Consider the following 72,089-nt stretch of genomic DNA (forward strand, 5'->3'; position numbering starts at 1 on the left):
ATAATTAAATACTTTGTGATCGTATGCACTTTATTTTATGAATTTAATATTTTGAAGAATCTGTTCGTTACATCCAACTGCCAGAAGGATTCATGACACAGAAAATGTTAAGAACTCTTGTTCTTGTTTTTTAAAAAAGCAGAATTAGCCAAATGGAAAAGGAGGTTCAAAAGCTCACTGAAGAAAATAGTTCTTTCAAAATTAGAATGGAACAGATAGAAGTTAGTGACTTTATGAGAAATCAAGAAATTAAAAAAAAACCCAAAGAGAATGAAAAAATAGAAGACAATGTAAAATATCTCATTGGAAAACAACTGATCTGGAAAATATATCCGGGAGACACAATTTAAAAATTATGGGACTACCTGAAAGCCATGATCAAAAAAAGAGCCTAGACATCATCTTTCATGAAATTATCAAGGAAAACTGCCCTGAGATTCTAGAACTAGAGGGTAAAATAAATATTGAAAGAATCCACCAATCACCTCCTGAAAGAGATTCAAAAAGAGAAACTCCTAGGAATGTTGTAGCAAAATTCCAGAGTTCCTAGGTCAAGGAGAAAATATTGCAACCAGCTAGAAAGAAACAATTTGAGTACTGTGGAAATACAATCAGGATAACACAATATCTAGCAGCTTCTACATTAAGAGATTGCAGGGCTTGGAATATAATATTCCAGAAGTCAAAGGAACTAGGATTAAAACCAAGAATCACCTGCCCAGCAAAACTGAGTATAATACTTCAGGGGAAAAAATGATCATTCAATGAAATAGAGGACTTTCAGGCATTCTTGATAAAAAGATGCTAGCTGACTAGTAAATTCAACTTTCAATCACAAAAATCAAGAGAAGCATGAAAAGGAAAACAGGAAAGAGAAATTATAGGGGAATTACTAAAATTTAGCTGTTTCCATTCCTACATGGAAAGATCATATTTGTAACTCTTGAAACATTTCTCAGTATTTGGGTAGTTGGAGGGGTTACACACACACACACACACACACACACACACACACACACACACACACATATATATATATATAGAAAGAGAGAGAGAGAGAGAGAGAGAGACAGACAGACAGACAGACAGACAGACAGAAAGCACAGTGTGAGTTGAGTAGGAAGGGACGATAAGGGACCATATCAAAAAATAAAATTAAAGGATGATAGTGGAATATATTGGGAGGAAAAAGGGAGAAATAGAATGGGACAAATTATCTCTCATAAAAGAGGTAAGAAAAAGCTTTTTTCATTGAAGGGGAAAAGGAAGGAGGTGAGAGGGAAAAAGTGAAGCTAACTCTCATCACATTTGGCTTAAGGAGAAAACAACATGCTCACTCAATTTGGTATGAAAATCTATCTCACCCTACGGGAAAGTAGAAGAGAAGGGAAGAAGTGGGGTGGGAGATGATAGAAGGGAGGGCAAATGTGAAGACAGAGTAATTAGAAGTAAACACTTTTGGGGCGGGACAAGGCCAAAAGGGAGAATAGAATAAATGGGGGCAGGATAGGATGGAGGGAAATATAGTTAGTCTTGCACAACATGACTATTATGGAAGTCTTTAGAAAAACTACACATATATAGCCTATATTGAATTGCTTGTTTTCTCAGTGGGAATGGATGCATAGAGAGGAGGGAGAGAATTTGGAACTCAAAGTTTTAGGAACGAATGTGGAAAACTGCTTTTCCAAGCAACTGGGAAATAAAAAATACAAGTATGGGGGTATAGAAATCTATCTTGCCCTACAAGAAAATAAAGAAGATGTGGATAAGAGTAGGGAGAGGTGTTATAGAATGGAGGGAATATTGGGAGAAAGGGCAATCAGAATGCTCAGCATTTTGGGGTGGGGGTGGGAAGAGATGGAGAGAAAATTTGGAACTCAAAATTTTGTGGAAATGAATGTTGAAAACTTAAAAGTAAATAAATATAAAAAGTGATTTAAAAAAACCAGTAAGTCTTTAGCTTCCATCTGCTCCATTCTAATTTTTAAAGAACTATTTTCTTCAGTGAGCTTTTGAACCTCCTTTTCCTTTTGAACAATTCTGTTTTTGAAAGCATCCTTCTCCTTATTGGCTTTTTGGACCTCTTTTGCCATTTGGCTTAGTCTGTTTTTAAAGGCGTTATTTTCTTCAGTATTTCCTTGAGTCTCCTTTAGTAAGATGTTGACTCATTTTTCATGATTTTCTTGCATTGATCTCATTTTTCTTCCCAATTTTTCCTTCACCTCTCTTACTTGATCTTCACAATCCCTTTTGAGCTCTTCCATAGCCTGAGACCATTTCATATTTATTTTGGAGATTTTGGATGCAGAAGCCTTGACTTTTATATCTACCTCTGATGGTATGCATTGTTCTTCCTCATCCAAAAGGATGGAAGAAAATACCTGTTCACCAAGAAAGTAACCTTCTATAATCTTATTTTTTCCCATTTTTGGGCATTTTTCCAGCTAGTTACTTGACTTTTGAGTCCTTTCTCAAGAAGAGGGTATATTCTAGAGACCTGTAAGTTCTCAGTTCCTCCAAGGTGGCACCATTAAGGGAGAGGAGTTTATTCTTCTCCTGGCCTGTACTCTGGTCTGGACGCAACCACAAGCTTTTCTGCCCAAGATCTATGAATAGAATTCCCTCTCCTGAGCTTCCATCAGCTCTACTAGCCAGTGCTCCTCCTCATGCCAGGACCACCACTCAGGCCTGAGAACCAAATCAGCTGCCCAATTACCCCCGGAGTCTTTAAGTCTGGGGCTCTAAAAATGGCTGCTGCTGCAGTGACTGCTGCTGGTAGAGCCAGACTGTGTTCCCTTCTTACCCAGTGAAAGAGCTTTCTCACTGACCTTTGAAGTTGTCTCTGATGTTTGTGGGTTGAGCAATCTGGGAAATGCTGATGCAGGTGGTGCCCTGAAGCCTGTTCTGCTGTTGTCCCTGCTGCACCCTATGGCCAGGGCTGAGATGTGCTCTGCTCTGAGACTGGTGCAATAGACCTTTCCTGTTGGCCTTCCAGGCAGTCTTCGGCTGGAAATCTCTTTCACTTTGTCATTTTGTGGCTTCTGCTGCTCTAGATGAATACATAGACAGACATAGACTAAGGGCACAGGGATATATACATAGACAGAGGACATAGGGTGAACTGAATATGAGGGAAGAATACCTAAAAAGTAAAATTTACTGTTGAATGGAGTGTAGTAGGAGTAAGAGAAAGGGAGAGGTAGAATGTAGCAAATTGTCTCACATAAAAGCGGGAAGAAAGAGTTTTTACAATGGAGGGGAAGAGGGGGAAGATGAAAGGAAATAATTGAGCCTTACCCTCTTGATATTTGGCTTAAGGAGGAATAACACACACTCAATTGGATATAGAAATCTATTTTACCCTGCAGGAAAGCAAGGGGGAAGGGGATAGGAGAGGGAAGATTATAGAAAGGAAGCAAATTGGTGAAAGGGATAATCAGAAGCAAGCACTATTGTAAGAGGACAGGTCAAGGGAGAGAATGGAATAAATGAAAGGCAGGATAGGACAGAGGGAAGTGTGGTTAGTCTTTTACAGCATAACTATTATGGAAGTGCTTTGCATTGTTCCACATGTATGACTTATATTGAATTGCTTGTTTTCTCAATGAGGGTGAGTGGGAAGAGAGGGAGAGAATATGGAACTGAAACTTTATTAATAAATGTTAAAAATTGTTTTAGCATGCAACTGAAAATTAAACTATACAGGGAATGGACTATAGAAATCTATTTTTGTCCTTCAGAAAAATAGAGGGGAAGGCAGATGGAAGAACTGTGGGTAATAGAAGGGAGGACAGACTTGAAAGAGATGGGGTGCATGCTGTCCTGGGGGGGGGTGGGGAGAGATGGAGAGAAAATTTTGAATTCAAACTCTTGTGGGAGTGAATGCAGAGAACTAAAAGATAAATAAAAATAAAATTAAAAGAAAAAAAAGATGACTGACTCTCATCCTACAGCCAAGAAATCTGAGTGTCAAAGAATAGCTATGATTTGTACAGCAAATGTCACTGACAGAAAGGAGCAGAGCCAACATTCAAATTCAGATGTATTCTGATTCCAATGTTAAAGCTCAAGGGGAAATTAAGTTAGAAGGATGTTTCAGATTAAGGTTCATTAATACAAATACTTAAAGTTCAGCTTCTTTTTAAGAGTTACTTTCAGGGGCAGACAGGTGGTGAAGTGGATAGAACAAGGGACCTGGTGTCAGGATGACCTGACTTCAAATTTGGCCTCAGACACTTACTAGCTATGTGAGCCTTGATAAGTCACTTAACCCAGATTGCTAAGAGACAGAAAGAGAGAGAGACAGAGAGAGAGAGAGAGAGAGAGAGAGAGAGAGAGAGAGAGAGAGAGAGAGAGGAGTTAGAGAGGAAGGGAGGAAGGTAAGGAGGAAGGAAGGAAGGAAGGAAAGAAAGAAAAAGAAAGAAGGAAAGAAAGAAAGAAAGAAAGAAAGAAAGAAAGAAAGAAAGAAAGAAAGAAAGAAAGAAAGAAAGGAAGGAAGGAAGGAAGGAAGGAAGGAAGGAAGGAAGGAAGGAAGGAAGGAAGGAAGGAAGGAAGGAAGGAAGGAAGGAAGGGAGGGAGGAAGGAAGGAAGGAAGGAAGGAAGAATTGCTTTCATTTACGTTATTGAAATTGGATAGATGGCCAGTTTTGGAATTAGACATTGATTCAAGCACTGCCTCTGATATACAGCGACTATGTGACACTGGGTATAAGACTTGGCCTCTCAGTCCTCTAGCAAGTCTTTAAGACTAGAAGTTGCAGAAAAGGTGCTGATGTAAATTGGTAGAAGGACCTTCTGCAACTAGGAATTACTCCAGAAATCACAGATCAAATCTCTCTCATCATGTATATTATTTTCCTGTTTCCATTTCCTCAACTTTGCATTGGTTCCTATGGTTTGTTTTAATTATGCATAGTCATCATTTTTTTATGACACAACAGAATGCACAAATGAAGTCATAAAGACGCCTTTTCCTGAGTTCACACATTCATTAACTTGTGGGACCCTAGGCAAGTCACTTAACCTCTGTTTACCTTAATTCACTGGAGAAGGAAATGCGAAACCAGTCCAGTACCTTTGCCAAGAGAATCCCATACGGAGTAGTGAAGAGTTGAACAAAAATTAAAATGACTGCACAAGCACAGATAGATATAGATGTACTCTTTTTTCTGTCTTTAATATCTTCTGAGGTATATGCTGAGTAATAAGATTGCTAGTTCAAAGGGCATGCACAGTTTAGTTACAGTTTTTTTATTGTTTATTTGCTTTTTTTTTTTTTTTACAAAATTCCCAGTGTTTTCTAGAACCACTGGGATAATCCACAGCCCCACAAATAGAGTATTAATGTGGTGTTTTTTCAAAGCTTTTCCAATACTGTCTGCTACTTTAATGAGTATAAGGTGAAATTTTGGAGTTTTTGTTTGTTTGTTTGTATATGTTCTATTTGTGTTTATTTTCTTGTGGCTATTGATAATTTTTTATTATTCTTTTGAATTTTGAAACCATCTCTTTTGCCCAGTTACTTTGGGTACATGGCTCCTTTCCTGTATATTTCAGTCAATTGCTTAGATATCTTTTTTTTTTTTTTTGTAATATTTAACAATCACTGCCATACAATTGCGATTTTATCCCTCCCCACCTACTCCCTACTACCCTCTCCCTCCCCACGACTGCATACAATTCTGTATAGATTCTATATATACTTTCCTATTGAGTATATTTTCACTATAGTCATGCTATGTAGTCAGACTAAGATAAATGAAAGAAATCGTATAACAAATCAGAACATGATACACAAACACATACACATACACAAACATGATCTGCTACAATATGTGAGTGACTTCCATATTTCTCTCTCTGAGTGTGGCAGGCATTTTGCTTTGAGATCCTCCATTGGGAGGTTTTTTTTTTTTTTTTTGGTAAGAAGTTCTTGTGTTATTACAAAAATCTAAGTCTACCAGAAAAAACTCTCACACACTGTGGTTGTTGCTGTGCATAAAGTTCTCCTGGTTCTGCTCCTTTCACTCAGCATCAGGTCATATAAGTCCTTCCAGGCCTCTCTGAAGTCTTCTTGTTCATCATTTCTTATGGCACAATAGTACTCCATTACATTTATATACCATAATTTATTCAGCCATTCCCCAATTGATGGACATCCCCTTGACTTCCAGTTTTTGGCAACTACATAGAGTGCTGCTATAAATATTTTTGTACATGTGGGACCCTTTCCCATTTTTATGATCTCTTGGGGATATAGTCCTAGTAGCGATATTGCTGGGTCAAAGGGTATGCACATTTTTGTAGCCCTTTGGGCATAGTTCCAAATTGCTCTCCAGAATGGTTGGATGCGCTCGCAGCTCCACCAACAATGAATTAGTGTTCCAACTTTCCCACATCCTCTCCAGCATTTATCATTTTCTTGTTCTGCCATATTTGCCAATCTTATAGGTGTGATGTGGTACCTCAGAGTTGTTTTGATTTGCATCTCTCTAACCAATAGTGATTTAGAGCATTTTTTCATATGATTATAGATAGCTTTAATTTCTTCCTCTGAAAATTGCCTGTTCATATCCTTTCACCATTTATCAATTGGGGAATGACTTGTATGATTATACATTTGGATCAGTTCTCTATATATTCTAGAAATGAGGCCTTTATCCCCAAGCTTAGCTGTAAAAATTCTTTCCCAATTTACTACATCCCTCCGGATTTTGGTTGCATTGGGTTTGGTTGTGCAAAAACTTCTCAGTTTAATGTAATCAAAGTTATCCATTTTGCATTTCATAATGCATTCTATCTCTCCTTTAGTAAAGAATTCTTCCCTTCTCCATAGATCTGATAAATACACTATTCCTTGCTTCTCCAGTTTATTCATGGTATCAATCTTTATACCTAAATCATGTACCCATTTGGACTTTATTCTTGTGTACGGTGTCAGGTATGAGTCTATGCCTAATTTCCACCACACTGTTATCCAGTTTTCCCAGCAATTTTTGTCAAACAATGAGTTCTTATCCCAGAAGCTGGGGTCCTTGGGCTTATCAAACAGAAGGTTGCTATATTCCTTGCCTACTGCATCTTGAGTGCCAAGTCTATTCCACTTGTCTACCTCTCTGTTTCTTAGCCAATACCAAGTGGTTTTGATAATTGCTGCTTTATAGTACAGTTTGAGGTCTGGTAGCGCTAGGCTACCTTCCCAAGCATTTCTTTTCATTAGTCCCTTTGATATTCTGGACCTTTTGTTTTTCCAAATGAATTTTGATATTATTTTGTCCAGCTCTAGAAAGTAATTGTCTGATAGTTTAATTGGTATGGCACTAAATAAGTATATTAATTTGGGTAGAATTGTCATTTTTATTATATTAGCCCGGCCTACCCATGAGCAACTAATGTTTTTCCACTTACTTAAATCTGACTTTATTTGTGCAAAAAGTGTCTTGTAATTATGTTCATATAATTCCTGGGTTTGTTTTGGCAGGTAGACTCCTAAGTATTTTATACTGTCTACCCTAACTTTAAATGGGATTTCTCTTTCTATCTCTTGCTGTTGGACTTTGTTGCTAATATATAGGAATGCAGAAGATTTGTGTGGGTTTATTTTGTACCCTGCAACTTTGCCAAAGTTGTTTATTAATTCTAGTAATTTTTTACTTGAATCTCTGGGATTCTCTAGGTAAATCATCATATCATCTGCAAAGAGTGATAACGTAGTTTCTTCTTTGGCTATTTTAATTCCTTGGATATCTTTATCTTGTCTAATTGCTACAGCTAACATTTCTAGTACCATATTAAATAATAGTGGTGATAATGGACAACCTTGTTTCACCCCTGATCTTATTGGGAATGCATCTAGCTTATCCCCATTGCATATAATGCTTGCTGAAGGTTTTAGATAGATACTGCTTATTATTTTATGGAAAGTTCCCTTTATTCCTACATTCTCCAATGTTTTTAGTAGGAATGGATGCTGTATTTTGTCAAAAGCTTTTTCTGCATCTATTGAGATAATCATGTGGTTTTTGTTAGCTTTGTTGTTGATGTGATCGATAATGCTAATAGTTTTCCTAATATTGAACCAGCCCTGTAGTCCTGGTATGAATCCTACCTGATCATAATGTATTAATCTCGTGATAAGATGCTGTATTCGTTTTGCTAAAATCTTATTTAAAATTTTCATCTATATTCATTAGGGAAATTGGTCTATAATTTTCTTTCTCTGTTTTGTCTCTTCCTGGTTTGGGTATCAAAACTATATTTGTATCATAGAAAGAATTTGGGAGGACTCCTTCTTCCCCAATTTTCAAGAATAGTGTATGTAGTATTGGAATTAACTGTTCTTTAAATGTTTGATAGAATTCACTTGTGAATCCATCTGGCCCTGGAGATTTTTTCCTAGGGAGTTCATTGATGGCTTGTTCAATTTCTTTTTCTGAGATGGGGTTGTTTAAGTATTCAACTTCCTCTTCTGTTAATCTGGGCAATTTTTATTTTTTAAAATATTCATCCATCTCGTTTAGATTATCGAATTTGTGGGCATAAAGTTGGGCAAAGTAGTTTCTAATTATTGTTTTAATTTCCTCCTCATTGGAGATGAGTTCACCCCTTTCATTTTTAATATTAGTAATTTGGTTTTCTTCTTTCTTTTTTTTAATCAGATTGACCAAAGGTTTATCAATTTTATTAGTTTTTTCATAAAACCAACTATTGGTTTTATTTATTAATTCAATAGTTTTCTTAATTTCAATTTTATTAATCTCTCCTTTGGTTTTCAGTATTTCTAATTTGGTATTTACTTGGGGATTTTCAATTTGTTCTTTTTCTAGCTTTTTCAACTGCAAGCCTAAGTCATTGATCTCCTCTTTCTCTATTTTATTTATGTAAGCATTCAGAGATATAAAACTTCCCCTAATAACTGCTTTTGCAGTATCCCATAAGTTTTGGTATGTTGTCTCACTATTGTCATTCTCTCGAATGAAATTGTTGATTGTTTCTATGATTTATTCTTTAACCCAACCCTTCTTTAGAATTAGATTATTTAGTTTCCAATTGATTTTTGGTTTCTCTTTCCATGGCCTTTTATTACATGTAATTTTTAATGCATTATGATCTGAAAAGGATGCATTGATTATCTCTACCTTTCTGCACTGGATTGTGAGATTTTTATGTCCTAGTACATGATCAATTTTTGTAAATGTTCCATGTACCGCTGAGAAAAAAGTATATTCCTTTCTATTCCCATTTAATTTTCTCCAAAGATCTATCATATCTACCTTATCCAGAGTTTTATTTACCTCCTTAACCTCTTTCTTGTTTATTTTGAGGTTGGATTTATCGAGTTCAGAGAGGGGGAGGTTGAGGTCCCCCACTAGTATAGTTTTGCTATCAATTTCTTCCTTCAACTCCCCCAACCTCTCCTCTAAGAATCTGGATGCTATACCACTTGGAGCATACATGTTTAGTAATGATATTGCTTCATTGTCTATGGTGCCTTTTAGCAGGATATAGTTTCCATCCTTATCCCTTTTGATTAGATCTATTTCTGCTTTTGCTTTGTCTGAGATTAGGATTGCTACTCCTGCCTTTCTTACATGAGCTGAAGCACAATATATTCTGCTCCATCCTTTGACCTTTATCCTATGTGTATCCCCCCGTTTCAAATGTGTTTCTTGTAAGCAGCATATTGTTGGATTATGGCTTTTAATCCATTCTGCTATCCGTCTCCGTTTTATGGGAGAGTTCATTCCATTCACATTCACAGTTATGATTACAATCTGTGTATTTCCCTCCAACCTCTTTCCCACCATTTGTGCTTTTAGCTCTCCCGTCTCCCTTCCCCTCCTCAATAGTATTCACTTTTCTCCCCCTCCTCCTGCAGCCTTCCCCTCCTTCTTTTGACCCCCCTCCCTTTTAGTCCCCTTTACTCTTATTGCTTCTTTCCTCCCTTTTAGCCACCCTCCCCTTTCTTCCCCCTTCCCCTCCTACTACCTATAGAGCTAGTTAGGCTTATCTACTTAAGATTATTGTTCCCTCCTTTGAACAAATCAGATGAGAGTACCTCTCAAACAATGCTCATCTCCCTCCCCTCCTTCCCTCTACTATAGTTTTGTACTTCTTCCTGTGATATAATTTGCCATTTTCTGCTTCCCCCTTTCCACACCTCCTATTACATTCCCTTCTCATACTTAAATCATATTTTTGACATGACATCATTTACTTTATGCCCGTTCCCTCTACATATATCCCTTTTATCATAATAGCTGCACAGTTCTCAAGATTAACAGGTATCATCTTCCCTTATAGGGAGGTAAACAGTTTGCCCTAATTGAGTAGCAAGTTTTTGTTTTTGTTTTTTCCCCTCTGTTTACCTTTTTATGATTCTCTGGAGACCTGCATTTGAAGATCAAATTGTCTATTGAGTTCTGGTGTTTGGGTCAGGAAGCTCTGGAAATCCCTTATTTCGTTGAATGACTTTCTCCTTGCCTGAAATGTTATGCTGAACTTTGCTGGGTAGTTGATCCTTGGTTGAAGTCCCAACTCCTTTGCCTTACAGAATATTGGGTTCCAGTTCTTTCGATCTTTTAATGTAGAAGCTGCAAGGTCCTGTGTGATCCTGACTGTGTGTCCTTGATATTTGAATTGTTTCTTTCTGGCTGCTTGTAGTATTTTCTCCTTCACTTGATAGCTCTGGAATTTGGCAACTATATTTCTTGGGGTTTTGAGTTTGGGATCCCTTTCGGGAGGGGAACGGTGGATTCTTTCGATGACTATTTTGCCCTCTGAGTCTAGTACTTCTGGGCAGTTTTCCTTGATGATTTCCTGGAAGATATTGTCCAGACTCTTTTCTTCATCATGGGTTTCTGGCAGGCCAATAATTCTTAGATTTTCTCTCCTGGATCTATTTTCCAGGTCAGTTGTTTTTCCAATTAAATATTTTACATTTTCTTCTATCTTTTCATTCTTTAGATTTTGTTTGACTGATTCTTGTTGCCTCATTGAGTCATTAGTTTCTACTTGCCTAATTCTAATCTTCATCGCAGTGTTTTCTTCAGTTAGCTTTTCCATCTCCTTTTCCATCTGACCAATTTTTCCCTTTAAGGAGCTATTTTCTCCATTTAATTTTTGTACTTCTTTTTCCATTCGACCAATTTTCCCAGTTAGGTTTTGGGTTTCCTTTTCCATCTGATCAATTTTCCCAATTAGGTTTTGGGTTTCCTTTTCCATTTGATTAGCTCTTCCTTTTAGGGAATTATTCTCTCCAGTTAATTTTTGAACTTCCTTTTCCATTTCTTCAATTTTCTTTTTCAGGGTGATGTTCTCATCAGTGAATTCTTTTTTTATAGTTTTAAAATCATTGGCCAGTTTTTCTTTTATATCCTTCTTCAGACGTTCCAGGTAATCTAGTTGTGCTTGCGAGAAATTCATAGTCCCATCTGAGGTTTCAGATGGAAGTACAGTCTCAGCTCTGACCTCTTTGGTGTTTGTGTTTTGGTCCTTATCCCCATAGAAAGATTCTATGGTTTTTTCACTTTTTGTCTGCTTTTTCTGATTCATGATGTTGGCTTAGTATTGTAGCTTTTGGTTCTTTCAGTCAGAAGGTACAGATCTTTAAGTTGAGCTGATGTGTGTCTAGGCTAAAAGCAGGCTTTTGTTTTTTGTTTCCCAGATCAACCCTGGGGTTAGCTTGTTAGGTGTGTGGAGGAGGGGTGGTCTGGTCTCAGGATATCTCCTCAGCTGACTTGAGGCAAAGGCAAGGTCAGGGGATGGTGATCCCAGCTTCCCTATTGTCTTCCCTTTTCCCCTGGAGGGCTGGGGCACGCCTAGAAGCTAACGCGTGTTCCCGCCCCTCCTGGGGCTCGTCTCCCGGCTCTGAGGCTTGCCTGGGTCTCAGTGTGAATTTTCTCTGCCCTGGGTCGTCTGTCCCTCCAGCCATCTCTGCCACAGTAGGAAGAATCCCCCTTTGCCACTTTTCCAGCCTCTGGTGTTATAAGACCACCCGCCCCCTTCTGCTGTTCCCGCTGATCCAGGATTAATTTGGGGAAGAATTTTATGGTTCCTTCATGGTCATCAGGGGGGAGGAGAGAGCACTTACTGATCACTCTGCCATCCCAGTTCCTGGAAGTTCAAGTAGTGACCCACCGAAGTCCGTCTTCAGGCTGAAGATTTCAAGGGCTGCTGCGCTGATGTCTGGCACTCAGCGGCTCTCACCGGCTCGGCCTGGCTTATCTCCTGCTCCGTTGGTCTCGCCCGCCACTCTTGGGCTCCTCTGGTCCCCTCCGCCCTGCCGCGCTCTGCGCTGTGTGCCGGGGTCTTACCCCCGCAGAACAGATCCCTCCCGTGGACCCTCTGGTCCAGCCTGGGCTCCGAATCCGTCTAAGTCCCGTCACCCACTGGATTCTACACCTCCAAAGTCTGGTCAGACTCTCCCCCCAGAGATATCCAGAGGAGTTTTTCCAGGAGCTTGGGTGAGTCGTTGCTTTCACTCCGCCATCGTGGCTCCGCCCCCCGCTTAGATATCTTAATATTAAAATTTCAATCCAAATTTTTTTTATATTCAATAGCTTTTCTTCTTAGTCTAATGACAGTGGTTTTATTTGGGGAAAAAATTTAAATTTTTATTTAATTGAAATCTTCCTTTTAATTTTTTTATGATCATCCTTATGTCTTATCTACTTTTTGATCATAATTGTGAAAATTGTTTCTATTTTATATATTTTTAAAGTAGCACCCTTTCTACTCTTACTTTCTTGACTCCTATTCATCCTGGAATGTTGGCTCTCCAAAGGGACTACTGATGCCCTCAGGGTTCTAGACGAAAACATGAGTCTATTCCATTCTAATGTTATTGTCCTATCCTGTGTGCTCCCCAGTACTGATCAATCAGTTGATATCATTTAGAGTTTAGAAAAGGATACTTATTGAGGAGGTATAGAAGGAAGAATTTATAAAAATACATTCCAACTGGGAATTCATTCTTCCCTTGCTTAAGCAAGGTCCTGGGGGAGTGTGGGCTCAAATCTGAAGTACAAAGATAGTCATACACACATCTAGGTAGCACATGAGGCTGAGGATACCTTTGTTCCCTCCAGAGATTCCCAGTTAAGTTTGCTTCTAAGTGTAATGTTTGCTTGTTCAGCTTGATGGATTCCTTGCAAGATGTGAGGTATCAGTGAACAGAACCATCTACTTCTGGGCTAGATGGAGCTAGTGTCTTGACCATTGTCTTGGCTCCTCACCAGTCTCAGACCCTCTTTCTCTGTCTGTAGGTCTTAGTAAAATTTCTAATGGCTGCGATGATGGCTCTGGTCTCCTGGGTACTCACCTGTCATTGGCCTACAGTGAAGAAACAACAACTACAAAACAATAAGAAAAGAGATGCCATGTGTTCATGGACACATTGTGGGTAGGCAAGAGCTGAAGCAGCTACTGCCCCTTCTCCACCAGGTATCTCATGGTAGTTTTTTCCTTGCTCATCACTAGGAAAGACAATTACAAAAAAAAGACGTGGGGAGGGACATACAAATGCTTTCATGTATGAATTCATTTCCATCTCTGTGATTCCCAAGTCATCAATTCATTTAGCTGCTCAGCCAATCAAAAGTTTTCTCATCATCACATAATACTAGTTCCCTAGCCCCCTTCCTCTGACTCCCCACAGTCCCCTCCATCAGACTAGAACCAAGAATGGAATATTGAGCATATTTTATATAACTTACCAGAAAAGGCAAATCTGAGTAGGCTCTAAGGACTGTTCACTCATTAGCCAATTCCCATTAAATGATGTGATATTTAATAGGTAGTATATTTATTTGGAAATTCCAATATACTGCGCTAAAGAGACATCATGGTATAGTGGGAAAAGTACTCTCTTCAGAGGCAGAGGACCTGGATTCAAACTTTGCCACTGATATTTCCTAGCTATGTTCCTTTGAGTAAGTCACTTAATGTCCCTAGGCCTCAGTTTCCCAACTCTGTAAAATGGGAAGGGATTATACTCTATGACCTTTGAATCTTTTCCAGCTTGAGACCTTTAGAGCCTTGCTCTTCTAAATATAATTTCTACCAAACTACCCTTCAATTTTCCAAGCAGATCTTGTCAAATAGTGAGTCCTTTCTACAATACCTTGTGCTCTTTGGCATATTGTGTGTTCAGTTGTGTATGGTTCTTGTGTACTACAATGTAGACTCCTTGAAGTTAGGTCCTGTTTCATCTTTGTATTTGAATGTCCAGCACCCAGCATGGTACCTGGTATGTAGTAAGCACAAATAAAGGCTTATTGATTGATCCTTTGGCAGATCATCACCTCCGATATTTACTACCTGTTTGAGCTTAAGCAAATCACTTAAACTATTAGCAATCCTATGAAAAAATTCTGCAAATCATCCTACGAATCCTACCAAGCACTTAGTAAATGCTTAATGAGTTTTCCCTAGTCTTATCATTTTTTTGGATGTCTTTGAATGTAATAACTGAATGTGCCATCTCCTTAATTCTTATCTCAGAATAATATCTTAAATGAGTAAACATGGGACATCAGAAAAAAAGTACTGAATTTGGAATAAAACAAAACTAGGTTCAAATTCCAACTCTGCCATATTCTAGCTGTGTGACCTTGGGCAAGTCACTAAACCTCTCTGAGTCTCAATATTATCATCATGTATTAAAATGAGGGAGTAGGACTGGATGAACCCTGAGTTTCCTTTCAGTTCTAAATCTATGCTTCTATAAGAGTACAGACCTAGAGGGACCATAAGGCACAGAACAACGTTCAGATAGGACTCATGAAGAAGAGTGAATAAAACATTTTACACCATTATAGAAGATAAAACTTAGTAACACATTAATATATAATGCACGTATCAGAGCCAGACAGAATCTCATAGTTCATCTAGTTTAACCTTCTCAATTTACAAGCAGAGAAACTGAGGTCCAGAAAGGCAAAGTGATTTGCTTTAGGCCACACATCTAATACACAAAAGAAACCAGGCATCCTGAGCCTAGGTCCACTTCTTTGTCTCTTCTTCCAGGCTGTCTCATGAAAAAACAATAAAACTGTGGAATTTCTTGCTTAGCAGCTGCATATACTTTTTTTTTTAATTTTTATGTCAAGGTTAAGCCTCATATGTGAATGCTTATGCAAAGTGAGTTTATCTCTGCCCATCCAAACCTCTTTGTTCTGGAAAGAGGCTTGGACTCTGATGAGGTCAAGCTTTCCATACATATTTCCAAACCCAAAAGATTCAACAAAGTTCCATTTCACTTTGGAATCAGTATCTTCACTCAGTTTCTCAACCACGCGGGCCCCATGAGGATGGTTCTTCCATTCCTACTCCCCCTGTTCTTGGCTACTTCCTCTTCTAGTTCCAGAAAGAAATGCCATGAAATAAACAGGATATGTACTTCCTGGTCTGATAATTTTGAATCTGAAAGCAAGCTTAGGTGGCATTTGAGTTTCAATTAACCTTTGACCTTCAGCGTGCCCAGGTGTGCCATCACAACTCAGGGAAAACCTGATTGGCCTCTTCCATGAGGGGAAGGGAATGTACCTTCACTGAACTTATTTGCAATATACATAGGCCATGTTCTGTGCATGCCTATGACTTTAAGTTTTTTGATTAGCAGATTTTGTGATGTGCCACATGAATAGAAGTATTCTTCAAGATTACAACAATTTAGAGCTAGAAGAGACATTAAAAGACATCCAAATCCAACCATTCCTTAATCTGAACACTCTCTACAATATCCCTGACAACAACACAAAAAAATAATTAGCATTTATTATTATTTATTAGCTTAAGGTTTGTAAAGCACTATCCAAACATTAACTCACTTGATTCTCATAACAGTCATAAAAGGTGCTATTATTATGAACAGTGGGAGAAATTGAGGCAGAGTTTAAATGACTTCTCCAGGGTCACACAGCCAATAAGTGTCTGAGGCTAAATTTGAACTCAGATCTTCCTGATTCCAAGGTCAGTATTCTATCCACTGTACCACCAGCTAGAAGTAAAGGTAGCCCAGGTAGTTAGTAGCAGGTCCAGGAATTTGAATCAAGGTCACCCAGGATCTATTATTCTTTCTGTTACATCAGATGGCCAGCTCAGCTTCCTGGCAGGTTACCTTTAAGGAATATCAAATATTCTGACTTCTCTGATGTCCAGAGAATGTATAGGGAAATATATATGGGGATTGTATGTTGAAACTGCATTGTGGAGGGTCTTGAATGGAGTACTGAGAGAATGAGAAGTCAGTTAGGAAGGAAGAAAAAAGAGTGATTTGGAATATCACTTGACCCAAAGCACAAGTCTTAAATCAAGAGTCAGATGAAGGCAATATGTTGCAGTGAAAATAAAGCTAGATTTGGAATCAGAGGACATATGACACTACATATGACATATGACATAGTCCTGAAAGTTCACTTAACACCCTGTGCCTCGGTTTTCTCACTTGAAACTATACCCAAAGAGCTGTAAAACTCTGAATACCCTTTGGCTCAACAAAGAGTCTGTATACCAAAAAGACCATAACAATGAGAAAAGGACTCATGTACAAAAGTATTTATAATAGCTTTTTGTAGTGGCCAAGAATTGGAAATTGAGAGGATGCCCATCAATTGAGGAATAGCTGAATAAGTTCTGGTATACAAATGTAATGGAATATTATTGTTCCATAAGAAATGATGAACAGGCAGACTTCAGAAAAAACTGGAAAGACTTACAATGAACTGATGCTGAGTGAAGTCAGCAGAAGCATGAGAATATTGTATACGGTAACAGCAACATTGTTTGAGGAATAACTTTGATAGACTTACCTCTTTTTAGCATTCAAAGATCTAAGACACTTCTGAAAGACTCAGGATGGAAAATGCTATCCAGTTCCAGAAAAAGAGCTATGTAGATTGATGCATATACTTTGCTCTCTCTCTCTCTCTCTCTCTCTCTCTCTCTCTCTCTCTCTCTCTCTCTCTCTCTCTCTCTCTCTCTCTCTCTCTCTCTCTCCTTCTTCATGGTTGGTTTTTTCGAACTATTCTTTACAATAGGACTCATGTGAAAATATGATTACTATGAAATTATATATAGAGCCTATATAACATTTCATGCTGTCTTGGGGAGGGGGAGAAAATTTAGACTCAAAATCTTATAGAACTGAATGTTGAAAATTAAAGTAAACAAATAAATTTAAAATTTATAAAAAGGTAAAATAAGGAATCTGGACTAGATGGTCTTCAAGATCTTTTCAAACTCTCAATCTTTATTATCCTTTCATCTATAATTCTTAATGTATCATTTAAGATTTCACAATATTACTCCAGTCTTCCCATTCAGCCTTATTTCCAGCCTACTAACCTTCATAAACTGTTTATTCTTTTTTAATTATTAATTAATTAATTTATTTTAAGTTTTCAACATTCACTTACACAAAATTTTGAGTTCCAAATTTTCTCCCTATTTCTCCCTGCCCCCCACCCCAAAACGCTGAGCATTCTAATTACCCCTACCACCAATCTGTCCTCCCTTCTAACATCCCTCCCATCCCTTAACCCCATCTTCTCTTTTGTCCTGTAGGGCAAGATAAATTTCTATACCCCATTACTTGTATTTCTTTTTTCTTAGTTGTATGCAGGAACAATAATCAACATTTGTTCCTTAAACTTGAATTGAGTTCCAACTTCTATTCCTTCCTCCCTCCCCACTCGCCCCAATGAGAAGGCAAGTAATTCAATATAGGCTATATATGTGTAGTTTTGCAAACGACCTCCATAATAGTCATGTTGTGCGAGAATAACTATATTTCCCTCCATCCTATCCTGCCCTCCATTTCTTCTATTCTCTCTTTTGACCTTGTCCCTTCCCAAGAATGTTTTCTTCTAATTGCTCCTTCCTCCCATTTGCCCTCCTTTCCATCATCCCCCCCAACCTTGCTTATCCCCTTCTCCCATACTTTCCTGTATTGTAAGATACGTTTTCACACGAAATTCAGTGTGAATATTATTCCTTCCTTGAGCCAAATGTGATGAGAGTAAGCTTGACTTTTTCCCTCTCACCTCTCCCCTTTTTCCCTCCATTGAAAAGTCTTTTTCTTGCCTCTTTTATGAGAGATTATTTGCCTCATTCCATTTCTCCCTTTCTCCTCCCAATATATTCTTCTTTTACCCCTTAATTTTATTTTTTTAGGTACATCCCTTCCTATTCAACTTACCCTATTCATTCTCTCTCTCTCTCTCTCTCTCTCTCTCTCTCTCTCTCTCTCTCTCTCTCTCTCTCTCTCTCTATATATATATATATATATATATATATATATATATATATATATATATATGTGTGTGTGTGTGTGTGTGTGTGTGTGTGTGTGTGTGTGTGTAGATAAATAGATAGATAGATAGATAGATAGATAGATAGATAGATAGACAGATAGATGGATATGTGTGTGTGCATAATCCCACCAACTATCCAGATATTGAGAAAAGTTTCAAGAGTTACAAATATTATCTTTCCATGTAGGAATGGAAACAGTTCAACTTTCGTAAGTCCCTTATGATTTCTCTTTCCTGTTTATCTTTTCATGCTTCTCTTAATTCTTGTGTTTGAAAGTCAAATTTTCTTTTCCACTCTGGTCTTTTCATCAAGAATGTTTGAAAGTCCTCTATTTCATAGAAAGACCATTTTTTCCTTTGAAGTATTATACTCAGTTTCGCTGGGGATTCTTGGTTTTAATCCTTGTTACTTTGACATTTGGAATATCATATTCCACACCCTTCGATGCCTTAATGTAGAAGATGCTAGGTCTTGTGTTATCCTGATTGTACTTCCACAGTGCTCAAATTGTTTTTTTCTAGCTGCTTGCAATATTTTCTCCTTGACCTGGGAACCCTGGAATTTGTCTACAATGTTTCTAGGAGTTTCTCTTTTTGGATCTCTTTCAGGAGGTGATTGGTGGATTCTTTCAATATTTATTTTGCCCTCTGGTTCTAGAAGGGCAGTTTTCCTTGATAATTTCATGAAAGATGATGTCTAGGCTCTTTTTTTTTGATCATGGTTTTCAAGTTAGTCCCATAATTTTTAAATTTTCTCTCCTGGATCTTTTTTCCAGGTCAGTTGTTTTTCCAATGAGGCATTTCACATTATTTTCCATTTCTTCACTCTTTTGGTTTTGTTTTGTGATTTTTTTGGTTTCTCACAAAGTCATTAGCTTCTGTCTGTTCCATTCTAATTTTTAAAGAACTATTTTCTTCAGTGAGCTTTAGAACCTCCTTTTCCATTTGGCTAATTCTGCTTTTTGAAACATTCTTCTCCCCATTGGCTTTTTGAACCTCTTTTGCCAATTGAGTTAGCCTATTTTTAAAGGTGTTATTTTCTTCAGCATTTTTTGGGCCTCCTTTAGCAAGCTGGTGACTCAGTTTTCATGATTTTCTTCCATCTCTCTCATTTCTCTTCCCAATTTTCCCTTCACCTCTCTTGATTTTCAAAATCTTTTTTTAGCTCTTTCATGGCTTGAGATCACTTCTTATTTTTTTTTGGAGGTTTTGGATACAGAAGCCTTGACTTTTATGTTTTCCTCTGATGGCATGCATTGTTCATCTTTTGAAAGGATGGGAGAAGATACATGTTCACCAAGAAAATAACCTTCTATAGTCTTACTTTTTTTTCCATTTTTTGGGCATTTTCCCAACCAGTTATTTGACTTTTGGGTTTTTTGTCAAGAGTAGGGTATACTCTGGGGACCTGTAAGATCTCATTTCCTCCAAGGTGGCACAATCAAGCCTTCACACTGATCTGGGAGCAACTAGAAACTTTTGTGCCCAGAATGTGGGAGAAGTAGAATTTCCTCATCACAACAGCTTCACCTCCAGTTCTGCCATGCCAGCATGGGCTGAGGTTTAGATCAGCTGCTCAATTCCCCCAGCGGCTTTATGATGAGGTCTCCAACAGTGGATGTTGGCTACTGCCTGCTGTGGGAACTGCTGCCACCTGCTGAGGCCTCTGCCACCACTGCTTGGAGCCAGAGTTATGGGAGAGACCCTGCTCCCTTCTGAGTCAGATGAAAAAGCCCTCTCACTGACCTTTGGTGCCTGTGGGTAGTTTAGGAAAGCTGTGCAGAGTGCCTTCTAGAACAGGAGAGGAGAAGAATAAGGGATCTTCTTTGGGGGGACTTTAATGGCAGAATCTGTGATGGAATAATAGAAATTTTTTTCTTAAAGACCAGATATGACATGCATGCTACACTTCATTTTATTTGAACTTCAATGTTTCTTAGGACTATCCTGTCCTTGTTCAGTGAAGACCTATTTATTTAAAATGGACTGAATGATTCTTACGTAATACTGAATTAAAACATGGCATCTGCCTAGATTAGGTCAAAGATATGTTAGGATGTTTTGGATGGGTACTAATAGTTCTTGAAGATTTGGATGCTTAATAATTGATTAAGTGCTAACACTTTATTTATTTTTGCAAGTTGTGGTACATAAGTACAATGGCACAAAATTATTATACTATAAGAAACAACAAATATAATGAATGCAGAGGGGCATGGAAGGACTTACATGAAATGATACAAAGTAAAGTAAGTAAAGCCCAGAAAACAATATACACAATTACTAAAGCAATATAAACAACCACCAAATAACTGAAAATAAATGTTGCAAAATTACATAGAACAAACTTGGCTCCATAGAAGATTGCTGAGATAGAAGGTTTAAGCCTGTGAAAGATTGGATATATTTTCAGATTTATTTGACTTTTTTTTTTATGTTTTTTTCTCTTATCCCCCCTTTTCTAATTTCCTTAACTTTCTTTTCTTTTCTTGTGATAAAGGGTAGCTCTCTGAGAGAGGAGAGAGAGAAATAGAAAGATACAAGGGAAATCTAGGCAAAGAAAGAACAAAAGACATCAATAAAAGTCTATTAAAATAATTAATAGCTGACATTCATAGCTCAATTTAGGGTCATAGATCATAGATTTTAGAGGTAGCAGGGATCTTAGACTCATATGGAGGAAGAAAAGGTCAAGAATCTCAAGGGTAATGATGAAAAATAAAAGTGGGAAGGAAAAAGTCTATCAGTACCAGATCTCAAACTGTACTATAAAGCAGTAATCATTAAAATAATTTGGGGCATAAAGACACACAGACAAAAAAAGAGATAAATGGTGCAAGAGAGAGAGAGACACACACAGAGGGGGAGAGAGAGAGAGAGAGAGAGAGAGAGAGAGAGAGAGAGAGAGAGAGAGAGAGAGAGAGAGAGAGAGAGAGAGAGATTTGATAAAACTGAGTTATTGGGGAAAAAACTCAATATTTGACAAAAACTTCTAGGAAATTGGATAGAAATTAGGTTTATACCAACACCTCATACCATATACCAAGATAAACCCCAAATGTAAATATTGTCTAGACATAAAAGATCACATAAATAAACAAAAAGAAATTGTCTTTCAGATTTGTAGGAAGAAGAATTCATGATTAAAGTCATAGGGAGTATCACACCAAATAAAATGAACCTTTTTGACTTTATAAAATTTAATAGTTTTTATATAAATAAATCTGTTGTAGTAAAAATTATGAGAGAATTTCATCCAGGTTATTGGGGAAGAATCTTTGTCATATGTTTCATTGATAATGATCTCCTTTCCAAGATATATTAGAAACGTATTCAGATTTATGAGATTAAGAAGCATGCTCCTAATAGATAAAGGGTCAGAGAATAAGCATAGGGTATTTTCAAAGGATGAAACCCAAACTACAACAACTATATTAAGAATGCTCTAAATCACTATTAATTAGAGAAACACAAATTAAAGCAACTTTGAGTACCCTCCTCCTAAAAAAAGAAGAAGAAAATGATAAGTATTGAAGGGGATATAGCAAAACAGATATACAATAGGGCACTCTTGAAAGTGCTATGAATTGGCCAAGTCATTCTGGAAAGGAATTTAGAACTATGCCCAGAAAGTTACTGACCTATGTATATTCTTTGATCCAGTTATGCCACCAACAGGTCTGATAATCCAAAGAAATAAAAGGAAGAGAGAAAGGGTCTACATAGACAAAAATACATATGTTATCTTTCTTTATGATAGCCCCATGTAACAGAATATTATTGTGCCAAAAGAAATGATAAAATAAATGATTTCAGAAGAAAACAAACCAAAAATTGTAAACTGATTCAGAGTGAAGTAAGCAGAACTAGGGGAACAATTTATAAAATGACAACATTACAGAGAAAAAGAGCTGTGAAAGACTTTAGAACTCTGATCAATGTCTAGATAAACCATGAGTCCAAAAGAAAGAAGAAACATGTCACCCAACTATTGAATGAGAGATAATAAATTTAAAATGCGAAAAGAGAAAAGCATTTACAATCACGACTAATGTGGGAATATTTTCTATGAGACTTCACAGTTGTGTAGAAAGGAATTTGTTTTGTGTCTTGTTTTATTAAAAAAAAATTTGCTCAATGGAATAGGAGATGGAGGAGAAACAGTCTGATTTTAAAAATACTTGTTACTTGAAAATTAAAATAATAAAACAATTAAAAATCTACAAATGTTTATACTGGAAGGTATAAGAACACTAAGTGACATAAAAATAAGAGCTTACTGAAAAATTAATAGCTAACTTTCACAATTCAATTAAAGGTAATAGATCATAGAATCTAGAATTTGTATGTTTTTTAGATTTCATCTAGTTCAAACTCATTAATTTACAGATGAAAATCCCCAATTGATAAATGGTCAAAGGATATAAACAATCAGTTTTCAGAGGAAGAAATTAAAGACATCTATAATCTTATGAAAAAATGCTCTAAATCACTTTTGATTAGAGAGATGCAAATCAAAGTAACTCTGAGGTACCACATCACACCTATAAGATTGGCAAACATAACAGAACAGGAAAATGATACATGTTGGAGAGGATGTGGGAGAGTTCGAACACTAATTCATTGTTGGTGGAGCTGTGAGCTCATCCAACCATTCTGGAGAGCAATTTGGAACTATGCCCAAAGGGCTACAAAAATGTGCATACCCTTTGACCCAGCAATATCGCTTCTAGGACTGTATCCCCAAGAGATCATAAAAATGGGAAAGAGTTCCACATGTACAAAAATATTTGTAGCAGCACTCTTTGTAGTTGCCAAAAACTGGAAATCAAGGGGATGCCCATCAATTGGGAAAAGGCTGGATAAATTATGGTATATGAATGTAATGGAATACTATTGCACCATAAGAAATGATGAAGAAGAAGACTTCAGAGAGGCCTGGAAGGACTTATATGATCTGATGCTGAGTGAAAGAAGCAGAACCAGGAGAACTTTGTGCACAGTAATGATCACAGTGTGTGAGAGTTTTTTCTCGTAGACTTGGAACTTCGTAACAATGCAAGAACTTAAAAAAAATTCCCAATTTTTTTTTATTTTTTATTTTTAACACCGTTTATAACAGATAAAGCAATGCAAACTTTTGGTCAGGTGATACTTTTTTTTAAAACATTTACAATATGGACCGCAAAAGAATTTTTTTTTAAAACACTTACCAACTGATACACAAATAATATTTATGTTGATAACTTCATAAGCTCTTGACCTAATTGTCTCCACAGTATTACTAAGAATTAAAGAACCCTAACTTATTGTTGTTGGTCTAAAGTCCTATGCCTAACAGCTGAATTTTAGACTTAACCTCAGATGTTTCCCTACCAATAATCTATAATTGAATAGACCTGGTATTAAGCTTACAAACCTTTTTGCTATAGGAAACTGCCACCAAGAATAGGAACATTGCAGGGATACAATATCTCCCCAACTTCATGTCAGTTCCAGGCAGGATTAGATTATCTACTTGCATTCAGTCTGACTTACAGTCTTCCAGGTGTCAGTGGGGAAACTGAGTCAGGCAAATCCTACCTCAGCCCAGGCTGAACAGCCACTCTCCCACCCTTCCCATGAGATCACCTTATGCAGTTCATACAAGCATCTCACCAGCTTACTGGCATCATAGATTAGAGGCTCAGATCACCTTTCTTGCTACCCATACCTGGAGTTAGACTCAGAAGAACAGTCACTTAGTAGTCCCATAGCATCTAAAACTGGCAAGTTCCAATAACCAGGTTTCAAATATGATTATAATTTCACTTGGGCTAAGGAATATCTTTTGAGGCAAGTCTTAAGTGGCTTACATGTCTTTCTATACATGTTTTAGTTCCTGATTAGATAGCAATCATAAAATCAAATTTACCATTAAAACCTTAATTTTTTCCATCAATGCCAAATTTTTCCCAAAGTTACCTTCCTCTAGAGAATTTAGACTGAAATTCTTTTCCCCAAACTAAAGATGTCATTGATTTATTCTCAGTAATTAATTCAGTCAATTGTTTTAATACTAATTGCTTTTATCTCACTTTGTAACATGTCCAATTTTTCTCACACTCCCCTCCCCCTGTTTCCTAATACCTTGCATTCTGATTACCCTTCCCTCAATGTACCCTCCCCTCCAACACACCCCACCTCTCTCCTATTCCCATCTTCTCTCTTTTCTTGCAGGGCAAGATGAATTTCCATATCCTCTATCCCCGTAGTTCTTATTTCCCAATTATATGCAATAAAAATTCTCAACATTCATTTCTAATACTTTGAATTCCAACTTCTCTCCTCCCCACCCCATCCCCACTGAGAAGGGAAGCAATTCAATACAGACTAAATATGTGTTCTTTTGGAAAAGACTTCCATAATAATCATAACTGTTGTATAATACTGATTATATTGTCCTCTGTCCTACTCTATCCCCCCTTTCTTTTCCTCCCCTACAATTGACCTTGTCCCTTCTTGAAAGTGTTTATTTCTAGTGACTCCGTTCTCCCATTTGCCCTTCCTTCTAACATTCCCCTCACCTTACTTGTCACCTCCTTTCCTACTTTCCTGTGGTGTGATATATATTTTCATATCAAATTTAGTGCTCATGTTATTCCCTCCTTCAGCCACATGTGGAGAGAATAGCTTTATTTTTCCCCTCTCCCCTTCTCCCTTATCTTTTCCATTGAATAAGATTTTTCTTATCTCTTTTATGAGTTATAGCCTGCCCTGTTTCATTACTCCCTTTCTCTTCCCAGAATTTTCCTCCTTCACTGCTTCATTTTTACTTTTTTTTATTTATATTTTTATGTATGGATATCATCTCTTCTGATATAACACACCCTGTACTCTCTATTTATCTATGTGTACGTGTGTGTGTGTGTGTGTGTGTACAATCTCTCCATCTACCCAAATACTGAGAAAATATTCAAGAGTTAAAAATATTTTCTTTCTATGTAGTAATGTAAACAGTTCAGCTTTAGAGAGTCTTTTATGATTTTTCTTTCCTTTTTACCTTTTCACTATTCTCTTGATTATTGTCTTGGGAAGTCAAATTTTTAAATACAGATCTGGTCTTTTCCTCAACATGAGTGATTCAAAGTCATCTATATCATTGAATGACCATTTTTTCCCTTGAAGTGTTATAGTCAGATTTGCTGGGTAGATGATTCTTGGTTTCAATTCCAGTTCCTTTGACCTCTGAAATTTCCCATTCCAAGTCCTTCGATCCCTTAGTGTTGTAGCTGTCAGATCCTGTGTTATCCTGATTGTATTTCCACAGTACTCAAATTGTTTCTTTCTAGTTTCTTGCAGTATTTTCTCCTTGATCTGGGAACTCTGAAATTTGGCCACAATATTCCTGGGAGTTTCCTGTTTGGGTCTCTTTCAGGAGGTGATTGGTAAATTCCTTCAATATTTATTTTGCCCTCTGATTCTATAACATCAGGGTAGTTTTCCTTGATAATTTCATGGAAGATAATGTCTAGGCTCTTTTTTTGATCATGTCTTTCAGGCAGTCCAATAATTTTTAAATTATTTCTCTTGGATCTATTTTCCAGGTCACTTGTTTTTCCAATGAGATATTTCACATTATCTTCTATTTTTTCAAGTTTTTGGTTTTGTTTAGTAACTGCTTGGTTTAACTCAAAGTCATTTGTTTCCCTGAAATCAATTCTCTCTTTCAACAAATAATTTTTTTCCAGTGAGCTTTTGAACCTTCTCCTCCATTTGGCTAATTCTGCTTTTTAAATCCTCTTTCTCCTCATTGGCTTTTTGGACCTCTTTTTCCAATTGAGTTTGCCTCTTTTTAAAGCTGTTATTTTCCTCAGCATTTTTTTGTTCTCCTTTAGTAAGCTGCTAACTTGTTTTTTAAGGTCTTCTATTGCCTGAGTCCAGTTTTAGTTCCCTTTGGAGGCAGAGTCTTTGACTTCCTCTGACACTATATCTTGTTCTTCCTCATTCAAAAGGATGGGAGGAGACACCTGTTCCCCAAGAAAGTAACCTTCTATGGTCTTTTTTTCCCCCTTTTTTGGGCATTTTCCCAGCCAGTTACTTGACTTCTGAGTTTCCTCTCCACAACCACCTGGCCTCCAATTCCACTAGCTGCTCCCTAGCCTCAGGGGTTTTAGGCAGGGGCAGGGCTGCTATTCAGTGTGAGATTAAGATCAGCTGCTCAAGAGGGGGCAGGGCCGCCACCCAGGGCTCAGTTCCCTCAGGGGTTTTAGGATGAGACTTTCAACAATGGAAGCAGGCTACTGCCCGCTTTGGGAGCCTTGTCTACTGCTGCCTCTACTACTGCCTCCTGAGGGGGCCTGAGTTATGGGGACACCCCACTCCCATCTCAGGAAGCTGAAAATACCCTCTCACTGACCTTTGGTGCCTGTGGGTTGAGGGATCTGTGCTGCTGCTAAAGATCCTGTCCCTGAAGCCTGCTCAAATCTGCTCCTTTCAGTGTTGTGTGGCCAAGGCAGGGCTGGGCTCTGCTCCACAGAACTTTCCCATTGGTTTTTCTGGTCTCTCTGGGATAGAAATCTCCTCCACTCCATTGTTCTGTGGCTTCTGCTGCTCTAGAATTTGTTGAGAGGTCTTCTTTACAGGTATTTTATAGGCTGTGGGGTAAGAGCTAGTGTATGTGTATCTTTCTACTCTGCTATCTTGGCTCCATCAAGAATCTCAATGGTCTTCTAAGGCAAAATGCCTTCCACACTCAGAGAAAAAAATATGGAATTCATTCACAGAATGTAGCAGATGATTTGTGTGTGTGTGTGTGTGTGTGTGTGTGTGTGTATTATGCTTTGATTTGTTATATGATTTCTTCCATTTATTTTAGTTCATCTACACAGCATGACTACAGTGAAAACGTATTCAATAGGAAAGTATATGTAGATCCTATATAGAACTGTATGCCATCTTGGAGAGGGAGGGGGGTGGTAAGGGGTAGGTAGGGAGGAAAAAATCTAAGTTTTATGGTAGTGATTATAGAATATTAAAAATAAAAAAAATTTACAGATGAAAAAACTGATATTCAGAAAGTTCAAGTGATTTTCTCCAAGTCTGCAAAAGACTTTACATAAATTATCTTATATAATCCTTACAATATCCTTTAATTAGGTAATACAAGCAGCATTATTTCCATTTTACAGATGAGGAAACTGAACCCAGGGAGGTTATAGGACCTAGCCAAGGTCATAGAGCTAATAAGTGTTGGAGATAGGTTTCCAACTCCAAGTCAAGCAGTGTATCCATGATGCCAAGCTGCTGTATTCATCTTTAGATACAATTTTACTTCTCAAGGAAGTATTGTTTAACATTCATTTGTGGAGGATTTATTAGAATTGAAATGGAAATGCTTTCAAGGTTTTATTAAGAGATATTTTCATCTTGAACAAGTTCTGTCCCTCCTGGGTGTTCATGAATGTGGGCTGCAAGAGAGGGTTGGGAGTTGAGTTTTGATATATGTGGTTCCTAGGAGGTGGTATCAAGGGAGACATTTTTCCGTCAAAAGATCCATGAACACAGGGTTTTTAAAAATCTACAGCAGCAGTGTATGCTAGTGATGAAAAAGACTGCAAGGAAAAGGCTTCTCAGTAGTTATTGAGAAACTTAGTGGCACTTTAGATTACTTATAAAGAACTGCCTTCAGTATTTTGAGCAGAAAAATAATCAATGTGTTCATTCCTATCTGATCCAAAATCCAGATATGTGTGGTCCGGGACTAGGATGGGCTAGGTGAATGATCTGTAAAATCTATCACAAGGAATTAGTCCATTAGTCATTTTTGGAAATGCATTTCTCCTACATATCTAGTGTGTCTCCCCTCTGCAAAGAGGTAGGAAATGTGCATCATTGTTAGTATTCTAAAAATGTGATTGGTTGCTACATTTATTGATCAGCATTTTGTTGTATTTCAGAGTTGGTTTCCTCTGTGTTATTATGACCATAGACTCTTATAATTTTTTATTTATTTAATTTTTAATTTATGGAATAAGCAATCATTTTCATAACATAGTATAATAAAACAGATTGTAAATGAAACTGTAAATCTAATATCTACAACTTGCTGTTCCTTTATATGTATAATAAAGTTCTAGTGTACATTTATTTTTTCCTTTTTTTCACTTCTCTTCCCCATCCCCCCACCCTAGAAATGATTACCATTAGACACAAATATGTGTGTATATATGTAAATATATATATATATATATATATATATATATATATATACACACACACACAAATGTGTGTATGTGTGTGTGTAAAATCATTCCATACATACCTCTATTTATCAGTCTTTTTCTGAATGCAGGTAATATCTTCCTTCATGTCTTTTGTAGTTAATTTGGGCAATTATAATAGTCAAAATGACTTCTTTGCCCAAAGTTATTCTTAAAACAATATTGTCATTACCCTACATAACATTCTTTTGGCTCTGCTTATTTCACTCTTCATTATTTTTCACAAGTCTATCCACATTTATCTAAGATCATTGAGATCCATGGAGGGGTTTATATTAGTGAAAGGAGTGTTCAACCCAAAAAAATCATAGGTCTTTGGAAGTGTTGAAGGCTCAATGAATTCGAAATTGCACATTTTCCCAGATAAAACTACCATGATTTGTGCTAATAACAAAGGCAATAAAGTCTGCATGGTTGCTGTTTTTGTTCATGCCTGACTCTTTGTGATCCCATTTAGGGTTTTCTTGGCAAAAATAATGGCATAGTTTTCCTTTTCCAGATGATTTGACAGATAAAGGAACTGAGGCAAACAGAGTGAGGTGACTTGCCCAGGGTCACACAGATAGTAAGTGTTTGAGGACAGATTTGAAGTCAGAGAGATGAGACTTCTTGACATCAGGTCTGGTGCTCTATCAGTTGTACCACTTAATTGCTCCAAGGAGCCAGAGTTCCTTTCAGCTCTGCTGAAGCAGTGTTCCAGGTCCCTCAGAGTGTTGAAGTGAGCAGCGTGTCCACAATTATCAAATGACACTGTGGATGTTAATAATACCTGAGGTTTCACAATTCAGGACCAAGTATCTGCTGGTAAAATATAAGGATATCTAATGAGGGCACCTTCAGAGCCTCCAGGGGAGATTCCCCTAGTGGGTTGAAACCTCCAGATTGGCTTATCCTTCTCCTAACTTGATGTGTGGCTGAATCTTTTCGCTTTTCACTCATCCCCTTCCTGTCCCTACAGACCCTTGGCACAGAGCTCAGCTGAAGGAGGAGCCTGAGACTTGGATGTTGACCGATGGATGAGTCCTTCAGGGCTCAGTTTCTGGCACCTTGTTCTATGATGATGTATTCTTTGGATAGGTTAGAGGGAGTGGTGCAGGGATCACCTCCTGAGGGGTCCTCAGTGAAACTCTCCACTCTGCTTAATGCTGGGACAGCTCAGAACTGGGTACAAGTCCAGGAATTCCAGGCTGACTTTTTTGTTGTTGTTCTGTATCTCTGAAAATCAGGTTGAATTTAGAAAAAATCCTTTATGTGATGCTGCTGTCAGCACAACATCCCTGGCTCTGTCTATCAGTTCAAACTCAGATGAACAATGCAGAGTGGAAAGTGTTAGCTCATCTCTTCTGAGCTGACGTGTTGAGTGGGGAGGGCCACTTAAGATTAGGTCCGAGTAGGTGAAGGTCCCATCACCCAGAAGACTGGAGACAGATGGGGGCCAGATATTCAAAGGCCAGAACAATACCTCCAAATAGTGCATTTATTCAATGAGCTTTCCCCTCTAAACTTTCTTAGCACTCACCCATCCACGACAACTCACTTGTCTTTTTTCCTGCTTCCAATCAGAGTAAAGCCCATGTGAGCCATAGCAGAGAAGAGAATATTCCCTGACCTTTCAGCCTCTTCATCCCTAATTGGTTCCATGCTTTGGAATTAATTAGATGAGTTGGCAATCCATCACATATTGGAAAAGAACAGAGGCTCTGGGGAAAACACTGATTTACATTGTGCCATAAATTACCTCCATGCATGTGAGGCAATGGTTTGAGACCTCAGAGGGATTCTTCAGGATACATACACAGGGAATATAAGGTCAGCATAGGGCCCTTTTAGCTGGAAGACCAGAGGATGGAAACCAGTTGGAGCTGTTGAGAAATTTTTCTGTAAAGACATTGTTCATTTTCTCAGCTCATGGAGTTTAAGAAGAATGTGATCTCCAAACACTTTGCTGACGTAAGAAGACCAAGAAGGCATAGACTTGGGCCTACTGTAGAGTCAGCATCTCTTTTCAATTAAAGATAAAACCATACCAATATACCCTCCCTTTCCCCCCAAAAATCCACTTTGTTATGTATGAAAACTACATAAATGGTAAACTGATAATCCTTGGCCAAGGCTCTTCTTGATACACAGAAGCTCCTACAATCCTTTGAGTGAATTCCCTGCAGTGAGGTTGTGAAAAAGTCATATGACTGAAAGGACCACTCTCGTGAGTTAGGAGTCAGGTGATGTAGCATGTAATTCCAATTCTGTTCCTTAGAGATGTTTTTCTATTAGTTTTTCTAGTTGGACAGCTTTTTATCTCATTCAATAACCACAGCAAAATATCTCATTTTCTCTTGGTATGTATCATTGTATGTGAGTGTGTGTACGTGTATGTATGTGTTTAGCAGTGACTGAATAAAATTGGTTTGTAAACCATAACCTCATATCATCCTCATGATATCCCATGAAGGAAATAACATCACTCTCTGTGTCTTGTTTTTATAGAGGAAGAAACCAAAGCTGAGAGAAATAAGTGATTTCCCCCAAGGTGTCAATAATCCAATCGCTCAGAACAGCTAGGATGCTCAGGAGAAGATTGCTTTGCTGTTTCTTTCACACTAGCCAAAGCCTAGAAGTGGAAGGGATGAGCCCTCATTTTAAACATCCAAAGATCTGAAATTTTTTTTAGGTGTGTTTGCCAAGGGAATATTACTTATTCCCATTTTACAGATGAGAAAACTGAAGCTTAGAGAAGTAAATAATGTGTTTTCATGACCCACTGTGTTGTTGTGAGGAGAATGTTTTGTACTCCTTAACACACTGATATGAGTTCTTTCATCTTCCTCCTTCTCTTTTTTCTCTTCTTCCTTACCCTCTTCTGTTCCTCAGAGATGTTTTGGTTTTTTACTTGGACATTTCATTTTTTTCAATCACCAGAGCAAAATATCACATGTTTTCACTAATCCTTGACTGACTTTTCAATAGCTTCCCTGTCACCAGAGCTATTAAGATCCTGAGGACTTACCCTTTAGTCTCTGGGACCTATGCCTAGAGGCCTAATGTTTTGACGGGTGAGTTCCAGCTAGGTTTCTCTACCATGCCATCTTGTTAGAGGTGGATATGTAGTACCTAGTCAGGTAACCTGTCAGGTACACACATGTACCACCACTACCCATTTCCAGTTCTGGAATCATAAATCAATATTGTCATTACCCTGGAGAGGGGTTGTTAATTTTCTGTAACTCCAGGCATCAACTGTGGACATTTCCAAACCAAAATAACTTCACTGGCTACCACTCACCTACACATGCTCCCTCCATCTATTAAAATATAAGCTCCATGTGTGCATAAAGGATATTCAATTTTAGTTTTGCTTCCTGGGGCTTAGCACAGAGCCTGGTACATTGTAAACACTTAGTACATTCTTTATTTATTCATTCTTTTTATTCTTCCATTCATTCATTCAGCACAAATTTATTAAGTGACTACTATGTTCAGGGTTCTGCTATTTTATCCTTAAAACAAATAAACTCTGCATGTTTTATTAAGTGAAATACTGAAAATTATATTTGACTAAATCTTGCTATTACATTTATTGGGAAATTTGGAAGTGACTTTTGCATTTTGGCATCTTAATTGCTTCCTATTTTGGCATGTGTAGACACAGTAGAAACTTAACTAGGGCAGGGCTACTGGGGCTTTGTCCCAAGGTGCTGACTGGAGAAGGCAACTAACAACTTTTGTGGTAGCTTAGAAACTGGGGGACTTAGCACCTAGTTAGCAAGAATAATTGATTAAAATAGGAAGATACCAGATGGTTTGCACTTCATCTGGACCACCATAGATTAGCTTTCCCCTGAACAGCAACAGCCTGTTCCTCTTTTACCATTATGTCCTCTCCGGGAGGTATTTTGCACCATTTGCCTTGGGTGTTAAAAAAAAAAATCTAGTTACCACTGTAGACAGAGTTTATGTTTCAAGAAGCAATACCACATACCTTGTAAGATTTTGAAACTACTTTTCTAAATATTTTCAGATATCTGAAATGTTTGTTTCTTCCCTCAACAGCAAATATTATTGATAGCTCACTAGATGTATCTACATAGCTTGGCATAAAAAGATACTATACTCAACAAACTCCAGTTTTCTGTTTCTTGTCATCATCCTTCCTGTTCCTAACTTCATGGCTCTATTAACACCATCTCCAAAGTCTGCAACAAACTCTCCTCACCATCTCTTTTTAAGGTTTAAATCAGATATCATATATTCTTTTCTAATGTTTTTAGATGGAAGTGGTATGGCCCTCCTCACATTGATATTTTCCTTTAAAAATTTTCAATGTTCTTTTTCTTTATATCACTATATTTTCACATAGCTCCATTTTTTTTCTTCCATTCTCTGTCTGTCTCTGTCTCTGTCTCCGTCTCTGTCTCTCTCTCAACAAATAAGTATAGTTAAGCAAAATAAATCAATACTTGTCAATATCTGGAAATATATGCCTCATTCTGCCTCTATATTTCACCATCTATCTACTCTGAGATGCCTCCTAAAACTTTTGGTAGCTTTTTGTCTGGACCTCTCCTGAATCTCATTCTGTCTTATGTCATATTTGTCATGGACCTGCATTTCTGTCAATTAGACTATAGGGTACTTGAGAAACCATGCAATATCTTTTTTTTTCTAATCAGAACTGAGGAAATAGCTTATTCATAATATATGCTTAATACATGGTGGGTTTTTGCATTGGAGTGTTTATTTGAAAGAGATAATTCTGGTTTTTGAAACACATATAAACTTATTGAGCCAAGAGATGGTATTTTTCCATGGCCATCCATATGAATGTCCTTGAATATAAGAAGCAGGATATCAGGAGGTCCTGACTAAAAAGTATGTATAGTTCATTGTAAATGCATCTGTATATTGAAAAAACCATGTCTAAATGAGCATTCTACTTCTGGTGGTCCATGAAGATTGGTGCATTCATCAAGTAGTACTTCTCAATAATCTGTAATAGCTAGTTTCTTTGAAATGATGGGGAGTTCAGACAGTTTCTAAAGGGTGAGGTTAAAGAGGGCTCCTGTGGTGAGGGACTATGGCATAATAATACCTTCCAAGTGCTTTTCTTCTAAGAAGCAGCCAGCTCATGACACAGACAATCCCACCTATTCTCATGATGTCTGGGTGAGACAGGTATTATTATCCAAATTTTATAGCTAAGAAAACCAACACAGGTAGCAGGTGAAAAGCTTTCCCAAGGTCCTATAGTGAATCAAGGTGCTTTGCCAAGATGACTGGAGACCTGATTTCTGACCCTATATTCTTTTGACTAGACAAAATGATTATACAGAATTAAGTCATATGGGGAGAATTTTACTACATCACTTCCTGAATCAAAAATTTTCAATAATTACCCCCTACTACCACCACCATTGCTAAATGTTTCCACTTAATTAGATAAACAAAAATATATTCAATAAATATTTATGAATGAGTTCCAAACATTTTAGCCTGGCATTTAAGGCCCTCAGCAAAACTGGCCTCAAGGTTCTCCCTCGAACTTTGGCTTCTTTTTTTTATGTTTTTTCAATTACACATAAACATTTTTTTTACATTCACACTTTACAATTTTAAGAAAATTGAGTTCCAAATCCTCTCCCTTCCTCCCTGTCCTCCCTGTCTCATTGAAAAGACAAGCAATTTGATATGCAAGCTTAGCTTTCCTACTATTGCTTTCCATACCCAGCCCTCTGTATTAATTTGATGGGTCTTCTCAATATCTTCTGCAAATATTCCGTTCATTCACACCTCTACCCCTTTGCTGAGATCATTTTGATACAAGCCTGGAATGATTTCTGAACTGCTTTCTCCCAATTTAAAACCTACCCATCCTTCTCAGAGATGGTGTGTTTTGAATTGAGTCTTAGAGTCTTTGCTGATCTGCAACAGAGTAATAGAACCACGGAACCTCAGAACTAAGAGACATTTCAGAAACTTGCTTCTAAGCTGTGCCTGGACAGAAATCCCCCTACAACATGTCATCCAAAGGAGTTGCCTCACTTTTACTTTAAGATCCCTTACTCAATTGTATGGCAGTGATTGTTAAACATTAAAAAATAAAAAATAAAAAAAAAAGATCCCTTAGTGAGGGGGACCTCATTTTAGGGTTATCCATTCTACTTTCCAATGGTTCTCAAGGTAGGACATTTTTGTTGATTTTTGTTTTTCATTCCATCATGTTTTTCTGCAATTTCCACCCATTTGCTCTTCCTTCAAAGATAAGATGATGCAAAATTTTTACTTTATAATTCCAGAGCTCAGCATAGAGTCTTGCCCATCTTGTCAGTCATGTCTGACTCTTTGTGACCTCATTTGGGGTTTCCTTGGCAAAAATAATGGAGTGGTTTGACATGTCCTTCTCCAGTTCATTTTACAGATGAGGAAACTGAGTTAAACAGGGTTAAGTGACTTGTCCAGGATCACAAAGTCAGTAACCATCTGAGGCTACATTTGAACTCAGGTCTTTCTGACTCCAGGCGCTACTTTCTGTCCACTCCTTCACCTAGCTGCCATAACAGCTGCCTATAATAGATTCAAGCAAGCAAAATAATATTAAACCTTTTTCAACACAATATTCCTTCAAAAAACTGAAGTATAGCTATCTTGTCCCCTCAGTCTTCCCTTTTTCAGGCTAAACATAGATTCATAGGTTTATATCTTGTTCACTTATTTCCTCTTTTAAACAGGGAAACTGAGTCCCAGAGAAGTTAAGTGACTTTTTATGGCCACTTTTAACTCTTTCACATAATCTTAATATGTTTGACTCTAAGTCTCTTCACTATCTTGGTCAATGAGATTTTTCCTACTCTCCTACAGCATTTACCTTGGAGCACTTATCTTAGAACTTATCTATGACAGTTGACACCTTTTCTTATGGGGTCTCTGCCTTCAAGTAGCTAACAAGGTTGTTAGCAAGACAAGGCACGTGTACATGAAATAGCAATAGAACAAGGGAAGGGGCTGGACCTGGAACAGTCAGTCATGACCACTTGTTAAGTGTTTACTTAACAAATGTTTACTTACATTAGCTTCTGTGCTAATCACTAAGGAATATAAAATCAAGCAAAAAGAAAAGACAACCCCTTCTCTCAAGGAGCTCATATTTTAATGGGGAAAGGCAATGCATTAAAAAGAGCTAAAAGTAGGGTGGGTAACAAAATTACTGGTGTGGTGGCTTAGTAGAAGGAATCTGAGGTGCAGCTTGTAGAGGATCCAAGATTTCATTTGCATAGGAGACTCTCAGATGAGGAAACTCCTACCAAACAATATATTATGCTTTGTGTTCTGCAGCTCCCAGAATAGCATTAGGTCTACTGTAGATTCTAGTTGATTTTTTTTTTTTTTTTACCTGAGTGAATTAATTTAACTAGACTGATTTTCATAAGTGAGTTTGGACCTCATTGAGTGAATTCTGTCATCTGTGTTTTCCTGAGGTCATGTCTTAAAGGCATAGTGTGAGTGGGGACATAAACAGTCTACCCCAATGATTGCCCCTTCCCAACATTCTATGAGTAGTTATTTTCTAAAAGATTTTGCCTTTGTCTTCCATGACACATAAATAGTCATTGAAATCAATCCTTAGAAAGTTCTTTGGGGGTTGGGGGAGGGCTAAAGAGGTGGGAGAAAACAGGTGGAATAAGAGACTGGAGGAAGAAAATGATTTAGAATGCTGTTGTAAAAGAGTGTGATAGAGATCCAGTTAAGGAACAATAAAGATTACCTTCCAGCAGTGAGAGCTCAGTTGAGGAATGACACTTGCTAATGGACTCATGCAGGGTCCAAAGTCATGTGACTTCTTCCAGTATCCTTTGAGAGGAGGTGGGGGGGGGAGGCAGTAACCACGGTCTGGGGTTTGACAAAACCTGAACATAATAGGACAATCAGGCAAGGAACTTAAGGATAACATACAGCATATAACTGAGCTAATTACCTAAGGAGAAGATTGCAAAGGAAGGAAAGTCAAGTGAGAATATGGGAGAGCAGGAAAGAGTAAAGTGATTAGAAGCCCCAGTGAAGGTAGTGATTAAATTTTGAAAAAGTGAGTCATAAGGTGAGCTTCTTAGAACTTAGAATCATGATCCACAAACTCAGGTTGAAAAGGTAAAGTGTCTTAACTAGAGTCACTAGATTATAAGCAAACTCCTTGAAGGAAGAAAAGATTTTTTTTACTTCTTCTTTGTATCTCTGGTGACTAAAATGATGGTCTGCACATGATAGACACATGATAAACATTTGTTAAATTTGGAATGAATTAAAAATGGAATAATTAAATAAAGCTGCAGCCTCCTATGAGAAAATAAGGCATCAAATTTGGAGACAGAAAACCAGGGTTCAAGACCCACCCTGATACCTAACCTTACTATGCCTCAGTTTCTTCATCTGTAAAATGAGGAAATTGGACTCAAAAAGCCCCATGTTTCCCTCCTAGTTCCAAATCTATGAGCTTATGATTCTCTGGCCTAATTGAGGACTTTATTTCCTTTAAGAAGGAAGAGAAAAGGAAGAGTATATACATGTAGTCTCAAGGTATAGGCCATTTCATTGTCCATTATTTACAATTTATGAATCTCGAAGAAGACAAGGGACAAGTACCACTGGGTTAGGGAGAGAGTGATGAACTGTGAGGAAGTGATGGTGGCAGAAGCCCATGTTACCTCAATTCTTGAATGGAAGTGGAAAAGGGAACAGGAGGTTCCTCTATCCTTCAGATATGACATTTTTCTCTCTACAGTTGAACAGGAGTTGGTACCTTCTGGGCTGCTGCCTCAGTGATGCTCCTGGTCCATTCCCCTCTACTTATCCTTCCGCTTTATCTGATTTTTCTTAAATTATTTTTTTAATTAATTTATTTAACTTTTAACATTCATTTTCACAAAATTTTGGGCTCCAAATTTTCTCCCAATTTCTCCCCTCCCCCCATCCCAAAACACTAAGCATTCTAATTGCCCCTATCACCAATCTGCCCTCACTTCTATCATCCCTCCCTTCCCTTCTCCCTATCTTCTCTTTTGTCCTGTAGGGCCAGATAATTTTCTATACCCTTTACCTGTATTTCTTATTTCCTAGTAGCAAGAACAGTACTCGACAGCTGTTCCTAAAACTTTGAGTTCCAACTTCTCTTCATTCTTCTCTCCCCACCCATTCCCTTTGAGAAGGCAAGCAATTCAATATAGGCCATATCTGTATAGTTTTGCAAATGACTTCCATAATAGTCATGTTGTATAAGACAAACTATATTTCCCTCCATCCTATCCTGTCCCCCATTGCTTCTATTCTCTCTTTTGATCCTGTCCCTTCCCAAGAGTGTTGATTTCAAATTGCTCCCTCCTCTCATTGCCCTCCCTTCCATCATCCCCCCCACCCTGCTTATCCCCTTCTTCCCCACTTTCCTGTATTGTAAGATAGGTTTTCATACCAAAATGAGGGTGCATTTTATTCCTTCCTTTAGTGGAATGTGATGAGAGTAATCTTCATGTTTTCCTCTCACCTCCCCTCTTTTTCCCTCCACTAATAAGTCTTTTGCTTGCCTCTTTTGTGAGAGATAATTTGTCCCATTCCATTTCTCCCTTTTTCCTCCCAATATATTTCTCTCTCACTGCTTAATTTCATTTTTTAAGATATGATCCCATCCTATTCAATTCACTCTGTGCTCTTTGTCTCTGTGTGTGCATGTATGTGTGTGTATGCATGTGTGTGTGTGTGTATGTGTGTGTGTGTAATCCCACCAACTACCCAGATACTAAAAAGTTTCAAGAGTTACAAATATTGTCTTTCCATGCAGGAATGTAAACATTTCAACTTTAGCAAGTCTTTTATGACTTCTCTTTGCTGTTTACCTTTTCGTGCTTCTCTTGGTTCTTGTGTTTGAAAGTCAAATTTTCTTTCCAACTCTGATCAAGAATGCTTGAAAGTCCTCTATTTCATTGAAAGACCATTTTTTCCCCTGAAGTATTTATTATACTCAGTTTTGCTGGGTATGTGATTCTTGGTTTTAGTCCTAGTTCCTTTGACTTCTGGAATATCCTATTCCACACCCTTTGATCCCTTAATGTAGAAGCTGCTAGATCTTGTGTTGTCCTGATTGTATTTCCACAATACTTGAATTGTTTCTTTCTAGCTGCTTGCAATATTTTCTCCTTGACCAAGGAACTCTGGAATTTGGCCACAATGTTCCTAGGAGTTTCTCTTTTTGGATCTCTTTCAGGTGCTGATCAGTAGATTCCTTGGATACTTATTTTGCCCTCTGGTTCTACAATCTCAGGGCAGTTTTCCTTGATAATTTCATGAAAGATGATGTCTAATCTCTTTTTTTGATCATGGCTTTCAGGTAGGCCCATAATTTTTAAATTGTCTCTCCTAGACTTATTATCCAAGTCAGTTGTTTTTCCAATGAGATATTTCACATTATCTTCCATTTTTTCATTCTTTTGTTTTGTTTTGTGATTTCTTGGTTTCTCATAAAGTCATTAGCCTCCCTCTGTTCCATTCTAATTTTGAAAGAACTATTTTCTTCAGTGAGCTTTTGAACCTCCTTTTCCATTTGGCAAATTCTGCTTTTGAAAGCATTCTTCTCCTCATTGGCTTTTTGAACCTCTTTTGCCAATTGAGTGAGCCTATTTTTCAAGGTGTTATTTTCTTCAGCATTTTTTTGGGTCTCCTTTAGCAAGGTGTGGACCTGCTTTTCATGCTTTTCTTTCATCTCTCTCATTTCTCTTCCCAGTTTTTCCTCCACCTCTCTAACTTGATTTTCAAAATCCTTTTTGAGCTCTTCCATGGCCTGAGCCCATGTATATTTATTCTGGATGTGTGGGATACAGAAGCCTTGACTTCTGTGTCTTTCCTTGATGGTCTTACCATTGTTCTTCCTCATCAGAAAGGAAGGGAGGAATTATCTGTTCACCAAGAAAGTAACCTTCTATGGTCTTATTTTTTTTTCCCCTTTTCTGGGCATTTTCCCAGCCAGTGACTTGACTTCTGAGTTTTCTTTCTACCCCCACTTCACCTTCAACTCCACCCAGCCAGCTCTTGGGGTCTGAGATTCAAATGCTGCTTCCCAGCGTCAGGGCTTTCATCTGGGGCGGGGCTGCTATTCAGTGTGAGATTAAGTTCGGGTGCTCAGGTGGGGACAGGGCCACCACATGGGGCTCAGTTCCCTCAGGGGGTTTATGCAGAGACCTTCAAGAGTGGATCCAGGCTCCTGCCTGCTTTGGGAGCCCCTGTCTGCTACAGCCTCCACTGCTGCCTCCTGAGGGGGCCTGAATTATGGGGACACCCCACTCCCCTCTTGGCCACACAAAAAGACTCTCTCACCGACCCTTATCACCTGTGGGTGGAGGGATCTGCACAGCCGCTGGAGATTCTGTCCCTGAAGCCTGTTCGGATCTGCTCCTCTCTGCCTCGCGGCCAAGGCAGGGCAGGCCTCCACTCCAGGTCTGGTGTGTCAAGAGCCCTTTTACATCAGGTTTTCAGGTCTCTCTGGAACAGAAATTTCCTCTGCTCCATTGTTCTGTGGCTTCTGCTGCTCCAGAATTTGTTGGGAGTTCTTCTTTACAGATACTTTATGGGCTGTGGGTTCGGAGCTAGCATATGTGTGTCTTTCTACTCTGCCATCTTGGCTCCTCCCCCAAGGAAGGTTTTTCACGACTTCATTCAATAAACATTTAGTAAGCCCTTGCTGTGTGCACAGCTCTGTGCTAGATCCTGCGGGAGATAGACAGTTTAGACAAAACAAATTTCCTGATCTCATTTTTATGGCAAGAAAAACTCACTTAATTCAGATTTAGAATACAAATTAGGAAAAAGGTTTTAATCCGTCCATTTGCTGCAAGCCTAGGCAGGTGGTGGGAACTTCTGTTAATATGTACAGAAATGAGTTTCTGTGGGGCAAGTGAGTTCCTGAATATGAGTCATATCACAGAAATCCTTATATACAGAAATGTAGCGAGAAAAGTACAAAGCACATGATCAGCTGAGCTCCTAACTGGTCAGTCAATGGCTCTAGAGAGTGTTTGTAATATTTCAAGGGAGGGAAGATACACTTTATTTTTTTAACCCATTAAAGCATATGTTACCACACAAGTTTTAAACATTCCAATACAGATGTTTTCTTCACTCATTTTTTTCCTCACTCATTTCTTTTCAAAATGTGTTATAGTAGCTCACATTTATAGACACTTTTGAGTTTGCAAAGCTGATGTTCACACCAGTCAGTTTAGGTGGATATGAAATATATCCATATGAGAAATATATGACAATATTATTGTTCCCCTTCTCTTAGAGAGAAGGAAACTAAGTCACTGAAACATTAAGTAGACTGATGACTCATAGGCAAGTAGGAAATGTCTGCCATGGATTAATGACTAAGATGTGATCTATTCTGTCACTGACTTTGATGGTTTGGGGATGGGTGGTTTTTTTTTTTTTTTTTTTTTTTTTTGGTCTTTTGGCTAGCTTTGCTAACTAAGGGAAGTGGAAGAACTGGGAAAAAGGGGGTCAAAACATTGAGTAAGACAGGATTGCTCACTTACCACTAAAATGGAGGCTTATTCTACATTGGCATTAGTAATGGCAAGAAAAGGAAAATCTGACTGCTTTGGCACCCTCTTTCTTCTGCTCTCACATCATGAAGTTAACAGCATATAAGGGGGCTAAAGTCTCAGAACTGGGAGCTATAAAATATAAAGTACTATGTAGTAACTGAATTTAATATACACAAAGTACTACAGAAGGTTATCTACAGATTGGAGAAGAGGAAACTTGGGACCTTAAAACGTACCATGGTTAGTCTTAATGCATTGCAGGAGAGGAATATTTAGTGTGAAAGAGATTGCTGGGTGTGGATGGGTCAATCCTTCTCACTAAGTCACCTAGGGACACTGGCAAGGAGAAAGGAGTTAGCTTTCCTTTCCCTCTGCCCTCTTACCCTATCCCTGCTTGCCCTCTCCACTTTTCTCAATTCCATACTGACAGGTCTATTGAAAATAATTTTAGGGGGGAGGAGCCAAGATGGCAGAATGGAAAGATAGACATATGCTAGCTCCAAACCCACAGCCCATAAAATACCTGTAAAGAAGAACTCCCAACAAATTCTGGAGCAGCAGAAGCCACAGAACAATGGAGCAGAGGAAATTTCTGTTCCAGAGAGACCTGAAAACCTGATGTAAAAGGGCTCTTGACACACCAGACCTGGAGTGGAGGCCCGCCCTGCCTTGGCCGCGAGGCAGAGAGGAGCAGATCCGAACAGGCTTCAGGGACAGAATCTCCAGTGTCTGTGCAGATCCCTCCACCCACAGGTGATAAGGGTCGGTGAGAGAGTCTTTTTGTGTGGCCAAGAGGGGAGTGGGGTGTCCCCATAATTCAGGCCCCCTCAGGAGGCAGCAGTGGAGGCTGTAGCAGACAGGGGCTCCCAAAGCAGGCAGGAGCCTGGATCCACTCTTGAAGGTCTCTGCATAAACCCCTGAGGGAACTGAGCCCCATGTGGTGGCCCTGTCCCCACCTGAGCACCCGAACTTAATCTCACACTGAATAGCAGCCCCGCCCCAGATGAAAGCCCTGACGCTGGGAAGCAGCATTTGAATCTCAGACCCCAAGAGCTGGCTGGGTGGAGTTGAAGGTGAAGTGGGGGTAGAAAGAAAACTCAGAAGTCAAGTCACTGGCTGGGAAAATGCCCAGAAAAGGGGAAAAAAAAAATAAGACCATAGAAGGTTACTTTCTTGGTGAACAGATAATTCCTCCCTTCCTTTCTGATGAGGAAGAACAATGGTAAGACCATCAAGGAAAGACACAGAAGTCAAGGCTTCTGTATCCCACACATCCAGAATAAATATACATGGGCTCAGGCCATGGAAGAGCTCAAAAAGGATTTTGAAAATCAAGTTAGAGAGGTGGAGGAAAAACTGGGAAGAGAAATGAGAGAGATGAAAGAAAAGCATGAAAAGCAGGTCCACACCTTGCTAAAGGAGACCCAAAAAAATGCTGAAGAAAATAACACCTTGAAAAATAGGCTCACTCAATTGGCAAAAGAGGTTCAAAAAGCCAATGAGGAGAAGAATGCTTTCAAAAGCAGAATTTGCCAAATGGAAAAGGAGGTTCAAAAGCTCACTGAAGAAAATAGTTCTTTCAAAATTAGAATGGAACAGAGGGAGGCTAATGACTTTATGAGAAACCAAGAAATCACAAAACAAAACAAAAGAATGAAAAAATGGAAGATAATGTGAAATATCTCATTGGAAAAACAACTGACTTGGATAATAAGTCTAGGAGAGACAATTTAAAAATTATGGGCCTACCTGAAAGCCATGATCAAAAAAAGAGATTAGACATCATCTTTCATGAAATTATCAAGGAAAACTGCCCTGAGATTGTAGAACCAGAGGGCAAAATAAGTATCCAAGGAATCTACTGATCAGCACCTGAAAGAGATCCAAAAAGAGAAACTCCTAGGAACATTGTGGCCAAATTCCAGAGTTCCTTGGTCAAGGAGAAAATATTGCAAGCAGCTAGAAAGAAACAATTCAAGTATTGTGGAAATACAATCAGGACAACACAAGATCTAGCAGCTTCTACATTAAGGGATCAAAGGGTGTGGAATAGGATATTCCAGAAGTCAAAGGAACTAGGACTAAAACCAAGAATCACATACCCAGCAAAACTGAGTATAATAAATACTTCAGGGGAAAAAATGGTCTTTAAATGAAATAGAGGACTTTCAAGCATTCTTAATGAAAAGACCAGAGCTGAAAAGAAAATTTGACTTTCAAACACATGAATCAAGAGAAGCATGAAAAGATAAACAGCAAAGAGGTCATAAGGGACTTTACTAAAGTTGAACTGTTTACATTCCTACATGGAAAGACAACATTTGTAACTCTTGAAACTTTTCAGTATCTGGGTGGCTGGTGGGATTACATACATACACACACACACAGAAGCACACACACAGAGACAGAGAGCACAGAGTGAATTGAATGGGATCATATCTTTAAAAAATGAAATTAAGTGGTGAAAGAGAAATATATTGGGAGGAGAAAGGTAGAAATGGAATGGGGCAAATTATCTCTTGTAAAAGAGGCAAGCAAAGGACTTTTTAGTGGAGGGAAGAAGAAGGGAAGTGAGAAAAAAAAATGAAGTTTACTCTCATCACATTCCACTAAAGGAAGGAATAAAATGCACCCTCATTTTGGTATGAAAACCTATCTTACAATACAGGAAAGTGAGGGAGAAGGGGATAAGCGGGGTGAGCGGGATGATGGAAGGGAGAGCAATGGGAGGAGGGAGCAATTTGAAGTCAACACTCTTGGGGAGGGACAGGATCAAAAGAGAGAATAGAAGCAATGGGGGGCAGGATAGAATGGAGGGAAATATAGTTAGTCTGCACAACACAACTATTATCAAAGTCATTTGCAAAACTACACAGATATGGTCTATATTGAATTGCTTGCCTTCCAAAGGGAATGGGTGGGGAGGGAGGGATGAAGAGAAGTTAGAACTCAAAGTTTTAGGAACAACTGTTGAGTACTGTTCTTGCTACTAGGAAATAAGAAATACAGGTAAAGGGGTATAGAAAGTTATCTGGCCCTACAGAACAAAAGAGAAGATGGGGACAAGGGAAAGGAAGGATGACAGAAGAGAGGGCAGATTGCCAGACAGGGGCAATTAGAATGCTCGGTGTTTTGGGGTGGGGTGAGGGGACAAATGGGGAGAAAATTTGGAACCCAAAATTTTGTGAAAATGAATATTAAAAGTTAAATAAATTAATAAAAAAAAAAAGAAAAACCTTCCTCCTCTTAATTTTAGAGGATTTCTTTCAGCAAGTATGTGATTCCATTTCACAGTTTACATGTAATCATGCTCCCAATCCCCTTGATCTCAGAGCAGAAGCTACCCCAGGGACTTGGCTCAGGACTTCTGCCATTGGATGAAGTCATAATAACCCCAAGAGTTTAGTCATTTTTACAACGTGCTGCCCAAGGTAGTTCATATCCTCCCAAAGAACTTAGCTTTCTGTATATACCACTTGAAAAATGGGGAGAGAGACATAATTAATAGTATGAGGCTAACATTAATTCTCAATACTGCTCTCTCATTATTTATAAACAGAAATATGGGGCCCTCTTAGTCACTCCCCATTGTCCCCAGAACTAAGAATCAGCAGTAATTGTTTTCCCTAGCACTCCAGGAACAAGCTTAGACTGAGGAGAACATGACCCAGAACCATGTATGATGTGGTATGAACAGGAAAAGATTGGAAAGGGATCAAAAGCAACAATAATATGCTAAAAACAAAACAAGGCCAAGCTTGTATGGGCCACAGACAGAAGATCTGGAAGATCTGGTTTCTGGAATTGGAAAGTTTTGTCAGACAGATCTCTTGGAGGTCAACTTAGCCAGACAAGGGCTTCTGTGACCCAAGGCCTACAACATGACCCAGCCTGGGTTGATTTTATGACCAGAGTCTGATTTATCTTTAGCATAGGGACTCACCCTTAACTCTTTCTTTAAATCTCTCCCCAGTTGATTGCAGATTAGAAAACTCTTATCCTGAAGGAGGAGTCAGGTAACAAGAACAGGCCTGCTGGGCTGTGGGTGCTGTCTGCTTGAGAGCAAAACAATACTTATAAACTCATCATGGATCCAGGAGGTGTTGACTAGTAGCCCCTGGAATGGGAGAGTTGAGACATTTGTCCAGACCCTTAGAAGATCATCAAGTTATGATAGAAAGAACACTGGACTTGGGAATCAAGACACTTGTCTTTGAATTCCAGCTTTGACATGTAATTTTGCTATGTGACATTGACTTTCCCAGTCTGGGCTTCAATTACCTCATTTAAAAAATTAAAATAAAAATCTGTTGCTCAAAAAGCACTCATTTAAGACACCTTGATTAGTGCTAGAGAAACAAAGGAAAAACAAAAGAGGGTCCATGACCTCAAGGAAAGGAAATGAAAAGAGAAGACCCTAGCAGTAGAGGGAGATGGGAAAAGGCCTTTTGCAGATAATGGAGCTGGAGTTGAGTTTTGGAAGATGCCAGGGCTTATATGAGGCAGAGATGAAGAGGGAGAGAATATAAGAACAAGTTGAACTGGACCATCTTTAATGTCTCTTCCAGCCCTAAATCCTGTGTTTCAGGACCATGAACCCTTTTCAACCCTTTCCTGAGAGTTTCCGTCTCTGAACTTTTTCCCAGTTTCAGGGTGAACATCTTGTTTCTGGAAGAGAAAGGGGATGGGATAGATTGTAGCTGGCATTGCTGTCAGCTTCCTGAAGCCTGTGAGGTTTCTGAGTGGCCACCTGAGTGACTCTAGAAAGAGGTAGGGAAAGATCCAAAGAGCTCATCTCACATCTCGACTGGGCTTGCCCAAACAAAGAGACCATTTGACTCCAGGGCAAATCAGGCTATGGGGTGGAACAGGACTGACTGGTTTTGTAATAAGGAATGAAAGATTGGTTCCTGGATTTATCTTCTGAGCTACAAAGGATTTTTTGACCAGGAGAAAAGACTAGTTGATTCCCAGGTATGGGTTAGAGTAAGCAAGAAAGCTTGCTGGCATTAAATTACTCATTCATTCATTCATTCATTCATTCATTCATTCATTCATTCATTCAACAAGATTTATCAGGTACCTATTATGGTCCAGACACCATACTAGGCAATACACAAATGAAGCAGTTTCTGCCCCAATGGAACTGAATTCTTCTAGGGACTTTGGGGTGAAAGGAATAACATTAACCAGGAAAAGTTCAATCCAAAATATATAGAGTAAATACAAAGTAAATTTGAGGAGTGTCTGAATTTTTTCATTTTGTTGTCATTGTCATCATTGTGGTTTTTACTTTTGTTGTATGAGCAGCAAGGTGGTGCAGTGAATAGAGAACCAGACTCCGAGTCAGAAAGATCTGGGTTCTCAGCCTAGCATATGAAACTTACTAGCTATGTGACTCTGGGCAAGTCATTTAACTCCTGTTTGCCTCAGTTTCTCAACCATAAAATGGGGATAACAGCACCTACCTCCAAGATTGTTGTAAGGATCAAATAAGATTCTACTTGTAAAGCTCTTAGCACATAGCACTTGGTACATAGTAGACACCATATCAGTGTTAGTTATTACTATTTTGCTTTGCTTTGGGATGACAAATATTTGGCATCTACCATGGGTTATCTATTGGGGGAAATCAAGATATTGGCTTCTTGTAGGATCTCTTTTTTAGGAAGCTAGAGATCCTACAATGAAGAGGGAAGAGGAGAGACATAAGAGACAGCTTGCAAAAAGGCACAAAGACAGAAGGTAGAATTGGACGTAACATGATGAATTAAACTGAACTTTAAAGTATGTAATACTAACTTACATACTTCAGATGTTTCTCCTTGGTCTTATACAAGGAGTGTTGAAAGAGCATAGTGTAAACCATGATTCAAGGTTCTCAAAGTATTTGGATTCACAGAACCTGTTTTGTTTGGTTTGTGTGCTTTCTTTACTACAAAAAAGTAGGGTTAGGTATGGGGGGGTTAAGGTGGGGAAGGGTCTTTCTGAAAAGACTAATTTTCTCCTTCTTGCCCTCTTACCTGGAGTAACCTCAGTGGGAAAAAATCAAAATAAAGCATAGCACATCTCGGGACTGAAAGGGTATCCAGTTCCCGTTCAAGTTCTCAGTGTAATAAATTCATATCAGAAATAAGCCTTATTATGCTCCACAGAATAAAAGTACAAAAGATGTCATGAGTTTCTGAACTCTTTTCACTGTTCAAAACCAAAGACTTTAGTTCTAGGTCAGGCACAAAGATGATGAGGTAGAATCTCTAAAAGCTAAGATAGAAATTATAGGGACACAGAGCTTGACATAGAGGGTTAGATTTAGACTTTCCCTGGCCCAGGAAACTTTTGTCAAAAGAACTCCCAAAGGATGAGTTGTAGGATGACCTCTGTTGAATGAATGATTTCAGCCTGACAGAAATTGATTTGTGTAAGTGGAGTTTCCTTTTTGACATCCATGGTCAGGTGCATCAGCTCCTCTTAGGATCCCTTTTGGACTCTATTGTTCAGCAATTTGTCTGAAACCTTTGTAAACCCATTTTTCTTTTGGCCACCTTCTGAAGGTAAGAAATTTTATAAGCTAATTACCTGCTAGATGAAATAAGACTTAGAATCATTTGAGCATTGCCTTTAGATATGGAAATCATTTGCTTTAACCCATCCATTTTACAGATGAGTGAAGTGGGACTCAGAGAAACAAATTAAATTCTTTTGATCAATCAGTATGCATTTAGAAAATACCTTCTATATATCAGGTACTACCAGATACTCAAGACATGCAAAATTTTTTTAAAAGGCAGATGCAGATAAAAAAAAGTCCTACTCTCAAGAGGCTTGAATTCTTTCAGAGAAGACAATTTGCGTATACTGAAATAGACACAGAATAAATGTGAACAAAATAAATTCAAGGTAGTTAAATACCAAGTAGTTTGGGAAGGAGAGAATTAGTAGTTAGGGAAATCAGAAAAGACTTTGCATAAGAAGTGATGATAGAATTTGATTTTGAAGGAAGAGAAGGATTCTATGAGGCAGAGGTAAGAAGAGAGTCCATTCCATGCATGGAGAGCAGACAGTGGAAACACCAAGATGGAAGATGGAGTGCCATGTGTAAAGGAGAGGAAGGAGAGTTTGGCAAGGGCATTGAGTTTGAGAAGGACAATGAGGTTGAAAACATGAATTGTGGCCAGATTTTGAAGAAATTTAAAAGTGAAATAAAGGAGTTTACATTTTAACCTAGAGGCAATCGTGAACCACTAGAATTTATTGAGCAGCAATGGCATGGCCAGATCAATGCTTAAGAAAAATCATTTTTGGAGAGACTTGAAGCAGAGAGACTAAGACATTGACTGTGTGAGATGAGGTCAAACATGAGAGATGTTGTACAGGCAGAAAAATGGCTGGGTGTGTGTGGAGAGTGAGTGGAAGGAATTAAGACTAACATCAAAGTTACAAACCAAAAAGACTCAAAAAATACTGATGCCTTCAACAAAAATAGGGAACAAGGAAATAAATGTCAAAGTCATCTTTGGGAAAGATTGGTTCTGTTTCAACATGTTGAGGTTGAGATGTTTTATAGACATCTCGTTTGAAATGTTCAATAGGCAATTGGTAATGGGGGAAAGAAAAAAGTGGGGATAGATGGATAGATAGATAGATAGATAGATAGATAGATAGATAGATAGATAGATAGATAGATGGAAAGATAGAATAGAACAAGAAAAGATGAGAGGTAAAGAAGAGAAAAAGAGAAAGATAGAGGAAGAGAGGTAGAAGAGAAGAACAGAGAGAGGAGAGAGAAGAGAAAAGAAGAGAAGAGAAGAGAAGAGAAGAGAAGAGAAGAGAAGAGAAGAGAAGAGAAGAGAAGAGAAGAGGAGGGGAAGAGGAGGGGAAGAGGAGGGGAAGGAGTGGGAGAAGAGAAGAAGGAGAAGGAGAGAGGGAGTGGGGGAGAGGGAGGGAGAAATGACTGTGGAAGCAATTACAGGAGAAACAGAGACAGAATGAAATCAAGTGTAGGTGTAGAGGGGTTGGCCTTGTCAAAGAGAAAATCCCCTTCATGAGAGATGGAGAAAAGAAGCAGTAGACAATGTCACAGGTCAAATGAGATAATTTTTGAAAAGAAAAATATTTGAAAACCTTAAAGGTACATATAAATGCTAGCTATTTTTGTTGTTATTATTATTGTTACAGGGACAGAAGAGAATGTATGTCTAGTATGGACTCACTCAAGGTTACATTCGTAGGAAAACATGGAGCCAGAATTCAAAATCAGGTCTTTGAGCTCCAGACCCAGAATTCTTTCCGCTGTACCACTATAGTGCCTTTTTTCTACCTCAAAAGTTCCAGAGCACTCTTACATCCATATCATATTACATTCAAATTAGGTAAATGATTCTGTCTTTACTTTTCTACATTACGCAAAACCTATAGATTTTGCTTATGTTCTCTTTCTTAATCTTGATTGGAAAACACAAAATGAAGCACTTCATCTATTTATTCTTTTCTCATATGGCTTCCCTCCTTCCCTCACTCCTCTGATTATTGTAATTGATCTTCTTGAGATTTATTCTAGGTCAATAATATCCTTTAAAATTCTCTCTGCATATAATCAGTTTCCTTCACCCCAACCACTTTTTAGTAAATGCTCTCAATGCCACTCTCTAATTTTTAAAACTATGTATTAATAGAAAAAGTCCCATTCCACACTTGTAGCCTCTGACTTCTCCACTGAGAGCAAGGAAAAGTTTTCCAGCTTTGCTGTGTATGACCAACACGAGTCATTTTATATGTTCTGATTTTTGGTTTTCATTTCTGTTATTTTTATTTACTATTAAATCCATGGGTATTTTTTTCTTGGATCTGTTTTCTTCAACTAATGTAAGTTCATGTAAGTCTTGCAGTAGTTCCCTGAATTCCTCATATTAATCATCCCTTACCATGTAGCAATATTGTTTTTATTATTTATCCTTTGTTTTCTAAAACGACTAGCAATATCGTGAGGTGAAGTGGATTTAAGTGAGGCAGTTACACAAAGCTGTCTGTCTCACTCTCTCTTCCAGAGTCGTCAAATTCCAGTGGCAAGACAAAACTCAAACTACAGAGGATGACCTTGACCTTGGTTAGCTCTAAGTGCTCCATAACACCTGCTTTAGCCACTTCCATGGCTCTTGGAACAAATTGCTCTCATGTGCTAGGGGAAGGCTACACATGCTTCAGGTAGACATCCCCCCGCTTAACTCAACGATGGGTTTGAGGCACATTGGTCACCCTGAATCTGGTTTAACCCATCTGCCAAGATGATTTACCAGAGTGTGGCCACTGTGCCTGCTAGAGCTTCTTAGAGCCACAAGTGAGAGGTGAGTGTGAGGTGGACCCCAAAGGTGGTTGGGCAGCCCTCACACTAGAGGAACTATTCATCCTTGAACAACTCGTATGTAACATTCATATACCACAAAGGAAGCCACCTTGGGAAGCAATAACCTTGAGTGCCCTAGTTTGTCTGTTCATTCTCCTCCCAGGTAAGTCATTTTTTCTAATTGATCACTTTCTATTTCCAGTTTTTTTGTTACTATTAATAAAACACAATACTATAAACATTGTGGCATAAATTGACTTTTTCTTTCCATTAATGCCCATAAGGTATACTTTACTCAAATAATTTCAACTTGTTTTCAAGAATAGTTGGACCAATTCATAGTCTTACCAATGGCATATCAGGATTCCTGCCTTCCCATGTGTAGCTGCTTCAGTACTGTGTGCTTCTGCCCGTTACTAGCTTTTTCTGATTTAATTGCTGTGACAAGATAGCTCATAGGTGTTTTCATATGCACTGCTTTGTTATTACTGATTTGGAACATTTTTATGGGTTAATAATTCATTTCTTATGTTGAGAACACAGTGAGGATTGTATGTGGTCTTCAAGTTCTGTCTCCCATCATTTCCTATTAGGATGTCAGATATTCTTTTCCAACTTTCTCACTACCACACTCTAGCCAGTTTTTTTTTTTAGTTATTTCTCTCACATTTGGACTGTACATGGATCTTTGTGTGTTTACTCCATGAAACTTGGGACACTGCAGTGATGGTACTGAAATATAAGCAGGCCAAATCAGCTCATGTACTGCTTTTTTTAAACCTATAGAAAGATGATGTGCTACTATATTGATTATCCAATGAGGGATGTAGCATCTGAATCACCCCTAAACTGATACTCTCTTTGAGGTAACAGAACAGAAGGCAGCTCCCAAAGACAGCTAAGCGACAGTGTGGATAAAATGCTGGACCTAGAGTCATTAAGATCTAAGTTCAAATCCAGCCTCAGACACTTACTAGCCATGTGATCCTGGATATTATTCAACAAAGTGAATATGAAAGGCAAAAGAATCACACTTCCATGTGAAACCCTCTACCTTCCCCTCCAAACATCTTTCTAAACTCCTCCTAGATCCTTTCGGGGGTGGGTGAGATACTGAACCCCTCATGCCTATAGATTATGGAAAGAGTTTAGATGCCAAGTTGCAGCTGCCTAACAATTGCAATCTCAGTCTGAGCTCTATAATAGTGTTAATTCACTCTCAGTACAAGGCATGGCGACCACAAAATCAAAAATCTCAAAATTTAGCTGTCACTTAGTTACACAATCAACACACCAGGGTACAAAAACAGTCACTGATCTTTGCCATGGTGAGCAAGAAATCCCAGTCTCAAAGAGACTGGAAGAAAGATGACCCAAGACCTTGACCCAAGCATATAGATCACACTCCTGTCTCCTATATCACTGAAAAGCTGCACGAGGGGAGAAAACAACCACACTGTCTGATTGACATAGGACCATTCACAAGAAATGATTCTGTCTAGCAATCCTCACAGACAAAGTGAATAAACATTTATTAAAGCCTAAATCATGCTAAGTCCATCACAAATCTCTCATCTGATCCTCATAACAACTCTGTGCTGTGATTATCAACCATTTTGTAGTTGACAAAACTGAGGAAAGGTTAAGTGACTCGCCTAAGATCACACAGCTAGTCAGTGTCTGAGTTTGGATTTAAATTCAGGTCTTCCTGACTTTAGGCCAAATGTTCTGTCCGCTCAGCTACTTAGTTATCTCAGACAGTTTAAAAAAAAAAAAACCACAGTGGATGAAGAATACCTATTATCTATGTCAGAGGTGCCAAATACATGGCCTGCTTTGAGGCCCATGACATTCCCAAGTGGAAGCTGAATAAGATTAAACTGTTATTGGGAAATATTTAACAAAATAAATAACAACGGTAAAACTTCGATAACGCATTCCCAAACTAAGCCAATATGTGGGCCACTTGGATGCTTATGTACAGATTAGCCTTGTTTCTGAGTTTGACCCCACTGGGCTACATTACGACATACAATAAGAAGGGCAGGACATTGAGTTACTTCATCAATACATGGATCCAAGCATATGTATATGCACATATATTATGGGCATGTATAGTATATGTACATACAAACACACACAAATACATATATAATAAAATGCTTTTTGATTGATTAGGTGACTAGGTGATGTTGGACTTGGGGTCAGGAAGATTTGAATTCAGATACTACTTTATATTTTGACTATCTATGTGACTTTGGACAAGTCACTTAACCTCTCTTAAGCCCATCTGTGAAGGGAAGATAATAATAGCACCAACTTTCAGTGTTATTATAAGGAGAGTTCACATTTATAAAGTGCTTTATAGTTCACAAAGCACTTCCTTTGCAACTGTTTGAGGTAGATGAGGTCAATAGTATTTCCTCCATCTAACAGATCAAGAAAGTGATGTCCAGAATCAGGAGACTCACCCGAGGTCACATAGCCATTTGGCTGTGGAGCTGGGGCTGGAAGCCTGGTGTTTTGATTTCTAGTGTGATCTGAATGAAGGGGTTAAGGTTTAAAACACTCTACCACCTCCAGTCAGTGCCTGCCACCCCTACTAGAACTCTACTGTCAGAAGAGAGAGAGTCAGCCAGAGAAATGTCAAAGTATGCGTCTGGGGCTCATTATCTCACTCGACTATGAGAGAGAGCTGTTGTGGATTCTTTCCTGTTTCCTGGCAGGAACATCCTTTTATGGTCTCTTCCCCTCGCCTCCCCCACACCCACTCCTTGAACATCCATCCATCCACAGGGCTCCTGAATTCAGCTGCCAGATGATTCCCTTGCTCCAGGAAATAGGACCGTATCATCTTTCTTTTTTATCATTTTTTTTCTGGCTCCTTGTACATCAGCCGACCTGGTTGAAAGAGACACTAATGATAATTGAAAATGTGCCCAGGGCTTCTCCACCTCCTGCTCTCAGGCACTTGCCTGCTGTCCTCTTTCTCTCTTTGGCTAGACCCCCACAGCTGCAGCTCAGTGAGCCCTTGAAAAAACAGGGTGGGAAATGCACCAGGATGTGGGCCATATGGGCCATATGGGGCAGCAAAAATGGATACCAGGTTCCCTAACCCTCACCTATTCCTCTTTCAATGCTGCTCCCCTTTTTACTGTAGCCCTTCAATGGTCACCATCACTCTTATACACAGAAGTTAACATTTGCCCCCAAGGGTGTCTCTTATCAGGAAAGAAAGTGATCAGACAAACTAGAGCTTTCTAAGTTGCTGCCTTCCTGGAGTATTTGCATTGAAAATCAGGGGAATATTGGAGAAAAATACATAAAAGAGGGAATGAAATAACTGATGGTGGAATTTCAAGAATCAGGCCAATTAAGATGATCATCATGGACAGGGGGATGTTGTTCTTTTTGCCTCACAAACCTGTTCCCTTTCTGATCACTTGGATGACCTTGTCGTCCAACTTTGTCAGCTTGGCTTTTCACCTACAAGAATTCAGTGCGATCTCCAAACATAAAGTCATCCCTAGGCCTTTTATTCCTTAGAACATTTGGATAACTACTCTCCAAAGAAAGAAACTTCATCTTATCCTCCACCAAAAAGACTGAGTGCATACCTGTAATGAAGGTCCTAAGACAGTGTTTTCCAAAAATCCAGGTTGCTATAATTTCTGTCTTCCATGTGCAAACAGAACAAGTCTATTCTGTCTTTCCAGTAAGTCTGTTAATTATTTGAGAAAAGCTATGATCAATCAAGCATTCATTAAGCATGAAGTACTAGTCATAGAGGATACAGGTATTAAGAATAAAATAGTCTCTACTTATAAGGAACTCACATTCATATCAGTGTTTTTCTTTTTTTTTTTTAAGATTTATTATTTTATTTATTTTTCATTTTCAACATTCATTTCCACAAGACTTTGAGTTCCAAATTTTCTCCCATTTTCTCCCCTCTCCTCCCCCCTCACTCTGAGATGGCATGCAATCTGCTTACCCCTTCCCCCAGTCTGCCCTCCCTTTTATCATTCCCTCCTCTTATCCCCTTCTCCTTTACTTTCTTCAAGGGCAAGATAGAATTCTATACCCCATTGCCTGCATATCTTATTTCCCAATTGCATGTAAAAGCAATTTTTAACATTTGTTTTTTAAAACTATAAATTACAAATCTCTCCCTTCTTCCCTTCCTACTCACCCTCATTGAGAAGGCAAAGAATTCTTTATGGGTTATACATGTGTTGGTATGCAAAACACTTCCATAATAGTCATGTTATGACAGATTAACTATGTTTTCCTCCACCCTATCCTGCCCCCCCAATTATTCTATTTTCTCCTTTGACATTGTCCCTTTTCAAAAGTGTTTGCTTCTGGCTCCTCCTCTCCCTCAATCTGCCCTCCCTTCTATCAACACCCCCCTTACTCCATTTATCCCCTTCCCCGCTGCTTTCCTGTAGGGTAAAATACTCAATTGAGTGTTTATGTTATTCCCTCCTTAAGTCAAATTCAATGAGAGTAAGGTTAACTTATTTCTTCTCACCTCCCCCCTCTTCCCCTCTACTCTGAAACCTTTTTTCTTATAGACCAAAAATTAATTGAAAACTAAATAATCTAATCCTAAAGAATGAGTGGGTTAAAAAAAATCATAGAAACAATCAACAACTTCATTAAAGAAAATGACAATAATGAGACAACCTACCAAATATTATGGGATACTGCAAAAGCAGTTCTTAGGGGAAGTTTTATATCCTTGAATGCCTACATGAATAAAATGGAGAAAGAGGAGATCAGTGAGCTGGGCATGCAGCTGAAAAAGCTAGAAAAAAGAACAAATTGAAAATCTCCAAGTAAATATCAAATTAGAAATATTGAAAACCAAAGGAGAGATTAATAAAATTGAAATTAAGAATACTAGTGAACCAATCAATATAACTAAGAGTTGTTTTTATAAAAAAAAAAACAATAAAATTGATAAACCTTTGGTCAATTTGATTTAAAAAAAAGAAAGAAGAAAACCAAATTATTAATATCAAAAATGAAAAGGGTGAATTTACCTCCAATTAGGAGGAAATTAAAACAGTAATTAGAAATTACTTTGTCCAACTGTATGCCCATAAATTCAACAATCTAAATAAGATGGATGATTAACTTAAAAAATTATAAATTGCTCACATTAACAGAAGAGGAAGTTGAATACTTAAATAATCCCATCTCAGAAAAAGAAATTGAACAAACCATTAATGAACTCCCAGGGAAAAAATCTCCAGGGCAAGATGGATTTACAAGTGAATTCTATCAAACATTTAAAGAACAGTTAATTCCAATACTATATAGATTATTTGAGAAAATTGGGGATGAAGGAGTCTCACCAAATTATTTTTATGATACAAATATGGTACTGATACCTAAATCAGGAAGAGCCAAAACAAAGAAAGAAAATTATAGACCAATTTCTCTAATGAATATAAATACAAAAATTTTAAATAAGATATTAGCAAAAAGAATACAGCAACTCATCACAAGTATAATACATTATGATCAGGTAGAATTTATACCAGGAATATGAGGGTGGTTCAATGTTAGGAAAACTATTAGCTTTATTGATCGTATCAACAACAAAACTAACAGAAACCAAAGATTATCTCAACAGATGTGGAAAAAGCCTTTGCCAAATACAACACCCATTCTTATTGAAAACACTGGAGAACATAGGAATAAATGGAACTTTCCATAAAAAAATAAGCAGTATCTACCTAAAACCTTCAGCAAGCATTGTATACAATGAGGATAAGCTGGGTGCATTTCCAATTAGATCAAGGGTGAAACAAGGATGTCCATTATCACCACTATTATTCAATATGGTATTGGAAATATTGGCTGTAGCAGTAAGAGAAGAAAAAGAAACTGAAGGAATTAGAATAGGCAAAGAAGAAACTAAGTCATCACTTTTTGCAGATGATATCATATACTTAGAGAATCCCAGAGAATCAAGTAAAAACTATTTGAAATAATAAACAACTTTGGCAAAGTTGCAGGTTACAAAATTAACCAACATAAATCATCTGCATTTCTATACATTATTAACAAAGCCCAACAGCAAGAGACAGAAAGAGAAATTCCTTTTAAAGCTATAGTAGACACTATAAAATAACTGGGAGTCTACATGCCAGAACAAACCCAGGGACTATACGAGCACAATTACAAAGCACTTTTCACACAAATAAAGACAGATCTAAGTAAGTGGAAAAACATCAATTGCTTGTGGGTAGGCTGAGCCAATATAACAAAAATGATAATTCTACCTAAATTACTATACTTATTCAGTGAAACATTTTTATTGCCTCTTTTGTGCAAGATAATTTATCCCATTCTATCTCTCCCTTTGTCCTCCCACTATATTCCTGTCTCACCCCTTAATTTTATTTTTATATCATCCCTTCATATTCAACTCACCCTGTATCCTCTATCCATCCATCCATCTATCTATCTATCTATCTATCTATCTATCTATCTATCTATCTATCTATCTATCTATCTATCTCCTCCAACTACCTTAACACTGAGAAAAGTCTCATGAGTTAAAATATCATCTTTCTATATAGGAATATAAACAGTTCAACTTTAATAAGTCTGTTATGATTTCTCTTTCCTGTTTACCTTTTCATGCTTCTCTTGATTCTTGCACTTGAAAGTCAAATTTTCTATTCAGCTCTGGTCTTTTCACCAGGAATGCTTAACAGTCCTCTGTTTGATTGAATATCCATTTTCCCCCTGAAGGATTATATTCAGTTTTTCTGAGCAGGTGATTTTTGGTTTAAATCCTAGCTCCTCTGAATTCTGGAATAACATATTCTAAGCCCTTCAATCCCTTAATGCAGAAGTTGCTAGATCTTTTGTCATCTTGATTGTATTTCCACAGCACTTGAATTGTTTTTTTTTTTTTCTGTTTGCAGTATTTTCCCCTTGGCCTGGGAACTCTGGAATTTGGCTACAACATTCCTAGAGGTTTTCCTTTTGGGATCTCTTTCAGGAGGTGATTAATGAATTCTTTCCTTTTGTATTTTACCCTCAGGTTCTAGAATATCAGGGTAGTTTTCCTTGATAATTTTTTTGAAAGATGATGTCTAGGTTCTTTTTTATTATCATGGCTTTCTGGAAGTCCACTGATTTTTAAATTATCTCTCCTGGATCTATTTTCCAGGTCAGTGGTTTTTCCAATGAGATATTTCACATTGTCTTCTATTTTTTCATTCTTTTAGTTTTATTTTATAATTTCCTGATTTCTCAAAAAATCATTAGCTTCCATTTGCTCTACTCTAATTTTTAAGGAATTATTTTCTTCAGTGAGCTTTTGGACCTCCTTTTCCATTTGGCCAATTCTGCTTTTTAAGGCATTCTTCTCCTCATTGACTTTTTGGACTTCTGCCATTTGGGGTTATCTATTTTTTAAGGTGTTATTTTCTTCAGTATTTTTTGTGTCTTCTTTAGCAAACTATTGACTCAGTTTTCATGATTTTCTTGCATCACTTTCATTTCTCTTCCCAAATTCTTCTCTCTTTCTCTTACTTGATTAATCATTTTTGAGGTCTTCCATGACCTGTGATCAATTCATGTCTTTCTTGGAGGCTTTGAATATAGGAGCTTTGACTTTGTTGTCTTCTCTTGGATGGATGTTTTGATCTTTGTCACCAAAGTAAGATTCTATAGCCTGAGTTTTTATGATGTTTACTCCTCTTCCTGGCCAAATACTTGACTTTATAACTCTTTGTCAAGATAGGACTCTATTTGCAATGGGGGTGGTGGCTGGTCTACTCTCCCAGGCTTCAGGAGTTTTGTATCAGCCACCCAATTCCCTACCATCTGTGGTCCCAGAGCTCAGAAGCAGCCTGTGCTCCTGCTGCCACCACCACTGCCACTGTTGCCATACTGCCACACACTGCCCCACTGCCCTGGGGCTGGGACCAGACCCTGGCCAAATAGCACTCTCTTCTTTCTCCCAAGTCCCACAGAGTTTACCCCCTGACCTTTTTTTGGCATTTGTTGGTGAAAAAGTCTGGAAACTGCCATAGCTGCCAATTCCTCAGTCTCCTGAGGACTGATCCAGCTGTCTGTGCTGGCATGGCCCACACTGGATGAATGAAGTTCACAACTTCCTCTATTTCCATGTAAAGTGCTTTATAAACTTGAAAACACTATTTACATGTGAGATATTATTAATATTATTATTACTATTACTGCCATTATTATTTCATTCTCACCTTTATGTGAAGTGGGGCTCAGATAGAAACATTTCCAATCATGCATATGGAAAAGTTTTCATTATCTTGTTCAGTGTTCAAATAGAAAAAGTCCTAAGACAAGCCTCCACCATTATTTCCTATTTAGTGTCTGGAGGACTATTTATTATTCCCCTCATGGCTGTGCTTCTCACTCTCTCAAGACTTTACCCCCATTACTCTCCAGCCTTCTTATCCTAAATCATCTCTCCAACATGTCTGCACCTTACGTTAGTGATATTCTTTAAGGTTCTACAATTGGAGGATGGGCCAAGGCCCACCTTGTTATATCCCCTCCCAGCTATGCTTCTGACTCTCTCCAGACTTTGCCACTATTCCCCTCAATGGATATTTCTTCCCTTCCAATCATGTGTTGTCTTTGCCCATTAAAATTTCAGGTCCCTGTAGGCAAAATTGTGTTTCTTTGCTTCTATTTTGTATCCCAAGAACTCAATACAATGCCTAGCACAAAACTTAATAAATGTTTCTTCCCTTCCTGACTGCCTGTTTTACACATGCATGAAACAACTGCTTTTTGTCACTGAATAAAGTATTAAAATAAAGTTCATCTCATGCCATCATCACTAAAATCATCCTTGGCCTAACTCCAGTAACACATAAGAAGATGGGGATAACAAGTATCTCATCATGTTTCCATATGAGTTTAGTGACCTCTATTAGGTCTTTCTATTTTGAAAGCTGTCATGTTCCACATGTCAGAGATTATGAGCACTGGATATGGTGACATCTATTAAAAACATTCCTAAATTTTTATAGATCAATGTTATGCCTAGGTGCTTGTTGTAAATTGATCAGTTTATAATAATATCCAATTCCAATATACTTTATTGGTACAGTTCTCCAGGATATTTTTAATTCTGTATTTGCAGAGTGATAATTTGTCATTTGTCAATACAAGAAAGAAAGAAGACTTCTAATGTATATAATTTTAGCCTCCAGGTCATGTTTTGCCAAATATTTGCTAGGTGCTAAAGTTTTACAGTGATGTGTTGCACAATTTCTACCATTTCCTTGCAACATCTGCATTAATCACTTAGCCCTTCTCACAGTTTGTGGTGGTAATGACCTAATCCAAAACTGCTCTCATAAACTCCTATATTTACACAACTCTTCATACTCAATACTTTTAATGCTTTCTCATCGACATATTGTTTACTGAGTTTATGTGAATGTTACCCGTGGTGGGGGGAGGCCTTGGATCTTAACTGTTTCATGGACTGTATCTTGAAATAAACTGTTTTTGGTTATGTTTGACAGTTCCAGTTTCCTGTACCTGTTACTATCCTTTACCATTGCTTGATGAAGTCACATCTATTAATTCCAAAGGTGTTTTTGTGTACTTTCAACCTAATTCTCTTGTCTTCTGTAGATGTCGATCAATCAATCCTCTTCTTAGGTAAGAAAGTGTTAATTTTTCTATAGCTATCTTTGGATGATGAGTTCTGTATTTCATTAACATGGTACAGAATTTTTAGGGTACTTTTCAAATGTATTGTGGTCCATTTTACCATTCCAAAAGTTTATTTCCAAAGTGGTATTGCACATTTGTTAATTGTCTTAAATGTACTCTTCCCATTGAATTTTGATTTCAGGATGTCAATAAGTCTCTTAATGCAGCAAAACCAAGCTTTCTTGCTGATAGCTCAATGCTCAATGTGTCTTGACTTGAGGATGCAAAGGTATTTATCTTTGTCCAATAGTTAAATTTGATCTCCGTATTCTAGCTTGAAGATTCATGTCTATCTTTCCTAAGCTTATACTAATAATATTATTCTTACTGAATCTAAATGACACTTTAGGATTTTGAAGAAAGATTCCATGAGACCAAGGAGTTGTTCAATTCATGTACATCATGACTAATAAGATATTTGATTTTCTCTTTATTTGGAAGCCATTTAATTCTGTATAGGAGAGATGATACTAGATTTAAGTCTAAATAGGAACAAATGGGCTCCATGAAAAAGGCAATTTAAAAAAAATCATTTTTGATATTATTTTGTTGATGCACAGTTTAAATAGAGAACAGTTTTCCAGGTGGACATCAAATATTCAAACGATTCCTTGGGCCACATTTATGTATTTGTAGAATATTAATAAGCCATAGGTGTGGAACTTAGTCAAAGACATTGAAATTATCAATAAAGATAGGTGTCATTAAATATCAACATTACCTGTAGCCTGCAGTCTGCTTTTTCTTACATCATATTTCTATTTGGATAAACAAAATGACCTTTTTCTTAGAGATATTTTGAGGATGTCCCCATAGACATCAGGCAATCTATTCCCAGGGGAATTTGTGAAATAGATGACTGGGAGTTTTCCTTGGCTACTGTGTGAGCACATTCAAGGGAAGTGTGCATGTTTATGTCAGAGGGGGAAATGGACATAATTCCATAGCCAAACTACCCTTACATCTAGAGTGTGCATCCTCTTGAAGACAGAAAAAATGGGGGGAGGTGTTGTTGTTTTCTTTTAGTTTTGTTTTTGTTTTGTGAGATTGTGGGGGCAGAAGTTGACCTCAAGTCTGACAAGATGTGCCTTCTGTTTCCTGCCAAAGGTTTAAGTATGGCTCCAAGCTGAGATCCTGGTAGAGAAGAGGTAGGGAGAGTTGGAAGGGAGGGAGTTCCTCTGCCGATGGTTGCTAGGAATGTATCAGAGCAGGATATGACAAAGAGACAGGGTTCAATCAGATAATCAAATCCAACAGCTACCTGAGACCTGACAGTGCCTTATCCCTCAGTCCTAGAGAGCATGGTCCATGGCACTTTTTGCATCTGTTTTCTGGGCTTGACTTTGAAGAAATAATTCCATTTCTCAGGTTCTAAATTTCCTCCCCTGCAAAATGAAGGGTTGGACTAGATGAGTTCTAAGGCACCTTCTAACTCTCAGTCATTGGACACTAAAGGAAGAAGACAAGTGTGGTTTAGTTTCCTTATTCTCTATCCTGTGCTGGAGGTGGGTCTGTGCATCTCTCCTTTGCTCACTTTGAGCTGGGCTTGGTAGATTCTGGCTGCCAGGTCAAAATGGCACAGCTCAGATAAAATTCCTCTGGCGCCTCTAGCCATTCTCAGAAAAGCAACCCCTTATTTTGGACAAATCTAAGACAGTTTATATACAGACGTGCTTGTTTGTCCTCCATACCTCTTATTCTCCCTGTGCCTTCACTCCCTGCCTCCTTGCTCAGCCTGATGGGCTTTGTCTCTACATGCCCTCCTCAAGCTTCTAACCAGAACTAACTAATTAGTTTCAATTTATTGGTTAATTTTCCAAAAGCAGATTAATGTGTTATTCAGCTCTGGCAGCTTCTATGTACACAGCTGTGGAGCTAAAGCAGGTGTGTGTGTGTGTGTGTGTGTGTGTGTGTGTGTGTGTGTGTGTGTGTGAGAGAGAGAGAGAGAGAGACAGACAGACAGAGAGACAGAGACAGAGAAACAGAAGAAAAGACAAAGAGAGAGGAGACATACAGACAGAGACAGACAGAGAGAAAGACAGAGAGAGAGAGGAGACAGAGAGACAGAGAGGAGAGACAGAATAAGATGGAGTGAAAGTGTTTGTGTGTCTATATATACGTGTGTGATTTTGATCACATTTCTGGCAAACATATGTCCCAAATTCAAGTTCATTTTTCTACACCCACTCCAGCCCCCCAAAATACTGAGGCATCAGGTTTCCAGTTCTTGCTAACACGCAATTATGTTTCCTGTTGAAAGATAAAAATCAGAGAGGTTCGCCATGGGGAAATTGTTAGCATGTGTGGGGGGTTTAGTGTTTTTATTTCAGCAGAATTACTAATTATGGAGGCTAACATAACTCACGTGTTAATGAAATAGACTTGAGACAGTAAATCACCAACAATGGGGGAGACCAGGAAAGATACAGATCTATAGCAAGTGCTAGGAGGCCCAAGCCTTTAATCTAACACGTTAAAGTTTAGCTATGTCTTGAGGGGACACACAGGATCTCAAATTCAATGAGGTTAGAATTATATAAAATATATAGGGAAGAAAGTAAATCCCACCATTCAAACAGATTCTTGGGTAAGAGATTATGATTTTTTTTATTTGGTTACTGCCTAATAGAAAGACATGAAGTATCATAAATACTTTTAGAGGGAATAATTCTTCTCCTTCCTTTCTTCCTTTCTATACTTCTACCATATACTCCCTGACCTCATCAGAAATATATGTTCATCAAATTACCTCTGATTTACCTAACAAATACTGAAGGTGATTTGATAAAATAAATCCACATCCCTGACCAGAATGGGACAACGAGGTCCCACACTGGGACCTCGTCTTTGATCCATTGTATCTCTAGAATCCCTTAAATTAAGGTTCTTGTGACATTCCCTTAAACTGGCTTTCTATTGATAAGGAAGACTTGAAAAAGAAAGAAAAACTGAGTTGTCTAAGTAGGATGGAATATTATTGTGTAATAAGAAATCAGGATTATTTGGAATTCAGAGAAATATAGGAAGATTTGTATGAATTGATGATGAAAAATAAAATAGGTAGAACCAAAACACTCAGAACAATGACTACAATGTCAAAGAAGAACACTGGAACACCCCCAAATCTGAGTACTTGAGAATCTAGGGATGGTCAAGGAGGAGGGAGGAGGGCCACTTGGAAATGGTGTTGACATGGTCATACATATTATCTGATGTGGTCTCTGGACTGTCTTTTCTTTGGACAAGGAAAGAGTCTAATTGTGAAAGGGAGATATTTCTAGAAAGAACTATAACAAAGCATGAATAGATGTTAAAAACAAAGGTGAAAACATAAAAATAAAACTGTAACATTCAATCATGATCAATCAACAATCATTTACTGAGCCTGTCGTATACCAAGTGCTATGCTAGGCAATGGAGATATGAAGGCAAAAATAAAATGGTTCATTCTCTTGAGAAGCTTATATTCTTTTAGGGGAAGAGAACACATACACATATAAGGATACCCTGAAAACGTACAAAATAGATAGAACATGATTAGTGTAGAGAGGCTCTAGAAGTAGGCAGGGAGGAGCAGTAGAGGTGTAAACAGAGAAGAAAAGGTCTCACGTACAAGGTGGCAATTGAGCTGTGTCAGGAAGGAAGCAGAGATGCCAGAGGGAGTTTCAAGCTAGAAAAATAGTTAGAAGGCCAGTTTAGCTGGACATCGCAGGTGAGACAATGATACTATAGCACTGTATCTAGATGGAATAAGAATGTAACACTCCCTCTGAACTTAGTCCTTTCAAGCTTGAAGCTTTCTTGTATGTAATAGAGCCTGGGTCCTTGAGGTACTTCCAACCCAGAAAGCTCCAAAAATAGCTGTTGGAATATATGAGCTGGGTTTAGAGCAAAGACAACCCACTGAGATTGGGCGATGTGGGTATCAGAGACACCATCATACACCCCACCCCCACACACACATCAAAAAAAAAAAAAGTAAGGGGTTTATGAGTATCACAGAGGGTATTACAATGATCCAGGTAAGCAGTAACGAGAGCCAGAACTCCAGTAGTAAGTATCAGGACTGACACTCAAACCCAGTCTTCCCATTTCAAATTCAGTATTTTTCACTCCATAGGTTTTTAGAAAACAAAAAACATTGTGGATATGAGTGTCTCGTGCATGATCCGTGGGAGACCTGTAAAATCAAAACTACTTGAAGAAAGGGATTGCTTCATTTTTTGACTTTATATCTCCAGCCTTTCCATAATCCCTCACACTTAATACTTTTTTGTTTATTGATTGATTGATATTGGTCTCCAGCTTTCACAGAGAATTCTGTCACCAAGTGTGACCCTTACATCCTTCAGTTCCCTCACCCTTCAATACAGCTGGGATATTATCTTGTGTTACTTTGTCTGGGAAGTTTAAACACATTCTTATCGACACTTTAACTTCCTTAAGATTCAATGTTTCTTTTTCATTCTATCTTCTTCACAAAAATGTGTCATCTAAAATGCTTTGTAAGCCTTAAAGTTATTATCAATACTCCTGTACTATTATTTTTCCAAGTTAAGGGGAGGGCATAGGCATGAGGGAAAGGGGAGTATGCGGTCAGTATGCTAGGTTGGTATCTCCTCCTTAGAACTTGTGGTTGGTAACAAATACAATAACACCATGTGAAATTAACAGGCTATAGACCAGAATGCTTAATACCTCAAGGAAAGGATGTGTGAATCCCACAATCTCTAGAAGCATGTGTATTTTCTAGGGTGATTTCAGTCATCATAAGAACAACTCCCTTTCTCTTTTCTCACCAGCATCCTTCCTTTGCACAAATGCAAATACTCATTTCTCACACCCACCTCAAACCTTGTGGGATAAGTTTTCTGTTCAGACTCTCCTCATGGAATAGGTCCTCATAGCTTAGGAGCCTGTTGGCTATGCACTGGTCCCAGGGTGAGGCTGCCCAAGAGGCCCAGCTGGGAAAGCTGCCTGGAGCGTGGGCAGGAAGGCATGCAAACAAATATCTGGTTTGAATTGTGAAGCCGCAGCCCAAGTGGCCAACTTGTGTGGGTTTGACCAAATGTGTCAGGATGCTGGGCATTCCTTCCCATTCCCCCGCCCAGATGTACCCTCAACTCCTGTAGGGAAGGAGCAAGGAATGGAAGGAAGAAGGGTAGAAGTAGCAAGACAGAGTGAGAAAGGGCTGGGCTACAATCAGTGACAAGGTGACCCTGCTTTTCTAAGTAATGGCCAGCTAAAGGATGGAATGGTCAAAGGCAGGAAATTTGATCATTCTGGGTATCTGTGCCTGAGAAACATTTGGGAGGCTGGCAAGCAGGCACTTAGGGAGAGTCTATCAGGACAGCAGGCAGATCTAAACAGCTGTGAGTTGTATGTTCCTTCTCATAAAGGCAGCCTGGTGTGGCAGAAAGAGCAGTGGATTTGGAGTGACAATTTCTAAGCAATTGTCCAGATCAAAATCATGATTTCCTTATCCTCTTACCTGGATTCATATACAAGTTTAACACTACTAAGTTTGACTTTAGCCAACTCAATTCCTCTCCCTGGTCCTCAGTTCCCTCTTCTGTAAAACAAAAGAGTTGGATTAGATGCACACCAAGGGACTTTTACTCTTGAAAAGCCTATGATACAAATTACAGGTTGCCGTGGGTCTTATACAACACTGGAAGTTGTGGAAGTACAGAGAAGGGGAATCCAGGCCAGAGTACTCTCCTTGAACAACCTCTTCTTAACACACACACACACACACACACACACACACACACACACACACACACACACACACACACACACACACACACCCAGGGGATTTCCTGCTGTTTGTCTACAGCGGAAGACCAAGTCCAAGGGCAGTTCAGATTTCCTTTAAGTGCCACATTTCAGTAGTGCTTGGAGGAACATTCCTGGGCCTGCCCTTGCCCCTGCCCTTGTCCCTACCCCCATTCTTAGAGGGTGAACCTTCCCAGAGTAACTGGAGCCTGAAACAGCTTAAGGAATGAAATCCGCTCTGGGACCTGTTCAAAGTTTACCTAGCTGAAAATAAAAATAGTCTGAGTTTCCCCAATGGGCCTCCAGAGTTGATTGAGACCCTGTTGAAATCTTAGTTTAGCAGGTCAGATTTGCAGTAGGTAGAGCAGTGTCCAAGACAGAACCTCTACAAACAGAAACATGCTAATATTGAAACATAGGTTCCCAGAACTAGAAAAGGACCTTTGAAGTAACATTGTCTTATCTCATTTGTGTGTGTGTACTTGTGTGCATGTGCTGTGTGTGTGTGTGTGTATGTCTGTGTCTGTGTGAGTGTGTGTGTGGTGGTGTAGAGGAGTGGGCAGGGAAGGGGGAAGAATTAACTAGTTTTTATCCTTTTTCCCCCCTTGTAAGAAGTAATCATTGTCAAGCAGAACAAATTGACATGTTTGTCACAGCCAAAAATGGAGGTCTCATTTCGCAATGGTCCATCATTTCTCTCTCATCAGGTAGGTATCTTATTTCATCCTTAATCATCTGTAATCCTGGCTTGTCATGGCATCCACCAGAGTTTCTGAAGGCTTTCAAAGTCATTTTCCTTTATGTTTTCACTTTATGTAAATTGTTCTGCTTCTGTTCGTCTCACCATATATCAGTTCACACAAGTCTTCCCAGGTTTCTTGGAAAATATACCTGTCATTATTCCTTATGACTCTATTTCTATTTACATATTACAGGTTGTTCAGCTATTTTCCAATTGATGGGAAGTCTTTTTGTATTTAGTTCTTTGCTACAACTAAAATAGCTGCTAAACATCTTTTTGAACCAGTGTCTTTTTTTTTTTTACTCTCTTTGTTCTCTTTGGGGTACAGGCTTAGTAGTGACACTATTAAGTCAAAGGATGTGTACAGTTTGGTGATTTCTGAGACACAGTTTCAAATTGTTTCCCAGAATGGCTCGACCAATTCATGGCTCCACCAGCAGCACATTTGTGTGTTCATCTTCCCATAGGCTTTCCAACAATTGCCACTTTCCCTTTTGGTCATCTTTCCCAATCTGAATCAACCCCCTCATTTTACTGAGAAGGAAATTGAGTTCTAGAGAGAGGACATGGTTTTTCCAAGGCCACAAAGGCAATAAGTAGCAATTTTTATGATTTATAATTTTGTAATTATTATAAAAAGTAACAGAAACTAGGTCCAAACACAGATCTTTTAACTCTAAGTCCAGGGCTCTTTCTACAACATTATGTTGTCATATTTTATAAATAAGTAAACTGAGGCCCAGCAAGGGGGTGACAGGAAAGTCCTTTAGGTCTGGGTCTGCTACGTTCTTTGCAAAGTTTCACAATGGTTCCAAATCCTTTATTAGTTAGCCCACACATAGAACGTTGTCCAAAAGTTGAACTACCTGAATCAAAGGGAACCTTTTCTTAATATTACTCCTTTAAAGAACCCTAAACTTTATTCACATATCACAAAATGTTTAGACTTCAATATACTCCAGAAATCACTAGCCTAGCCTTGTTTTACAGGGAAGAGAAATGAGGTCCAGATATATCAGACCGTTTCAGTCAATCAATAAACATTTAAGTGTTTGTTTACCATGTGCCAAACCCTGTACTAAGAACTGGGGCTACAAAGAAAAGGAAAAATTAATCCCTGCCCTTAAGGAGTCTCTCTCTCTCTCTCTCTCTCTCTCTCTCTCTCTCTCTCTCTCTCTCTCTCTCTCTCTCTCTCTCTCTCTATATATATATATATATATATATATATATATATATATATATATATATGTGTGTGTGTGTGTGTGTGTATACATATATACATGTATGTATATATGTATACATACATATATATGTATATGTATATATGTATACTCATGTGACTAATTTCACAATTAGCTCTCAGGAAACAATTCAAGCTGACTCCAGCATACTCACGGAGACAACCCCTGCATTAAAAGGTGTGTACAAGATACATCATGAAGTAGATATAAGATAACCTTAGAGGGGATGGAACTAACAGATGAGATTTGCTTTTCATCCCCACCCTTGTTTTGTCTTTTCCTGTCTCTGCTCCTTTGCCCATGCTGTGCAGTCCTCCTATCATATCTACTTATTCAAATCCAATCTTTGGACACTTAGCTCAAATTGGCTTTTTCATAGAAATAACTGACATTCAAACAATGTTTTATTTAAGTTATCCCATTTGATCCTCACAACAACATTGTAAGGAGGTCATTGAAAGCAATCACCCATTTTACAGGTGAGAAAAACTTAACAATTCTCTCTTGGTCATGTAGGTATCAAAGGTAGCATTTAAACCACAATCTGGCTTGAATTTTCAAATTCCCCTTGCTATCTATAGAGCACTTTAAACTGATGAATCTAAAGGGCTTTGTAAGGTTTATAGTGCTGTAATAATGTCAGATGTGATTATTATCCAAACCCACAGTTTCATCAGGTTAGAGAACTCTGGACATGAAAATCCCTCTACCAATACAAATCAGCACCTCAGGCATTAACGTCACTCATGGCATTAGTGAGCCTCCTACAGCATCCAGAGGTCAAGAAACTTGTTTAGAATGACGAAGCCCATATGTATCAGAGGTAGCAAGAGCCTTATACAGAAATTCTTGTGCCTGACAACCAACTCTGAAGCAAGAAGCAGTAAAGTCACCCTTAGGTGAGAATGGAGTACAGAGATAACCCCTGAGGAGGAAACAGAGGTCCCAGGACACCATGAGGAGATGGTGGGAAGGATTCCTTTCCACTTCAAAGGAATCTAGTCATTTGGTAGCTTGATAGCTATGTCAACTACTTATTCTAGGTATTATGGGGCTAAAGTCAGTTATTTCTTCACACTTGTCATTCAAGAAACCTGCTTACTGGGGTGTGGGGGTGAAGTGGGAATCTTTACAGCAAACAGATAGATCTGAGGTCAGACTGAAAGAGGTCTTGAAATCTCTCTCTCTCTCTCTCTCTCTCTCTCTCTCTCTCTTTCTCTTTCTCTCTCCTCCTCACATATATACACACACTCATATATATCCATGGAAGGAAGGAAGGAAGGAAGGAAGGAAGGAAGGAAGGAAGGAAGGAAGGAAGGAAGGAAGGAAGGAAGGAAGGAAGGAAGGAAGGAAGGAAGGAAGGAAAGAAGGAAGGAAGGAGGGAGGGAGGGATGGAAGGAGGGATAATTTATTCCAGTTTCTTATGTTGCAGAGGAGGAAGATGAGGCTGCAGAGAAGGGCAGTAACTTTCCCAACTTCCCAGAATATGGTTTATTCAACTCTCTTGAATTCAGAATGTGTTGAGATGCAGTGAAATAGAGCCCAAATCTCATAGATTTAGACTGTCAGAACTGGAAGAAACAACTTTATCCAACTCTCTCATTTATAGAAGAGGAAATAGAGCCAGGGGTGTGCTAGTAAATGTTTAACAACCAGATCTCTAGAAAAAAAAACATGTATGAAACACACTTTTGAGTTTAATATCTATCATTAATATTTTCTCCATCATTTTCTTAAGTCTAGTCAATCAACAAATAATAAACTCACAGTTTGTAGGATTTGCTGATTTCTGAGGTATAAATGTTCCCACTGAGAATTTAACAGCTGGCTCTTATCAGTTGCTTTGAGCTGGCTCTAGCACACCTCTGAAACAAACACAGACATAGTCACAGGTTGGATCATGTCCAGAACAGTTTTCCTTACTCCAGGACCAGGTTTCAGGAACATTGTTGAGGCTGAGCTCTGTGGGGCACTGGGCACTAGTCCTTTCGGATCCATGACCCAGGTCTCACAACCCTGGACGAACACCTGAAAGAGTTTGGGAAAGCCAAAGAATGCTTGAATCTTTCCATGTGCATTCACACCCCAAGCTCAGCTCCCCAGAAATTTCTAAGTAGCATAAAAAAACAAGTTGGAGGAAAGAAAACTCCTTGGGGTGGAGATCTCAAGGGATGACCTCCATCCCTTGATTTGCCCCCAACCCAAAGTACTCTCAAACACAACTAACTCTCTCTTGAGATGAGAAGCAGTGGAGGACTCCTAGTCCTGGGGAAACATTTCTGCAAACATGGAGCAGCATGGGCCCTGGCTCCCTGATCTGATCCCCTTTGCAGAGTGGCCCCACTTTGATCCTGCTATTCAATCCCTGGACTCTGGGCCTCCACAAAGTTTGAGGACAAGGTTCAAATATGGAGGAGGCAGGCTGGTAGAGATGCCTCCAAGAAGGCATAGCTCCCCACCAGATGAGATGTTACATTCCTTACCTGCCCCACTAAATATGTTGGGAAGGATACAGAATACCCCCCACACACACACACACACACATCTCATAGAAAGGTGGGAAATAAGATTGCTGGTGATCCTTAGGTCTCCTCTTTTCCCTAGACAACAATATCTGCGTCTGCCTCACCGAAAGGACCAAACTGTTGGATGAAGCAATTTGTGCTCCTGCCTAGTTCATTCTAAGGGTTAGAGTTCATCAACCTCGGGGAACCACAGAGAGTATTAAGCTGATCCCCTCAGCTGTTCCTGCTTCCCCTCCCCAGGTCCTCTTCCCTTTCACCATCCTGGTATGAGCTCCTCCTAACCACAACCCAATCCCTGCTTGCCTAGATTCCTCTCTGTCTTCTTCTTTAGAAGAGTACAAGTCTTGTCAGCTGTCCTTTCAATCTGTAGTCCTGGGGCAAATTTTCTTTATCTTGAGCCAATATCCTTATTTTTCCACCCCAGTTATAGCTCTTAGAAGTCAAACTTGAATCCACATATTTATGACTTAAGGCCAACTCTTTCTATCCACTATGTCATTCTGGTTTATTTAATAACTATTTGTAAATGTTTGATATCTCCCCTACTGAACTATTATCTTTCCAAGGGCAGGGACTATGTTTTGCTCATTTTTTTAAATCTCTGAGTCCAGGTCCTTGCACAAAGTAGATGCTCAGGGAATATTGGTTGAATGGCTTATAATTGGATTGGATTGGATTCGATCCGGAGTCCAGAATGCAGACCCTCCATTTCCAAATAGAGCTTGATGTCCAGAGAAGACATCAGTTGGACCTAGGCTTAGATACTCTTGCAGGTAAAATGAATGAATATAAGGGTGTTCTCCTCACAAGCAGAACCTGCCACTGTTAAAGAGAAATCATTTAAGGGGCCAAAAGTGAAGGACTACTGAGCACAGAGAAATGGGAGCCACCTGGGCCCTGTTACCCTACTATCACCTCAGCCTAGGCCTCTCTTTCAAGATCCTGAAAATCTTTCTCCTATCTCGACTTTCCGTAAAAGCAAACCTTCCCCTGGGAAAGCCAATTGGGAGGGCAATTTTCCAAGACCATTTGCAGAATTGGCCAAGATTTCAGCTGCAAACATGAAAAGGCATTTTTTTTTGGTACCTCAGAAGGGGCTTGGAGGAGACATTGCTGAACTTGTTTTAGGAATAAATTCTGACTGCATCATTTTTATTGCTTTGTGTATAAACGTCAAACTCAATTTGCTCAGCCAAGGAGAATTGTGTCTGTGCATGTACGTGTGTGTGTGTGTGTGTGTGTGTGTCTCTCTGTGTGTGTGTACACTATAGAATAGGGCACAAGCATTATTTATACACATTTTGGCTCTTCTCCATAGCAAATGTGTGTTTGGTACTATATTCCAATGCTACACAGTAAGATGTGTGTGTGTGCATATATGTGTCTACACCATGGAAGGATGTTATAAACACTTCTGATAGGCAAGGTCTTACATGAAAAGCTGTAATATAATCTTGAGTTAAAATGTAAGGGCTTCTTACATTCTGTAACAGTAAACAAATAACACTTGCTTCCAAAATTTGGATTAGCTGCCTTCTCTCTTTATTAAAAGCTTATAGCTG

This window comes from Notamacropus eugenii, chromosome 1, assembly GCF_028372415.1.
Source record: "Notamacropus eugenii isolate mMacEug1 chromosome 1, mMacEug1.pri_v2, whole genome shotgun sequence".
Taxonomy (NCBI): Eukaryota; Metazoa; Chordata; class Mammalia; order Diprotodontia; family Macropodidae; genus Notamacropus; species Notamacropus eugenii.